Source organism: Heterodontus francisci, chromosome 34, assembly GCF_036365525.1.
Source record: "Heterodontus francisci isolate sHetFra1 chromosome 34, sHetFra1.hap1, whole genome shotgun sequence".
NCBI classification, from domain to species: domain Eukaryota; kingdom Metazoa; phylum Chordata; class Chondrichthyes; order Heterodontiformes; family Heterodontidae; genus Heterodontus; species Heterodontus francisci.
In genome coordinates, this window is record NC_090404.1 from 9,180,381 (window position 1) to 9,252,469 (window position 72,089).

A 72,089-nucleotide genomic window follows, 5' to 3' on the forward strand; every position below is an offset into this window, starting at 1 on the left:
AATGAGTTCCTTGCGGGACGGTTTGCTAGTGCTGTTGGGGAGGGTTTAAACTAGTTTGACAGGATGATGGGGACCTGAGGGTAGTCTCAGTTGGGTCAAACTTAGAATTGAAATGGAAGGCAGAAAATCAGTGGGCGAGTCTGGAAGACAGAGGAAACAAAGGTTAGAAAAAAAAAGTTTGGCAGTGCTCAAGGGTATCTATTTCGATGCAAGGAGTATAACAAATAAAGCAGATGAGCTGAGGACACAGATAGACACGTGGCAGTATGATATCATAGCTATTACTGAAACACGGCTTAAGGAGGGACAGAAATAGCAGCTCGACGTTCCTGGTTACAGGGTTTTCAGACATGATATAGAGGAGGATAAGAAAGGAGGGCAGAGTGGCAATTTTGGTCAAAGAAACAATTACAGCTGCGAGGAGGGATGATATGTTGGAAGGTTCATCAAATAAGGCCAAATGGATTGAGCTAAGGAACAAAAAAATGGCCAATCACACTGCTGGGAGTGTACTGTAGACTCCCAAATAGTCAGAGGGAGATAGAGGAGCAGATATGTAGGTAAATCTCTGAAGTGCAAAGACAATAGGGCAGTAATAGTAGGGGATTTTAACTACCCCAATATTAACTGGGACAGTTTTAGTGTGAAAGGAATTGAGGGAGCAGAATTCTTGAGGTGCATTCAGGTGAACATTTTTGTCCAGTATGTTGCAAGTCCAACAAGAGAGTTTAGGAAATGAAGATGGGCAGATGGAAGGAGTGGCAGTGGGAGAGCATTTTGGTGGTAGTGATCATAGTTCAGTCAGTTTTAATGTAATTATGGAAAAAGACAAGGATAGAAGGTTAGAGTTCTCAATTGGGGCAAGGCCAATTTTACCAAGCTGAGGAGTGATTTCACGAAAGTGGACTGGAAACAACTACTTGAAGGTAAATCAGTGTCAGAACAGTGGGAGATTCAAGGGAGAAGATTCAAGGGGTTCAGGGTAAACATGTTCCCACAAAGAAAAAGGGTGGGACGGCCAAATCTAGAGCCCCATGGATGTCAAGGAGCTTACAGGTTAACATAAAGCAGAAAAGGAAAGCTAATGTCCGACACTGAGATCTCAATACTACAGAAAGCCGAGAGGAGTATAGAAAGTGGAGGGGTGAAATCAAAAAGGAAATTAGGAAAGCTCAGAAAGGGCATGAAAGAATATTGGCAAGCAAAATCAAGGTGAACCCAAAGATGTTTTATCAATACATTAAGAGAAAGAGGCAAAATAAGGAGAGAGTAGGGCCCACAAAAGACCAAAAAGGTAACCTATGTGTAGGGACGGAAGATATTGGTATGGTTCTTAACGAATACTTGGTGTCTGTCTTCACAAAAGAGGGGGACAATGCAGATATTGTAGTTAAGGAAGAGGGGTGTGAAGTATTGGATGTGATAAACACAGGGAGAGAGGAAGTATTAATGGGATTAGCATCTTTGAAAGTTGATAAATCACCAGGGCCAGATGAAATGTACCCCAGGCTGTTAAAAGAAGCCAGGGAGGAAATAGCGGAAGGTCTGGCCATCATTTTCCAGTCCTCACTGTATACAGGTGTGATGCCGGAGGATTGGAGGACTGCTAACATTGTACCTCTGTTTAAAAAGGGAGCGAGAGATAGACCAATAATTACAGGCCAGTCAGTCTGACATCAGTAGTGGGCAAATGATTGAAATCAATTCTGAGAGACAGGATAACTTAGAAGGGCACAGATTAATCCAGGATAGTCAGTATGGATTTGTTAAGGGAAGATCTTGTTTGACCAACTTGATCAAATTTTTTGAAGAAGTAACAAGAAAGATTGTTGAGTGTCGTGCAGTTGATGTGGTCTACATGGATTTTAGCAAGGCTTTTGACAAGGTCCCACATGGCAGACTGGTTAAAGCCCATGGGATCCAGGGAAATGTAACAAAGTGGATACAAAATTGGCTCAGTGGCAGGAAACAAAAGGGCAATTGTTGATGTTTTTTTTTTACGACTGGAGGGCTGTTTCCAGTGGTGTTCTGCAGGGCTCAGTACTGCTTTTTGTGGTATAGTGATTTGGATGTAAATGTAGGGGGCATGATCAAGAAGTTTGCAGATGACACAAAAATTGGCTGTGTGGTAGACAGTGAGGAGAACAGCTGTCGGCTGCAGGAAGATGGACTGGTCAGGTGGATGGAAAAGTGGCAAATGAAATTCAACCCAGAGAAGTGTGAGATGATGCATTTTGGGAGGCCAAATAAGGCAAAGGAATACATGATTAATGGGAGAATTGAAGTGAGGCACCTTGGAGTGAATGTCCAGAGATTCCTGAAGGTAGGAGGACAGGTCAATAAGGCAGTTAGAAAGGCATATAGAATCATTTCCTTTATTAGCTGAGGTATACAATATGCAGCACCTGTGGAAGAGTCTGTCACTCTAGAATTGGCCTTTATAGCCACTCCAGGCGCTGCTCCACACACCACTGACCACCTCCAGGCGCTTACCCATTGTCTCTCGAGATAAGGAGGCCAAAGAATACAATATAAGAGCAAACAGGTTATGCTGGAACTGTATAAATCACTGGTTAGGCCACAACTTGAGTACTGTGTGCAGTTCTGATCTCCTTATTACAGAAAGGATGTAATTGCACTAGAGAGGGTACAGAGGAAATTTACAAGGATGTTCCCGGGACTGGAGAAATGCAGTTATGAGGAAAGATTGGATAGGCTGGGGTTGTTCTCCAAGGAACAGAAAAGGCTGAGGGGAGATCTGATTGAAATGTACAAAATTGTGAGGGGCCTGGATAGAGTGGAGATGAAGGGCATATTTACTTTAGCAGAGAGGTCAGTGAGTAGGGTGTATAGATTTAAAGTGGTTAGTCGAAAGATTAGAGGGAAGATGAGGAAATATTTTCTCACCCAGAGTCTGGAACTCACTGCCTGAAAGGGTAGTTGAGGCAGAGACCCTCAACTCATTTAAAAGGAGTCTGGATATGCACCTCAAGTGCCGTAACCTGCAGGGCTATGGACCAAATGCTGGAAGGTGGGATTAGGCTGGGTGGCTCACTTTTCAGCCAGCCACAGACACGATGGGCCAAGTGGCCTTTTGTTGTGCCATAAACATGTATGATTCAATGATTCTTAAACACCTGGTCCACTTGGCTCTGAAGTGTCTGAACCTCAGGATAGGAATTCCAGGAAAACAAAATACTGACAAATGTTAAAGTATTTTGTTGATAAAAGAAACATTGGTTTCACTTTGAAAGGATCAATAGTTTGCCAGGGGTTCACACTGACTCACCTGACTGACAGCCTCAGGTTGCAGCCCTCAAAGGCCGCGATTTCTTCCAGAAGCCGCTGCTCCCTTGGCCCTCCGGCCTCTGAGCTTCTTCCTGTTGCTTCCCAGGACAATCAATCAGCTCACGGTAACATGACCCTGTCAGAGGGAGTTCAGGGGCTCAGAGGAAGAAAACAAATGAGGCCATGAATCTGAGTTGGGAAATACAATGAGAGAAACAGGATTCAATTTATAAACTAAACTATTTCACATCAGATCAATTATTGTAATTAATATATTCCTTTGGCGAGATGGGGAGGAGCTTGTGAGTTACATCTGCAGCCAGTAAGTGGTGGAGGGAGCGATGGAGGCTCTGCAAACCTCTGTGAAAAAGCTGCAGCTCCCAGTGGGTGCAGCTTCAGGTCCCTGTTCCCAACTGCTCCCGGCACCCGGGAGAGAAAACCATTGGTCCATTGGGGTCACGTGTGTGTAAAGCGGGGCGGCAGCTGCGGGACCTCCAGGAGTGGACTGTAAGAAAGCTGGGTTTCAGTATCCTGACACATATATGGTGAGGAACCAGAGGAATCCTTACTAAGGAACTGTCTGGGGTTTTACCTGCCAGTGTAGGTCTAGGGGTGAATGATACCTGACTCCCCGAATTGTCTTACATTGAACCCATTTTGGATCAAGATGAATTCAGTTTACAGGAGAATAGGGACAGATATCACCCACAACTGAGGGAGGTAAAAGCAGCCATTAGAGAAACTGAGAGATCTTTGGAAAAGAAGATAGTGCACAATCGTGGCAATAACAGCAAAAGCTTTTCCATCTACATCAGGAGTGAGAAGACGGTTAAAGATGGTTTCGAGCCACTGAGAGACAGTTCAGGATAGATCGAAACAGATTGCCAGGCTATGACAGAGCAGTTAAATGACTATTTCACATCAGTCTGCACTCCTGTGGATGATGTTCAGATTCCAGCTGTGGGATGTGCTGTCGACAATAACATCATAAATATTAAAATAGAAAGGGATTGTCATCCTGGATAAAATAGGAAATCTCAAACGAGATGATGCTCCAGGTCCAGATGATATCCACCCAAGGGTGTTTAAAGTGGTCCTTGTGTTTTTATCCAAGACAGGCCTCAGCCCAGTCATTTGCTCCAAGTGTTGATGTGATGGTTCAAGCTAAGAGGTGCCAGGTATCGGGAGCAGCAGTGAATAAAATCTAAATATCAGTAAGTACCGATATAGTTTATCTGCATCTAGTTCTATTTTAATAACTTCTGCTGAATGTGGCCCTCACCCAGTGTCAGGATATCGGATCAGACCCACTCTAAATTTGAATTTTGTGGTTTCAGTCACCAGATAATCAAGCTCACAACAACAGATTGTCTTTTACTGACTTTATTAACAGCACTGCACTAATACAGACAGAGTATAGTTACCCGATCCGGAGAACAGAGATAATACAGTGGATTCAGAGCTCTCTTCTCCACAGGTCTGATCAAACAAGCTGCAGCTACACTGTCAATATTTATATTTAACTTGTTCACTACATTTGTGATCAGCCCCTGATCAAACCATAACCACAAGGATATCTGTGCATTGCTCTGACTGTGAACACAAGGCTGTGTCACTATCACACACACATACAGTTTCCTTGTTTCACATCTCCATACAGAGACTATCTCTTTACACATCCCCTTTCTACACAATTGCAGCAGACATGAGCAAGGATGTCAGGTTCATTAATCTACACCCACATTTCAGAACAGCAAAGGTTACACTGGGACAAAGGTTCAGTCATTTTCCATTACAGGTAAAATACAGAGCAGTACAGCAGGACACTGGCAGCATAACTGAGTCTCAACAACCTGCAGGCTCCTGATAAATATATTTCCTGAGTGGATTTAAATTTAAACCAGGTTTGCAGGCATGATGCTCTATTCACACATTGAAGATGTGAGAGATGCTGTGGGACATGAGCTAAGTCCAGTAGCTGAAAGTGACTAACAGACTGAGTTTTGTGTTTAGTGATCCCAGGCGTGTTACTGATACCTTCCCTGGATCTCAAGTCTAGAAGAGGCACTCTGGAAGGTATGGGAGCAGGGGCTTGTCCATGAGAGTAACTAAAGGTATGAGAACTGAAATAATCTGGAGTTAGAAAGGACAAAAGGCCCAAAAATGGAGCAGTCACTAACAGGACGTCAATTAGTCTCATTTTATCCTGCAGAAATGTAGAACACTGTATTTCCACTAAAACTGATACATTTGACAGAGATCCAAAAAACAAAACTCCAGCCCAGTTAGCAAGGTTATTAACAGCAGCAGAAACAAAGGATGTGATTAACAGCCGAATCCAACCCCTGCAGTCAAATGTGAACTCGCTGGTGTGTCAGCAAGTGAGATGATCGAGCGAATCCTTTCCCACACATGGAGCAGGTGAATGGTCTCTCCCCAGTGTGAACTCGCTGGTGACTCAGCAGGTTGGATGACTGAGAAAATCCCTTCCCACACACGGAGCAGGTGAATGGCCTCTCCCCAGTATGAACTCGCTGGTGTGTCACCAGGTTGGATGAAGAAGTGAATCCCTTCCCACACACAGAGCAGGTAAGTGGTCTCTCCCCGGTGTGAACTCGCTGATGTTGAATCAGGTGAGATGACTGTCTGAACCTCTTCTCACAGTGAGAGCAACCAAACGGTCTCTCATCAGTGTGAACAAGCTGGTGTTTAATTAGATCTGGTGAGATTTTAAAGCTGTTCCCACAGTCTGAGCATTTAAAAGGCCTCTCATCAGTGTGAACTCGCTGGTGTAACTGGAGGCTGGACAACAGAGCGAATCCCTTCCCACACACAGAGCAGGTGAATGGTCTCTCTCCAGTATGACTGCGCCGATGAGATTCCACCTGGGATGGAGAACTGAATCCCTTCCCACAGTCCCCACATTTCCACGGTTTCTCCATGGCGCGGGTGGCCTTGTGTCTCTCCAGGTTGGATGATCAGTTGAAACCTCGGCCACACACAGAACACAGATATGCTTTCTCCCCACTGTGAAGGGTGTGATGTTTTTTCAAACTGTGTAACTGGTTAAAGCTCTTTCCACAGTCAGTGCACTGCAACACTCTCACTTGGCTGTGTGTGTCTCGGTGCTTTTCCAGTCACACTGATGTTTGAAATCTTTTCCCACGGACAGAACAGACAAACATTTCTCCTTCCACATTCAAAGGCTGATGATATTCATGTCCTGATGAATCGAATGACTCTGTCAGATCCTGGTGTGATCTTTGGCTCGTGTTTCCCATCTGTAAATCCTCTCCTTCTAATACCCTGTAAAAGGTGTTTACAAAATTCATCACTGTCAGTACAGGATAGAAATTCAGAACAAATAATTCTAGTTTCTATGGAACATTTTTTCTTCTCTTGTTCCCCCAAAGCTGTAAATCCCCGTCCCACACACTCTCCCTCCTCCCTGGGCTGAAATCCAAACCCAGCGCGCCATGTCAAAACATTTTTCTTGTCGCATAAATTTTCTATCCTCCCCTGAAGGTGCTGACTCTGGCTGGGTTCAGTTCTACACTCACTGGTTCCTCCCTTCCTCTCCTCTCCTGAAGGTGCTGACTCTGCCTGGGTGTAGGTGCTCTCTCCCCCTCCTCCAACACTCTGACCCTCCCCGTCCATTGCAATACCTCCCAGTTTTGGTGGTCTGTCTCTGACCATTTTCCATTTCTCCATATATAGATGCTCCCTGACCGTCACCATTTCATAAAATCATACAGCACAGAAGGAGGCCATTCGTTCCATTGTGCCTCTGCTGGCTCTCTGAAACAGCAATCCAGTTCGTCCCATTCCCCTCAGCTTTCCCCGTAGCCTTGGAAAATTTCCCCTTTGAAGCTTTTATCTAATTCTATTTTGAAAGTTTTTACTGAGTCTGCCTCCTCTGCCCTTTCAGGCAGCGCATTCCAGATCAGAACAACTCACTGCCGAAAATCATTTCTCTTCACCTTCCCCAGGCATCTTTGGCCAATTATTTAAACCTTAGTCTTTTGACTACTGACCGTCCAGTCAGTGGAAACAGTTTCTCCCTCTCTACTCTATTAAACCCCTCAGAATTTTGAACACCTCTATTAAATCTCCCGTTAACCTTCTCTGCTCTCAGGAGAACAATCCCAGTTTCTCCAGAGAATTGAAACCCCTCATCCCTGTTATCATTCTAGTAAACCTCCTCTGCACCGTCTCTCAGGCCTTGATGTCCTTTCTAAAGCCTGGTGCCTGGAACTAGACACATGACTCGTGCTGAGATCTAACTAGTGATTTATAAAGGTTCAGTATAACCTCCTTGCCTTTGTTCTCTCTGCTTCCATTTATAAAGACAAGGATCGGGTCTGTTTTTTAAACAGCTTTTTCACTTTGTCCTGTAACCTTCAAAGATTTGTGGACAAACACCTCCAGGTCTCTCTGATCCCACTGTCCATTTAAAATTGTTCCATTTAGTTTATTTTTCCTCTCCTCAATCTTCCTTCCAAAATACATATTGGTTTTATTAACCCAGCTGCTGGAACCGCGCTCTCTGCCCCAGTCCCTGTCGAGTGCGCATGCTCAACACACACCGCCCGCCCTTGTGATTGACGGGGGTTCCGGACCAATAGGAAGGGCGGGGGCGGGACTGGAGGACCCTACAGGCGGTGGGTCCTCCAAGCAATCGGTGAGAGTGACGAGTGTGTCCCGCCCCGCCTTGTGGGCGGGTCCCTCATCGGTCCTCCAGCCTCGCCCCTTTTCCTATTGGCCCGGAGCTGCCGTCAATCACGGGGGCATTGTGAGCTGTCAGAGAGACAGCAGCAATGATTTTCAATAGCAGCTTCTTCCCATTCTGCCTCCCTCTCCCTGTCCACAAACAGCCCGGGAATGGCCTCTCCCTTCCCACCCTCACTCCATGTTCCTACTCCACTCCGCCTCTTACAAACTGCCCCCGACTCCCCTGGACTTGGCCCGGACTCAATGCTGATCCGAGTCCATCTGCAGACCCGCTGCCAAAGCGATGTTGCTGCTGGAAGGAGGCTGCTGTTTGCTCCCTTAGCCCAGGACCGGGATCTCTCCATTCGCGGCTGTTTTAAACCAACTTCTTCCACTCACAGGCAGTGCTGGGGGGAGGGGAGTGCAGGCGGAGATTTCTGCAACAACACAGAAAACATAAATCATTGGGAACTTTCCCCAATTGACTTTTATTAGATTCTGAACAAAACCTCTGGGACTGATGAGAAAGTGAGAAGAACGGTGAAAACTGGGGGCCTGTCCCTTTAAGAAATTCAATTTGGGATCATTCTGTGCAGGGTGTTTGCTGTTGATGAGCCCGGTTTTCACAAAGCAACCCTTTTCGAAACATATGTGGAACGGGTCAGTCTGTTTGCTGGGACCATGTGGGAGACTGGGAGTTAATATTTCACAGTAACACTTCCAGATTAATTTAATCAGTCAAACACTCGCTCACAGAGTAATATACAACGGCCCTGAGCTGCAGGACTGCAGAGAGTACAACAGGGAAGAGGGTTAAACATGGGACATTGTCACTCGCTGGCACTTGCCCTGAGTGTGGGATTAATACTGTGTCTGCCTCTGCTGCAATATCAGTGAGAGCTGAAACTGCATCTCCAGTATGATCTTTTTCGATAAAAGAGGAATTTACAGGCTTTCTGTACCTGATGCATTGTCTGATCGTCTGTGTCTTACCTTCTGTCCCTCTGTCTCTGTCTATTCCTCCGCCCTTTCTCTCTTGTACCTTATATAATACATGTGATGTGAGCATCACTGGCAAGGCCATCATTTATTTCCCATCCTTAATTCCCCTTGAGAAGCTGGCGGTGAACTGCCTTCTTGGACTGTTCCAGTTCATGTGGTGTCAGTACATCCACAGTGCTATTCGGGGAGGGAGTGCCAAGATTTTGACTCAGTGACAGTAGAGGAACTGTGCCAGAGTTCCAAGTCAGGATGGTGTGTTGTTTGGAGAGGAACTGGCAGGTGGTGGTAAAGTTCAGTGAGATCCGATCACTTACTGAATGATGAGTATGTATAAATATAACTCAGACAGAGACAACTTGTGTCACAGTCCAATGGGACCCAATCAGTTACTAAGTGAGTGAGTATGTATAAATATAACTCGGATAGAGACAATTTATTGATTAGACCTGGGCAGAAGGAAGCTCTGAACTAACCATTGGACTTTCTGTTTCCACCATTGAGAAAAGGGGACTCTTTCCATACATTCAAAACTACTAACAAAATCATTGAAGATCATTTGTTGTTGTGAGCCGAATTTTTTGCTAGAATTAGAGTTAATGAGTGGGACTGAGCCACAGCCTGAGTCACTGCTTTAAGGACAGGACGAGAGAGAATCTAAAGAGGGGCAGTTAGTAGGAGACTGGGAGCTGAATCTGGAACAAGAGCAGACAGAGGGAGGAGTGTGTGGGGCAGGGATTGATAGATTTGGGGGAATGAAAAGAGAAAGAATGTTCCATAGAAACTATAATCGTCTGTTCTGAATTTCCATCCTGTACTTACAGTGATAAATTTTGTAAACTTCTTTCACAGGGTATTAGAAAGGATTTGCAGGCAGGAAACTCAAACCAAAAATCATGGCAAGATCTTACAGAATCACTTAATTCGTGTATGATCAGCCTCTGATTCTGGAAGTGGAAATATTTATCTGTTCTATCTGTGGGAAAAGATTTCAAACATCATTGGGACTGGAAAAGCACCGAGACACACACACTCGAGTGAGAGTGATCCAGTGCACTGACTGTGGAAAGAGCTTTAAACAGTCTGATAAAAACATCGCACCATTCACAGCAGGGAGAAGCTGTACACATGTTCTGTGTGAGGATGAAGTTTCAACTGATCGTCCAACCTGGAGAGACACAAGGACACCCGCACCATGGAGAAACTGTGGAAATGCTGGAACTGAGGGAAAGGATTCAATTCCCCATCCCAGCTGGAAACTCATCGACACAGTCACGCTGGGGAGAGACCGTTCACCTGTTCCGCGTGTGGGAAGGGATTCATGGCCTCATCCAGTCTCCAGAAACATTAGCATACTCACACTAGAGAGAGGCCGTTCACCTGCTCCATATTTGGGAAGAGATTCACTGTCAGTCAAACTTCTGACACACCAGGCTGTTCACTCTGGGGAGAGACTGTTTACTTGCTCTATGTGAGAAGGGATTCACTTATTCATCCAACCTGTAAAAACATCAGCAAACTCACAAGTGACTGCAGGGATTGGATTCTGCTGTTATTGCTGCTGTTAATCACATCCAGGACTGAACCATGTTCATTTTGACAGTTGGGATTTATTTCTGCTGATGCTCATAACCCCTATAAATAGGCTGGAGTTTAATAAGCTGATAACTGTCAAATAAATTAATGTTTTTTTTTCAAACACACACTGTGTCAGTCTTCAATTTCTCCAAGATAAAAGGAGATGTCCGGTTCCCTACTGTTCCATTTTTGGGGATTTTTCTCCTTTCTAACTTTAGATTTTTGCAGTTCTCATTGGCTACTCCCATGGACAAGTCCCAGCTCTCCATACCTTCCAGAGTGCCTCTCCTAGCCTTGGTATCCAGGGAAGGTATCAATGAACACAGAACCCAGTCTGTTGATCACTTTCAGCTACTGGACTAAGCATGTGTCCCACAGCATCTCTCTCACCTTCGACCTGTGAATAGAGCATCACACCTGAAAACCCAGTTTAAATTTAAATCCACTCAGGAAATGTATTTCATAGAAGTCTTTAGGTCGATGAGACTCTGTGAAGGTGCCAAGATTATAAATCCACAGCTAAACAATTTAATTCACATGTTCAAAGTTAAAGTGGGATTTATATTGTGGCAATTTTATCTGGACGAATCGGCATTTTTGATGCACCGAAGTCAGCCTTTCCTAACACTCGCAGTAAGGAGATGGTGATATCACACAAAGGGAAGATCAGTGGGGCTTTAAGTCAGTACCTGACTCACACCAGGATGAGTCCGATTTCCTTCCACTCTGGTTAATGTTGTTCTTATCTACCATCAGCTTCACAGACCCTGATTGGAAATGACTGGGAACATTGGTCCAATTGTGTCTCATAGAAAGTTTAAGGCACAGGAAGAGGCCACTCGGCCCATCATGTCTGTGCCGGCCGTAAAATGATCCACTTATTCTAATCCCACCTTCCAGCATTTGGTCTGTAGCCCTGCAGATTACGGCACTTGAAGTGCATATCCAGACTCCTTTTGAGGAGTCTATTTGAGGTCACAGTCCTGGACTCATCTTGGGTGTTGTGTCGACCCTGGAGTAGCAGATACTCTGTCTCTGAAGTGGAGAATCAATGTCAGTGTGATAGGAAATGAGACTAAACAGGACAGATAAAGAGGGACAAACAGAGAGGAAGTGACAGGCTGACAGTGAGAGACAGAGAGAATTTCAAATCTTGAGGTGAATATATTTTTGTTGGGTAAGTTTACTAAAGGATATGGAACCAAACTGGGTAAATGTAGTTGAGATACAGAACAGTCATGAGGTAACTGAATGGTGGAACAGGCTGGAGGGGCTGAATGGCCTCCTCCTGTTCAAGTGTTCCTCTATTTTACAAGATCACTGAGACTGATTCCCTGAGACTCCTCTTACAATACCGGGGCCTTCTATTCCTGACAGTTATGGAGCAAGGATATTCAGGGTGGTCTAGACAGGACAACAACCTCCCCTTCGTAGATACATGATCCCAACTGAAAGATGATGGTGAGTCTGGGAGATCAATGGGTGGACACAGTGTTTGTTGTCATTGTAATGATAATCCTACCCTCAATAAACAAACGTTCCCTCGGAGTGAAATATGAAGCATGAAATTTAACTTGGATCAAATCAGACCTGGGATTGTCTTTCTCACACATGGATGTTGATTCAATGTAACTCTATGTTACTATGTCTCTGACTCCTGAAGTAGCTGGAAGAGCTATTGCCATATTACCAAAATTGTGAACCATCTCTCAGCTTTTCTAATGGCTGTTTTTTTATCTCCGTCAATTGTGGGTGATATTTGTCCCTATTCTCCTGGAAACTTAATTCATCCTCTTCCAAACTGGCTTTGATGTAAGAGTTCGGGGAGTCAGGAATCATTCACCCCCAGACCTACACTGGCAGGTAAAACCCCAGACAGTTCCTCAGTAAGGATTCCTCTGGTTCCTTGCCATATATTTGTCAGGAGACTGAAACCCAGCTTCCTTACAGTCCACTCCTGGAGGCCCCACTCCCTGAGCCTACAACCTTCAGCAGGGTCAGTGGTAGAGTTCCTCAGTGGGAGTGGTTTCAGAGTAACTGTTGGGATCACACTCCCTTCCGGCTCGTGTATTTTTAGTTATCCTGGTGTCTAAAACACACACATCAATAAAATAGGGAATTCCTGGAAATACACTGCAGGTCCTTCTTTATCTGGAGAGAAAAATGTTTGTTGTGTAATTGTCCCAGCAGTTATGAGGCTCAGTGAACTCCTCCACCTGCTATTTTAATGCAGAATTTACACCATTTATTTTAAACAGGTTTCTTTTAAATGGGTTAACATCTGTCTTAAAATGATGCACTCAGGACTGGCACACAATTTTTTGTTAATTCATTCATGGCATGTGGGCATCACTGGCTAGACCAACATCTATTGCCTATCCCAAACTGCCCTTGAGAAGGTGGTGGTGAGCTGCCTTCTTGAACCGCTGCAGTCCATGTGGGGTGTAGGTACACCCACCATGCTGTTAGGAAAGGAGTTGCAGGATTTTTACCCAGTGAAGGAACAGTGAAATAGTTTCAAGTCACGATAGAGTGTGACTTGGAGGGGAACCAAATCTCTTCTCACAGTCAGAACAGTTAAAAGGTCTCTTATCTGTGTGAACAAGTTGGTGTTCAGTGAGGTGGGACAACTGGGTAAATTCCTTGCCACACTCAGTGCAGGTGAACGGTCTCTCCCCACTGTGAAGCCATTGCTGTCTCAGAAGGTGGTATGACCGAATGAATCCCTTCCCACACTCGGAGCAGGTGAACGGCCTCTCCCCAGTGTGAGTACCTTGGTGTAGCAGCAGCTCATTTTTACTTGTAAATCTGTTCTCACAGTCAGAACATTTAAAAGGTCTCTTATCTATGTGAACAATTTGGTATGTCAGGAGGATGGATGACTGAGTGAATTCCTTTCCACATGCACAGCAGGTGAATGGTCTCTCCCCAGTGACTCTGTGTTGATGAGTTTCCAGCTCACATGGGTAATTGAATCCCTTCCCACATTCCTCACATTTCCACGGTTTCTCTGTGGTTCGAGTGTCCTTGTGTCTCTCCAGGTTGGACGATCAATTGAAGGTACGACCACACAGAGAATAAGTGTACAGTTTCTCTCAGCTGTGAATGGGGTGATGTTTCTTCAGGCTGTGTAAATGGTTAAAACTGTTCCCACAGTCAGTGCACTGGAACACTCTCTCTCTGGTGTGTGTATCTCGGTGCTTTTCCAGTCACACTGATGTTTGAAAGCTTTTCCCACAGGCAGAACAGACAAACATTTCTCCTTCCACATTCAAAGGCTGACGATAGTCAGGTCCTAATGAATCGAATAACTCAATCAGATCTCGACAAGATGTTTGGTTTCATCTGCAAATCCTCCCTCTCTAATCCCCTGTAAAAGGAGATGACATAGAATACACAGTAAACAAACAGGCTATTCAGTCCAACTAGTCTGGACAGGTGCTGTGACACCTCCATCTACCTCTTTTCAGGCTTTCAACAGACCGTTTTATTCCCTTGTCTCTCATGTTTTCATCCAGTTTCCTTCTGAAAGCATCTCAATTTATTTGCCTCAACCACTTCCACATTCTACCCACTCTCTGAGTAAAGAAATCTCTCCTTATTTCCCTATTGGATTTATCAGTAATTGTATTCATGGCCCCTGGATTTGGATTCACTCACAAGTGGAAACATTCTCTCCACATCTACTCTGTCCAACCCATTGATAATTTTAAAGAGCTCTATCATGTCACCGCTAAGTCTTCTGTTTTCGGAATATAAAAGCTCCACCCTGTTCAATCTTTCCCAATCGCTGTAATCTCTCAGTTTACTGAATCCATCACTGTCCCTCACCGACTTGTGCAGGATGGCGGCCAGTGACCCCGATCCCCCCGGTCTGTCACCGCGGGGTAAACCTGGGGCCTGTGACCTGCCCCGGGTGTTTATGAAGCTTCCCAGCCCACTCACAGCTCTAATTCCTCTCCTGCGCCCACAATCTCCTCCCGCCTCCTGTTCCGCCTCAGCCCGACTCTCACCCGCTGCAACAGCGTCTCCAGCACTCCGAACAAATTTACTCCGCATGCTCCAGATACAGCCCAGCACTGTATTGTGAATAGGGCAGGTTCACGTCCGCGCGGAATGATGGGTAATATCCCCGCCATTGAAAGTCCTAATGGCAAGCTCACAGATATCGGTCATCTTTGCAATGGGAGACAAATGGCTACAAGTGAACCAATATTAAAATTAAAGTATACCTGCATAATATTTTGATTTATGAAAGGTCCATCCCAACTTGCAAAAGATAAATACTTTTTTTTTAACAAAACAAGCAAATGTTTTTATATGGAGTGGCGTTCATCTTTCTACGGGGCAGTGGCGCTTCATTTCGCCTGGCTTAATGGCGTTGCTGCAGTTTTGCCCTGAACAAAGATGGCGACGATGACGTCTGACGTTCAAACCGCGAACGCAGCTGGTGCGCGTGCGCGAATTGCGTGGGTGGCTGTTGGAGGAATTTTTCTGCATCGAGAGTTTTGGACGTGGAACGGTTAACGGTCGCTGGCGTTGCCATGGCTGCGGGGGCGGGGCTTGGTAACGGCGCGCAATCGAGCTCGAGCTGAGCAGCAGAAGGTGAGCGGCCAGGAGTAAGGCCGCGGATAGAGCCTGGGGTTCGAGTGGGAGCCTGCAGCTGGCAGGCCTCTCTCTTGGGAGGACACCACTCTGACTGGGGCCACCTAAAACACTGAAAAACGGGCATTTTAATGTCACAGCCTTTGAGGGGGAGGCAATGGGTGCGAGAAAACCTGGCTGATAATTACTGAGCTTGGATGGGTTTTGGTGTCTCCAGTGGGTGGGCTTCAGATTTTCCACCAGTCCCTTTGAGGAAAGGACTGGCTGCAAGTTTTTACTAATTCATTCTTGGGATGTGGGCATCGCTGGCAAAGCTGGTATTTATTACCCTGTCCCTAGTCTCCCCTTGAGAAGGTGCTGGTGGTGGGCGGCCGCCTCCTTGAACCGGTTTCACACGACTGAGTGGCTCGTTCGGCCACTTCAGGGTAAAGGCTGGCTCGGGTCTGCAAATGAAACCCATCTCGGCCAGAGACTTTCCATTTTTTTCCTGCGCCTGACCCGACCATCAGTTAACCTCCCTTCCATTTTTCACTTTGTTGCTTATCTGCACAAGCTTAAAATAACTAACAAAACCACATTTCTAGTCCAAAAATTACATTAACAGTGGAGCCACTTACCTGAGGTTGTGATAGAGCATGGACTCGGGATGACCCCGAATGCCGGACCCGGAAGTGCGACCTGACCCGAACCTGACACATTGTCGGGTCCTGTCGGGTTCAGGTCGGGTAGCCGGCTTTTACTTCAGGGGCAGTTAATAGTCAACCATGTTAGTGTAAGAGTTCAGTCACATTTAGAGGCCCAGACTGGGTAAAGTCGGCAGGTTTCCGTCCCTCGAGGGGCATTAATGAACCAATTTTACGCCAGTTGTGAAAAATGGACTATCCCTTTGTTGTTTGTGGGATCTTGCTGTGTACAGTTTGGGCTGCCCGCATTATCCTACATTGCAAGAGTGAGTACACATTTTAAAGATGCTTAATTGGCTGAAAAGTGCTTTGAAACGCCCTGAGGTCGGGAAAGGTGCTGTATAAGTGAACGTTCTTAGACAATCCAGCAGCTTCATGGTCACTTCTACTGACAACTAGCTTTTTTTATTTCCAGATTTTGACTTTCAATTCTCAAACTGCCAAGGCAGGATTCGAACTGTCAGTCCCTGGGTTAATGTAACATAACCACGACTGAGTGCTGTGTGAAAGCGTGTTTAATTCAGGATTCTGGTAAGTTAATTTCAAGGGTTGATCTCTTTCTAAAATGGAGTCATGTTTGCATTTAGCATTTAACAACTTTTAACATTAAATTTTAGCTCCTTTTAGTTTTAGTCATTGGTAAGCTGTCTGCTAGTGTATGCTGCAGTTAGTTACTTGGGTATCCAGTTAGAACTGGTTCCCGAGTCAGCAGGGCCCGACTCGGGTCTCTGGAATTCTAGTTAGTATAAATACAGAAGGTTTTGCTAATGCACAAAGTAAGCAACACAAAGATCTGCTCGACTGAGTGCTGCGAGACAGAGTGTGGAACTTGGGAATTTGCTGAGTGTGGGAGTTTGGTCCAGTGAAGAAGTTCTGGTCTTTTACAGAACAAGCAGTGACCCAAGAGGGGGCGCGGAGACAGTGAGACCTGAGAGCTGAAGCCCAGAGGCATCAAGTATGGACCAGATAGCGATTGAGTTTTAAGTTTCCCTCTTTTCCCCCTTTTTAAATGGGGGCAGTAGTTTAAATTGGTACTGGGGAGATATAAGTAGTATATTAAATTTGTATATTAAATTAGTATATTAAATTTGGAGGTTAACTAGTTAAACTGCTTAATATAACTACAAATTATCAGTGCTAATTCTAAACTTAAAATCTAATTAGTTAAATAAAACACAATAAAGATGGCAGGGCAGGTGATCTGTTGTTGTTGCAGCAGTAGCAAATGGGAGCTGGTGGACACCAGTGTGATCCACTGCAACCATATCTGCAGTAAGTGTCTGCAGCTCGAGGAACTTCAGCTCAGAGTTGATGAGTGAGAGTCCAAGATTCTGACACTGCAATGCATCAGGGAGGGGGAAAGTTACCTGGACACTTTGTTCCAGGAGGCAGTCACACCCCTTAGGCCAGATACTTCAGATTTGGTCTGTGTCAGGGACAGGAGGGTGTGACTGTGAGTGAGGCAGGTATGGGGACCCAGAAGGAAGCATCGGAGGAGCCTCAGGCCTTGCAATTGTCCAACCGGTTCAAGGTTCTTGCAGCTTGTGTAGACGAGAACAGGGACTGCAGGGAGGATGAGCAAACTGACCACAGCACCGTGTTGCAGGGGACCATTCAAGTATGGGGAGTAAAGGCACACTGTTGCAGGGGGCCATTCAACTGGGGGAATAAAAGGGAATCTAATTGTAGTAGGGGACAGTATAGTTAGGGGGATAGATACTGTTCTCTGTAACCGAGAGCATGAGGCCCGAAGGCTGTGTTGCCTGTCAGTGCCAGGGTTAAGGACATCTCCTCGGGGCTGGAGAGGAACTTGGAGTGGGAGGGGAAGGATCCTGTTGTCATGGTGCACATAGGTACCAATGACATAGGTAGGGCTAAGAGGTTCTGCTGAGGGAGTATGAGCAGCTAGGGATTAAATTTAAAAAGTAGAACCACAAAGTTAATCTCAGATAATCTCTGGATTACTGTCTCAGTCACGAGCAATTTGTCTTCGGGTAAATAAGATCAGGGAGTTGAATGCGTGGTTCAGATATTGGTGGGGGGGGGAACTGGGTTTTGATTCATTGTGCACTGTCACCAGTACTGGGGAAAGAGGGAGCTGTACCGTTTGGACAGCATTCGCCTGAACCACGCTGGGGTTATGTCCTGATGAGTCATATAACTAGGGCAGTACAGAAGGATTTAAAGTAAATAGTTGGGGGTGGGGGTGGTGGTTTTACATGAGGTGAGATTTGAATAGTTAAAGAGAAAGGATAATGCAATAGCACAGGGTAGTGATACGGGTAATGGTAACCAAGAAGGGACATAGTACAAGCATAAGAGTGCACCAGCAAATATAGTCAGAGTTGAGAAAAATGGTTTTAAAGTAACAGATGAGGAGGAGGGTTCGGGTGAAAGGAGATTTAGAAATCCAAGGATAAAAGTTGAGGGAATAGAAAATTATATCGATGTGGGTAAAGAGAAGTTGAGTGGGACAGGAAGGGACAGAGAGTTTAACAGTAATAGCCCATCAGAGAGTAAGGACCCTGCAGGGAATAGTAGTAAAAACTAAAATTGAAGTCACATTATCTGAATGCGCGGAGCATCCACAATAAGATAGATGAACTAGTGGCATAAATAGAGATAAATGGTTTATATCTAATCGCCATCACAGAGACATGGTTACAAGGTGACCAAGATTGGGAAATAAATATTCCAGGATACGCAATATTTCAAAAAGACAGGCAGAATGGTAGCCCTGATAGTAAAGGATGACAAAAGGACATTGATGAGAAAGGATCTTGGCTCAGAAAATCATGAAGTAGAATCAGTATGGGTGGAGGTTAGGAATAGAAAGGGTCATAAAACACTGGTGGAAGTAGTTTATAGGCCCCGTAACAGTAGTTATACCATTGGACAAAGCATTGAGCAAGAAATAATCGGATCTTGTAACAATTGCAATGTAGTAGTTGTGTGGGACTTTGATCTTCATATAGACTGAACCAATCACATTGGCAAAGGTGGTCTGGAAGAGGAGTTTGAGAATGCTTTTGTGATAGTTTCCTGGAGCAATATGTTATGGAACCAACTCAGGATGAAGGTATTTTAGATCTAATATTGTGCGGTGAGGCAGGGTTAATTCGTAATATCATAGAAAAAGATCCACTAGCAAATAGTACAGTTGGATTCCACATAAAGTTTGAAAACAACATACTGCAGTCACAAGCAAGAATCTTAAACGAAGCCAATTCCGCAGGTATGAGGGGAGAGCTGGCTAAGGTTGATTGCTTAAGTAGACTAAAAGGTATGTCAGTAAATAGACAGTGGGAAAGACACAATTTAAAATGTTCAATAAAAATACATTCCATTGAAAAACAAAAATTTGGTGGGAAAGGTCCATCCGTGACTTACTAAGGAGAGTATTAGATAACTAGGACTGTTTTCTTTGGAGAAGAGAAGGCTGAGAGGAGATTTGATAGAGGTATTCATAATCATGAGGGATCTGGACAAGGTAGATGGGGAGAAACTGTTCCCATTGGTGGAGGGATGGAGAACGGGAGGGCACGCATTTAAAGTAATTGGCAAAAGAAGCAATGGCAACATGAGGAAAAGCTTTTTCACACAGTGAGTGGTTAAAATCTGGAATGCACTACCTGAGAGTGTGGTGGAGGCAGGTTTAATTGAGGCATTTAAAAGGGAATTGGATTGTTATCTGAAAAGGATTAATGTACAGGGCTACGGGGAGGTGGTCAAGGAGTGGAACTAGCTAAACTGCTCTTTGGGAGAGCTGGCGCAGGCATAACGGGCCAAATGGCCTTCTCCTGTGCTGTAACAATTCTGAGATTCTGTGACTAGCACAGACTAGTTGGACTGAATGGCCTGTTTGTGTACTGTGTATTCTATGTCATTCTGTGTAATCTCCTTTTACATGGATTAGAAGGAGAGGATTTACAGATGGGAAACTGAAACCAAACATCTTGTCAAGTTCTGACAGTCACTCGATTCATCAGGATCTGAATATCATCTTTCTCTGAATGTGGAAGGAGAAATGTTTGTCTGTTCTGTCTGTGGGAAAAGATTTCAAATTTCAGTGTGACTGGAAAAGCACCGAGACACGCACACCCGAGTGAGAGTGTTCCAGTGCACAGACTGTGGAAAGAGCTTTAACCAGTTACATAGCCTGAAAAAAACATCACAGCATTCACAGTGGGGAGAAACTCTACACGTTCTGTGTGCGGCCGAGACTTCACCTGATCATTCAACCTGGAGAAACACGAGATCACTCGCACCACGGAGAAACCGTGGAAATGTGGGGACTGCGGGAGGGGGTTCAACTGCCCTTCTCAGCTGGAAGCTCATCATCGCAGTCACACCGGGGAGAGGCCATTCACCTGCTCTGTCTGTGGGAAGGGATTCACTCGGTCGTGCCACCTCACTCAACACCAACTTGTTCACACTGATCAGAGACCTTTTAAATGTTCTGACTGTGAGAAGAGCTTTAAAAGCACAAATTATTTACTGAACCACCAATGCACTCACACTGGGGAGAGTCAGTTCACCTCTACTGAGTGTGGGAAGGGATTCATTGATACATCCAAGTTTTTGATACACCAACGAGTTCACACGGGGGAGAGACCGCTCACCTGCTCAGTGTATGGGAAGGGATTCACTCGGTCGTCCCACCTCACTCAAAATCATCTTGTTCACACAGATAAGAGACCTTTTAAATATTCTTACTGTGAGAAGAGTTTTAAAAGTAAAGGCAATCTGCTGACACACCAACAAGTTCACACTGGGGAGAAACCGTTCACCTGCTCTGACTGTGGGAAGGAACATACTGATGCATCCAGGCTTCTGAAACACGAGCAAGTTCACACAGCAGAGAGACCGTTCACCTGCTCTGTGTGTGGGAAGGAATTCAGAAAGATATTCCACCTCACTGCCCACCAACCTGTTCACACAGATGAGAGACCTTTTAAATGTTCTAACTGTGAGAAGAGTTTTAAAAGTAAAGGCAACCTGCTAAAACACCAATGAATTCACAAGTGACTGCAGGGATTGGATTCTGCTATTGCTGCCATTAATCACATCCAGGACTGAATCCTGACTGGAAGCCTGTTTCCATTTGGTTTGCCACAGGGCTCAGGATGGGCAGTAAATGCTGGCCTTGCCAGCAGTGCCCACATCCCGTGAAAGAGAAGAAGCACTAGGCTGCTTGCTTTTTGTTGTATATATCAATGATTTAGACTTAAATATAGGGGCCATGATGCAGAAGTTTGCAGATGATACAAAGATTGGTCGTGTGGTTAACAGTGAGGAAGAAAGTGCCGGAAGATATCAAGGGAATGGTCAGGTGGGCAGAAAAGTGGCAAATGGAATTCAACCCAGAGACGTATAAGTAATGCATTTGGGGAGGGCAAACAAGGCAAGGGAATGCTCAGTGAATGGTAGGATCCTGAAAAATGTAGAGGAACAGAAAGACCTTGGAGTGCACATCCACAGATACCTGAATGTAGCAGGACTGGTAGATAAAGTGGTCAAGAAGGCAAATGGGATACTTTCTTTTCTCAGCAGAGGATGTATTTGTGAATGGAAAGCAGTTTCCAGTGGCATTCCACAGGGCTCATTGTTGGGTCCCTTGCTCTTTGTGGTATAGATTAATGATTGGGAAATTTGCTGATGACACGAAAATTGGTTGATGTAGTTGATATTTTTAAATAAATAAAAAATAAATAAATAAAATGAAATAAAATAGTGAAGAGGATAGCCATAAACTCCAGAATGATATCAATAGTTTGGTTGAGTGGGCAGAAAAGTGGCAAGTGGAATTGGAATTCAATTCAGAGAAGTGTGAGGTAATGTATTTGGGGAGGACAAACATAGAAAACATGGAAAATAGGAGCAGGAGAAGGCCATTCGGCCCTTCGAGCCTGCTTCGCCATTCATTATGATCATGGCTGATTATCCAACTCAGTAACCTGTTTCTGCTTTCCCCCCGTATCCTTTGATCCCTTTTGGCCCAAGAGCTATATCTAACTCCTTGAAAACATACAATGTTTTGGCCTCAACTGCTTTCTGTGGTAGTGAATTCCACAGGCTCACCACTCTCTGGGTGAAGAAATTTCTCCTCATCTCAGTCGTGAAAGGTTTACCTCGTATCCTTGGACTATGCCCCCTGGTTCTGGATTCCCCCACCATCGGGAACATCCTTCCTGCATCTACCCTGTTAAGTCCTGTTAGAATTTTACAGGTTTCTATGAGATTCCCCCCCTCACTCTTCTGAACTCCAGTGAAGATAATCCTAACCGACTCAATCTTTCCTCATATGTCAGTCCCGCCATCCCAGGAATCAGTCTGGTAAACCTTTGCTGCACTCCCTCTATAGCAAGAACATCCTTCCTCAGATAAGGAGAAGAAAACTGCACACAATATTCCAGGTGTGGCCTCACCAAGGCCCTGTATAATTACAGAAAGACATCCCTGCTCCTTTGCTCGAATCCTCTCGCTATGAAGGCCAACATACCATTTGCCCTTTTTACTGCCTGTTGCACCTGCATGCTTACCTTCAGCGACTGGTGTACGAGAACACCCAGGTCTCATTGCATATTCCCCTCTCTCAGTTTGTAGCCATTCAGATAATAATCTGCCTTCCTGTTTTTGCTACTCACATTTATCCACATTATACTGCATCTGCCACGCATTTGCCCACTCACTCAACTTGTCCAAACAAAGTGAGGGAATACACAATAAACGGGAGGATATTTAGAGAGGTAGAAGAAGTGAGACACCTTGGAGTGCATGTCTACAGGTCCCGGAAGATGCCAGGGTAGGACAGGAAGGTAGAGTGGTGAAGAAGACATGAAATGCTTTCCTTTGTTGGCCGTGGTATAGAATACAAAAGCAGGGATGTAGTAATGTTGGAATTGTATAAAACGCTGGTTAGGTTACAGCTGGATTATTGCGTATAGTTCTGGTCACCGCATTACAGAAAGGACATAATTGCTGTGGAGAGAGTACAGAGGAGATTTACATGAGGAAAGATTTACATGAGGAAAGATTGAATAGGCTAGGGTTGTTTTCCTTAGAACAGAGGAGGCTGAGTGGTGACTTAATAGAGGTGTACAAAGTTATGAGGGGCCTAGATAGAGTAGACAGGAAGGACCTGTTTCCCCTAGCGGAGAGGTCAATTACCGGGGGGCACAGATTTAAGGTGATTAGTAGAAGGATTAGAGGGGACATGACGAAAAATGTTTTCACCCAGAGGGTGGTGGATGTCTGGAATTCACTGCCAGGAATGGTGGTGGAGGCAGAAACCCTCAATTCTTTTAAAAGGTACCTGGACATGCACTTGAAGTGCTGTAACCGGCAAGGCTATGGACCAGGTGCTGGAAGGTGGGATTAGATTGGGCAGCTAGTTTCTTCAGCCAGCACGAACATGATGGGCTGAATGGCCTCCTTCTGTGCCATAATTTTCCTATGGTTCTATAAGAGTAGAGAGATTATGCTAGTATAAAACACTAGTCAGACTACAGCTAGAGTACTGCATACAGTTCTGGTCATCACATTACAGGAAAGATGAGATCGCACTTGAGAGGGTGCAGAGAATTTTAGCTATGAGGAAAGATAGGCTGGGGTTCTTTTCTTTGGAACAGAAGAGGCTGTAGGGAGATTTAATTGAGGTGTATAAAATTATGAGGGGCTGAGACAGAGTGGATAGGAAGAACCTGTTTCTCTTAGCAGAGAGATCAATAAGAATGAAGCAAAGATTTAAAGTAATTGACAGTAGCATTTGAGGGGATTGGGGAAATCATTTCACCCAGAGGGTGGTGGGGGTCTGGGACTCACTGTCGGAAAGGGTGATAGAGGCAGAAACCCTCATCACATTTAAAACAAAACTCTTGAATGTGCACTTGAGATGCTGTAACATACAGGACTATAGACCAAGAGCTGGACAGTGGGATTAGGCTGGATAGCTCTTTTTCGGCCGGCACAGATACGATGGGCTGAATGGTCTCCTGTGCTGTAAATGTTCTATTTTTCTATTCTGATAGTTTTGTTTCTGCTGATGTTAACTCTCTAACTGGGCTGGAGTTTAATATTCTGGATAGATTTGAAATAAATCAGCTTTGTTTTAAACACGCTGTTGTATTTTTTTTTGTTTTTTTCACCTGAACGTTAAACATCACCCGGCTGGAGCTCCGAAAGGACAATTTGGGGGAGGATTGTACGGCAGGAACAGAACTTCAGCCTGGACACAGTCCTTCAGGATCACACTGAGAGGGACAAATGGCACTTTGGTCTTTCTCGTCTCCCTTCACTTCCCTCCCGTGTGGGTTAATCTTGAGGCCTGTAAGAAATGTGTCCCAGTCACTCTCTTCCATGGTTCAGAGCTCCTGGGCACGGAACAGATGGCTCCTTTACAACAGTGTTTAGAGTCAGGAAGAACAACAGTGAATGCTGGAAACGTGCTGTCAAATCAGAGATTGGTGTAAAACTGTGATCTGTTCCTGATTGAAAGTGAAACGGCAGGTTTAAGTTTCCAGTCTGAAAAAGGCTGTGGTAATTATTCTACAAAGATTTAATGTGTTTATGTGACAGTCCGTCATTTTAAGACAAGTGTTAACCCATTTAAAATAAATATATTAAAGCCTGCGTTAAAACAGTAGACAGAGGAGTTCACAGGAGCCTGTTAACTGCTGGGACAATCACCCAATTGACATTTTTCTCCAAATAAAGAAGGACCTGCAGTGTGTTTGTAGGAGTTCCCTGTTTTATTGATGTGTGAGTGTTAGATATCAGGATAACTAAAAATAAATGACCCGGAACATCCATCAGGGTGCAATCCCAACAGTTTTTCTGGGATCATTCCCGCTGTGAAACTCCACCACGGACCCTGATGAAGGTTGTCGGCTCAGGGAGTGGGGCCTCCAGGAGTGGACTGTAAGAAAGCTGGGATTTAGTATCCTGACAAATATATGGTGAGGAACCAGAGGAATCCTTACTGAGGAACAGTCCAGGGTTTTACCTGCCAGTGTAGGTTTAAGGATGAGTGATGCCTGACTCATACAAACATGTGAATTAGGAGCAGGAGTAGGCCACTCGGCCCTTCGAGCCTGTTCCGCCATTCAATAAGTTAATGGCTGAACTGATTACTCCACATTTTCGCCTACTCCCGATAACCCTTGCTTATCAAGAATCTATCTACCTCTGCCTTAAAAATATTTAAAGGCTCTGCTTCCACCACATTTTGAGGTCGAGAATTCCAAAGACTCACGACCCTCAGAGAAAATTTTTTTTCTCCTCATCTCTGTCTTAAATGGGCAACCCCTTATTTTTAAACAGTGGACCCCCTAGTTCAAGATTCTCCCACAAGGGGAAACATCCTTTTCAAATCCACCCTGTCAAGACCCCTCAGGATTTTATATGTTTCAATCAAGTCACCTCTTACTCTTCTAAATTCCAGCGGTTACAAGCCTAGCCTGTCCAGTCTTTCCTCATAAGACAGCCCGCCCATTCCGGCTATTAGTAAACCTTCTCTGTACTCCTCCAACGCTTGTGAAAAACTATTCAACTTTTGGTGTGTAGTCTCTTCCCAGGACTTCAAACAGGATTGTCTGACAATATGGACTGAGTGTTTATGTTATGAGTACAATGCTTTGTATGTGTGTCTGTTGTCAATTTACTTTTAACTTTATAATATACAGCAGGTTCTCAATATATAAATATTAATCATTGATATTGTGATACATGTAAATGTATTGTGGGTGTATGATTGAGCTGGTTCTGAATAAATGTGTGTGTGTTATTTCTCAATGTATTTGTGTTTATCTGTGCTGTGTATAAATGTATTTAAGTGTAAATGAAAAGTAAGAGAGAAATAAATAGGCAGAAAGTACTTTCCAAATGAACAGATTCTGCTGAAAAAGTGAACCAAGTTTACAGTTACGTAAATAGGTCTGTAAGCAGCAGAGTTATGAAATGTATTTACATCCAGAGCAAAAAGTCAGTCCAATCGAAATTAATTCTAATACCATCAGTTATATCAACAATGGCCGTAAACTTTAAAATCATCCTTCCTTGGTGTCTAGCGGTTAGGATTTGATCTTTTCACCACGCCCTGGGGTTGATTCATGGCTAAAAACAAAAAAATTACAAAGCAGTTTATCCGTTAGATGAAGGGTAATTGTTTTCATTACAGTTAACAAACCAACAACATCCTGTTACATACTAAAGGAGACATTTCCCTCGTGACCAGGGACCTTTCCCGTGTCAGGTGAAGCTGATATCAGTTGCACTACATAAACCTCTAACCTCTGGGCCTCAGGTCATAGGAAGTGTTGAGGAAAAAGGTGAAATACTGAATCCTCTGCACTCACTCACTCTAACAAACATTTCACAAATCACACGGGAAAAATATCCACTCCAAAGTCGTTAAACTCATGAAGGAGCTTCCAAATTTCCTTCCCAGAATCTTCAGAATCAGATCCCTCTTGTTAGGATCCATTTGGATGGAAACTGGCAGCCCTGCACTTCTGGGAAACGCCATTCTAATCCTGTCGATGGGGAGAGTTTTGTTTGGAAACTGGGTTTCTCATCATCTCAACCGCACATTCCCAAAATCACATTTCCAGGATGAGAGATTCACGGACAAATTCAACATGTTTCAGCTCTGAAGAGAAGCTGGACTGGTTTACGCAGGAACAGTACTGCGAGGCGGGAATACCCAGGAATTCTGCAGGGTGGGTATATGCAGGAATTAGCACTGTGGGGCAGGTATACACAGGAACGAGCACTGCGGGGCAGATAAAGATAGGAAATAGCACTGCGGGACATATATACATAGGGAGTAGCACTACGGGTCAGGTATACGCAGGGATTTGCCCTGCTGGACAAGGATACTCAGGACCTGGAACAATGGGGCAGGGATACCCAGGAATTAGCACCACTGGGCAGCTCTAAACAGTGTTTTGACCACATGGTGATAGGTGTGGGCAGTTCCCACTGTTCAACTCCCACCTGACCAGAGCAAGTGTGTTTCTTATTGGATTTTTAACCCTTTTATGTTTAATTTGTCAAATAAACAAACAACAGCAGGTGTTCTTGTAAGTTTAAAAACTGAAGATTAACTACAAAGGGTAGTTTGTAGACAAAGGTAGACAATTTCAGCTTTAAAAAAATTATCTTACTATTAGTCAAAACAACAACCAGTGTGCATTTTTGTGAAGAACCTTTAAATGAGAAGATTAATTTATTGATTTACTTTTTCATCGCTATGTTGGACGCTGAGGAGCTGGCACGAAAGAGGAGTTGAGGTCTGTGGCAAATCAGCCATGATCTTGTTGAATGGTGGGGCAGACTTGAGGGGCCGAATGGCCTACTCCTGCTCCTATTTCCTCATCATGAATATAATATACTAAAGTGAAAGAAGTACTAGTAAAATCGCTGTTCCGCCTTGAGAGAGTGTTTCGGGCCGTGGACACTGAGAAGGGAGGAGTTAAAAGGGCAGGTATTACATCTCTTGTGCTTACAGGGGAAGAGAAGTGGATGTTGGATGTGATAGAGGTTTGGACCAGGGTGTGGTGAAGGGAACGGTCCGACCAGAATGCTGAAAGGGGAGGGAAAGATGTGTTTGGGAATGGCATCATACTGGAGGTAGGGGAAATGATGGAGGATGATGTGGAGGCTGGTGGGGTGGAAGGTGAGGACAAGGGGAGTCCTATCATGCTTCTGGGAGACGGGAACGGATGAGAGCAAAAGTGCTGGAAATGGAATGGAATAGAAAGGAGCAAGCTGGCGGGGGCAGATTAATAAACCCTGGGGCAAAGCAGGCTTCACACACACCGAGTGCATCCCCAGGCCCCAATATAAAACAGGGAACACTATCCCATTTACAAACACCCAGTGTAGGTCTCAAACCCAGAATAACAAGATACCAGTCCCATGTTTGCACCGAGCGGGGCAGCAGCTGTGGGGTTTCTCCCAGTGACAGGCACGGGTTAACAGCCACCATTTTTATAGGGGGCAATGTGCAGCAGGGCGCCTGTGCGGCCATCCTGGGCCAGGAAGCAGGTGGAGAGAATGTTGTGAATTTCTCTTCTGGACTGACAGTGACGGCTTTTGTAAACTCTTTTTCAGGGGATTAGAAGGGGAGAATTTAAAGATGGAAACACCGACCAAGCAGCAGATCAAGATCTGACAATCACATGATTCATCAGGACCTGAATATCAAATGTTTGTTCTGTCTGTGGGAAAAGATTTCAAACATCAGCGTGACTGGAAAAGCACCGAGACACACACACCCGAGTGAGAGTGTTCCAGTGTGCCGACTGTGGAAAGAACTTTAACCAGTTACACAGCCTGATAAGAACATCACGTCATTCACAACAGGGAGCAGCTGTAAAACTGTTCTGTGTGCGGACAAGGAGCGTCCAAGCTGGAGAGACACAAGGACACCTGCATCATGGGGAAACCGCGGAAATGTAGGGATTGTGGGAAGGAATTCAATTCCCCATCTGAGCTGGAAATTCATCGACGCAGTCACACTGGAGAGAGGCCGTTCACCTGCTCCATTTGTGCAAAGAGGTTCACTAATCCATCCACCCTGCTGACACACCAGCGAGTTCACACTGGGGAGAGGCTGTTCACCTGCTCCGTGTGTGGGAAGAGATTCACTCAGTTATCTGATCTGCTGACAAACCAGCGAGTTCACACTGATGAGAGACATTTTAAATGTTCTGACTGTGAGAAGAGCTTTAAAAGCAGAAATGAGCTGCTCAAACACCAATGCACTCACACTGGGGAGAGGCCATTTAGCTGCTCTGTATGTGGGAAAGGATTCACTCAGTCATCCTCTCTGCGAAAACAACAGCGAAGTCACACTGGGGAGAGGCTGTTCACCTGCTCCATGTGTTGGAAAGGATTCACTCAGTCATCCACTCTGCTGACACACCAACTTGTTCCCACTGATCAGAGACCTTTTAATTGTTGTGAATGAAGAGCTTTAAAATGAGCTGCTGAAACACCAACGCAGTCACACTGGGGAGAGGCCATTCACCTGCCCCGTGTGTGGGAAGAGATTCACTCAGTCATCAAGCCTGCTGACACACCAGCAAGTTCACAAGTGACTGCAGGGGTTGGATTCTGCTGTTATTGCTGCTGTTAATCACATCCAGGACTGAACCATGTTCGTTCTGACAGTTGGAATTTGTTTCTGCTGATGTTAGTAACCAGGCTGGAATTAAATATTCTGGATAAATATCAAATAAATCAGGCAGCAGCGAACCCAGTACTGTACCTGTCCTGGGAGTATTTGATGGGGACAGTGTAGAGTGAGCTTTACTCTGTATCAAGCCCCGTTTTTTTTAAGGAGGGCTTTATACCCCAGGCCCCTTTTATATATTTTTTTGAGGGGGCCTTTATTCCTCAGGCCCCCTTTATATACATTTTAAATAAATAACTTTATTAAAAACAGATAAATGAAACAAAAACTCAAATTAAAACAGCATTGTCTGTATCGATGATGTACTCCAGCCCCTGCGGTGCCCACCTATCACGGAAGGCCTCAAGCGAGCTGGCAGACAAGGCATGCTCCTTCTCCAGGGACACCCGGGCGCCAACATAACCTTGGAAGAGGGGCAGGCAATCAGGAGGGACGGACCCCCCGACGGCCCGCAGCATGAACCTGTCCAGGCCCAGAGGCAGTCCGACGAAGTGATCCTCCTCCCGGTCCGGCCCAGCCCCCCTCCGCACCAGGTGCCCAAAGATCAGGAGAGTGGGGCTGAAGTGCAACCAAAACTTGAGGAACAGCCCTTTTAAATACATGAACAGGGGCTGCAACCTCGCACATTCCATATATACATGGAACATGGACAGGCCCAGGCCTCAGAAAGTACACGCCGCCTATGAGACCGTGAACCTACTTAAAAGTCGATTGCATGAGACTGCCCCGTGCAACACCCTCCACCCCAGGTCCCCGATGTAAAGTGGTGGGGGGAGGGGGGACTCACACGTTGGGAGATCTCCACCGGTATTTCCCCTCACTGCCAGATGGCAACATCGACCACCACAGCGTATCTGGATGGCAGAAGAGAGTGAGGAAGTGGAGAGTGTGCAGGAGCAGCCTGTACAGGAAACCCTTCTGTGTCATGTGGACTGGCATGACGGGCATTTCTGAGAGGCAGCTCAGGTTGTGTGGGTCTGCCTCCCGAGGAGGGTTTCGGTTGGAATCTAGAACACACTGCCTGAAGGGATGGTAGAGGCAGGAACCCTCACGATACTTAAGAAGTATTTAGATGAGCACTTGAAACACCAAGGCTACAGGCCAAGTGCTGGACAATTGGATTACAGTAGATAGGTACATGATGGCCAGCATGGACATGATGGGCCGAAGGGCCTGTTTCTGTGCTGTATAACTCTATGACGTCCATAACACCCTGAGGAACTCCACGGGCAGCCCGCCCAGCCCCGGGGATTTGCCCTTCAAGAGCTGGTGGATGGCGCCAGTCAGCTCTGCCAATGTGAATAGAGCCTCCAATCCTTCGGTGCCCTCCGGGCCAACCTTCAGCAGGCCTCCCACAAAACTCTGTGTGCGTCTTTGCTGGATGGATCTAGAGAGAACAATGGACTGTAATAGGTATGGACCGATAGGCCCATTACCTCCGGATCCATGACGGAGGATCTGTCATTGGCCAATGAGCTGCTGACGGACCCCCCCACCATTTTTCCAGTGAATAGAAGAAGGGTAAGGCACGGTCCAAATCTTCCAGGATCTGGATCCGCGACCTCACATACGTGCCTTGGGACCTGACAAGCTGCAAATCCCTCAGCGCGCACTTCTCTTTGTACACTTGCCACAGGGCTGGGTCCATGACGGCATGACTGAGGCGGGTCTCCAAGTTGAGCAACTCCCACACTAGGCGCCCGATCTAGGCTTCCCGCCTCTTGGTCGATCCCTTCGCGTACTCCCGACAGAAGACACAGATGTGAGTCTTGCCCACGTCCCGCTATAGCTACGAGGGGAAGCTCCCCTGCCTCCTTCTCCAGTTGGCCCAGAATCGACGGAACAAGTCCCAGAATTGTTCGTCCTCCAGCAGCCAGTTGCTAAAGTGCCAGTATGCGGACCCTGCCCACATGCGGAGTGGACTGAACTCCGCCCACACCAGGTGGTGGTCCAAGCATGACACCAGCCGCGTGGAGGCTGCCGAGACGCGGGAGACGTATGCCGATGAAATGTAGAGGCGGTCGATTCGGGACCCTCCTCCTCCAGACCTGCAGGTGAAGGTGCTGGAGTCGGGATGGCGTCAGATGTCCACCGAGTTGTGGGAACTGAGCAGTTCCCTTAACTTCTCCACCGACGCTTGGCCACTCTGGGGACTGGGGCAATCCCTCACCTTGAGTGTACAGTTAAAATCCGCCCCCCTGAGGATGATGCACTCGCTGCGATCGATAGAGCTCAAGAGAGCAGACACTTTAGAGAAGCGCGCCTGCAACATGCCGGGCCTGGGTGTGTAAATGTTCACAAAATGGAGCGGCACACTACCCAGAGGAATGGCGAGATGGAGCAAGTGGACCGGCACAAGCTCCTTGAAACACAAGATCCCCAGCTGGAAAGTCAGGGCCAACAAGATAGCCACTCCACTAGAAATAGGGGTGAGGTGACTCATGTAGACCCTACCCTGCCACTCCAGGAGCCAGGTGCCTTCATCTCCTGCAACGGGGTGGGTTTCCTGCAGAAAGCTCACCGCATATCCCCCTTCCCTGAGGACTGAGTGATTGTGAAATCTGTGGTGAGAGCCGCTGCTGCCATTGATGTTGAGGCTAGCTGTGGTTATCTTCATGTTCAAAAGTACTTACAAACCCATCACCAACATCCCACTGTGAGGAGGAAGCGGAAGTGCACCTCACCTTCCACTCCCCCAGCAACCCATTGAGGAATGCTTTAAACCGGCATCTCTCAACCTGTTTCATACCCACACCATTACCCGCCTTCTTGAGGGTGGCACAGACGGACTGGATGATCAGTGCCAAACTCCAATCAGCGCCAATCAGTGCGGGAAAAAGAGTGGAAGGGCTATAGTCATAGGGGATTCGATTGTAAGGGGAGTAGATAGGCGGTTCTGTGGTCGAAAACGAGACTCCCGAATGGTATGTTGCCTCGCAGGTGCACGGGTCAGGGATGTCTCAGATCGGCTGCAGAACATTCTGAAGGGGGAGGGTGAACAGCCAGTTGTCGTTGTGCACATAGGCACCAATGATATAGGTAAAAAACGGGATGAGGTCCTACAAGCAGAATTTAGGGAGTTAGGAGCCAAGTTAAAAAGTAGGACCTCAGAGGTAGTAATCTCAGGATTGCTACCAGTGCCACGTGATAGGCAGAGTAGAAATGAAAGAATAGTCAGGATGAATGCGTGGCATAAGAGATGGTGCAGGAGGGAGGGGTTCAGATTTTTGGGACATTGGGACCGGTTCTGGGGGAGGTGGGACTATTACAAATTGGACGGTCTACACCTGGGCTGGACTGGAACCAATGTCCTTGGGGGTGCTTTTGCTAACGCTGTTGGGAAGGGTTTAAACTAATGTGGCAGGGGGATGGGAACCAAATGAGGAGGTCAGTGGACAGTAAGAAGGTAGTAACTAAAGCCTGTAAGGAACTAGATAATGAAGTCAGCGTGACTAAGGGAAAGAGTAGGCAGGGAGCAGATGATGTACGCAAAGGGACTGGTGGTCTGAGGTGCATTTGTTTTAATGCAAGAAGTGTAGTAGGTAAGGCAGATGAACTTAGGGCTTGGATTAGTACCTGGGAGTATGATGTTATTGCTATTACTGAGACTTGGTTGAGGGAAGGGCATGATTGGCCACTAAATATCCCAGGATATCGATGCTTCAGGTGGGATAGAGAGGGAGGTAAAAGTGGTGGAGGAGTTGCATTACTGATCAAAGAGGATATCACAGCTGTGCTGAAGGAGGGCACTATGGAGGACTCGAGCAGTGAGGCAATATGGGCAGAACTCAGAAATAGGAAGGGTGCGGTAACAATGTTGGGGCTGTACTACAGGCCTCCCAACAGCGAGCGTGAGATAGAGGTACAAATATGTAAACAGATTATGGAAAGATGTAGGAGCAACAGGGTGGTGGTGATAGGAGATTTTAATTTTCCCAACATTGACTGGGATTCACTTAGTGTTAGAGGTCCAGATGGAGCAGAATTTGTAAGGAGCATCCAGGAGGGTTTTCTAGAGCAGTATGTAAATAGTCCAACTCGGGAAGGGGCCGTACTGGACCTGGTGTTGGGGAATGAGCCCGGCCAGGTGGTTGAAGTTTCAGTAGGGGACTACTTTGGGAATAGTGATCACAATTCCGTAAGTTTTAGAATACTCATGGACAAAGACGAGAGTGGTCCCAAAGGAAGAGTGCGAAATTGGGGGAAGGCCAACTATACCAAAATTCGGCAGGAGCTGGGGAATGTAGATTGGGAGCAGCTGTTTGAAGGTAAATCCACATTTGATATGTGGGAGGCTTTTAAAGAGAGGTTGATTAGCGTGCAGGAGAGACATGTTCCTGTGAAAATGAGGGATAGAAATGGCAAGATTAGGGAACCATGGATGACAGGTGAAGTTGTGAGACTAGCTAAGAGGAAAAAGGAAGCATACATAAGGTCTAGGAGGCTGAAGAAAGACGAAGCTTTGAAAGAATATCGGGAATGTAGGACCAATCTGAAACGAGGAATTAAGAGGGCTAAAAGGGGTCATGAAATATCTTTAGCAAACAGGGTGAAGGAAAATCCCAAAGCCTTTTATTCATATATAAGGAGGAAGAGGGTAACGAGAAAAAGGATTGGCCAACTCAAGGACAAAGGAGGAAAGTTATGTGTGGAGTCAGAGAAAATGGGTGAGATTTTAAACGAGTACTTTGCATCGGTATTCACCGAGGAGAGGGACATAATGGATGTTGAGGTTAGGGACAGATGTTTGATTGCTCTCGGTCAAGTCGGCATAAGGAGGGAGGAAGTGTTGGGTATTCTAAAATGCATTAAGGTGGACAAGTCCCCAGGTCCGGATGGGATCTATCCCAGGTTACTGAGGGAAGCGAGAGAGGAAATAGCTGGGGCCTTAACAGATATCTTTGCAACATCCTTAAACACGGGTGAGGTCCCGGAGGACTGGAGAATTGCTAATGTTGTCCCCTTGTTTAAGAAGGGTAGCAAGGAAAATCCAGGTAATTATAGACTGGTGAGCCTGACGTCAGTGGTAGGGAAGCTGCTGGAGAAGATACTGAGGGATAGGATCTATTCTCATTTGGAAGAAAATGGGCTTATCAGTGATAGGCAACTTGGTTTTGTGCAGGGAAGGTCATGTCTTACCAACTTAATAGAATTCTTTGAGGAAGTGACAAAGTTGATTGATGAGGGAAGGGCTGTAGATGTCATATACATGGACTTCAGTAAGGTGTTTGATAAGGTTCCCCATGGTAGGCTGATGGAGAAAGTGAAGTCGCATGGGGTCCAGGGTGTACTAGCTAGATGGATAAAGAACTGGCTGGGCAACAGGAGACAGAGAGTAGCAGTGGAAGGGAGTTTCTTAAAATGGAAACGTGTGACCAGTGGTGTTCCACAGGGATCCGTGCTGGGACCACTGTTGTTTGTGATATACATAAATGATTTGGAGGAAAGTATAGGTGGTCTGATTAGCAAGTTTGCAGACGTCACTAAGATTGGTGGAGTAGCAGATAGTGAAGGGGACTGTCAGAGAATACAACAGAATATAGATAGATTGGAGAGTTGGGCAGAGAAATGGCAGATGGAGTTCAATCAGGGCAAATGCGAGATGATGGATTTTGGAAGAACCAATTCAAGAGTGAACTATACAGTAAATGGAAAAGTCCTGGGGAAAATTGATGTACAGAGAGATTTGGGTGTTCAGGTCCATTGTTCCCTGAAGGTGGCAACGCAGGTCAATAGAGTGGTCAAGAAGGCATACGGCATGCTTTCCGTCATCAGACGGGGTATTGAGTACAAGAGTTGGCAGGTCATGTTACAGTTGTATAAGACTTTGGTTCAGCCACATTTGGAATACTGCGTGCAGTTCTGGTCGCCACATTACCAAAAGGATGTAGATGCTTTGGAGAGGGTGCAGAGGAGATTCACCAGGATGTTGCCTGGTATGGAGGGCGCTAGCTATGAAGAGAGGTTGAGTAGATTAGGATTATTTTCATTAGAAAGACGGAGGTTGAGGGGGGACCTGATTGAGGTGTACAAAATCATGAGAGGTATAGACAGGGTGGATAGCAAGAAGCTTTTTCCCAGAGTGGGGGATTCAAATACTAGGGGTCACGAGTTCAAAGTGAGAGGGGTAAAGTTTAGGGGGGATATGCATGGAAAGTTCTTTATGCAGAGGGTGGTGGGTGCCTGGAACGCGTTGCCAGCGGAGGTGGTTGACGCGGGCATGATAGCGTCTTTTAAGATGTATCTAGACGGATACATGAATGGGCAGGAAGCAAAGAGATACAGACCCTTAGAAAATAGGCGTCATGTTTAGATAGAGGATCTGGATCGGCGCAGGCTTGGAGGGCTGAAGGGCCTGTTCCTGTTCTGTAATTTTCTTTGTTAAACTCGACCACCAGGCGACGGCCAGCTGAACTTTATTGCGGTAACCCCTGCATGCCGTGAGGAAGTCCCGGAGCTCCACGATGGGGATGAGAGGAGGCTCGGTGCGAGGCAGGAGGGAGTCCACCGCCTCACTGGCGATGGATTCAAGATCATCCTCCATGCCCCACACCGAGTCCGTATCCTCCTCCGGGTTGTCACCACCAGTGGCCGACACATCCATCACACACTGTGGGGTGGACGTCCCAGCTGGTCCGGCCTCTGTCACAATCCCACCCACAGGATTGATGGTGGAGCAGTCCTCTCTGGGTTCATCTGTTGGGCTGGAGCTTATGGGCACCAGCGGTTCAGCTCCCCCTCCATCTCAGTTCCCAGGCCATTGAGCGGCCCAGGGGAGATGGCAGTTCCCCACTCTAGAAATCCAGATGGAGCCGAGACTGGAGGCAGAAAGAGGAGGCCATCTCCTGCTCCGCCAGGGCCCACAGACCCAGCAGACGGGGAATTAGGCAAATTGGCCTCAGGGTTGGGTACATCTTGGGCGGCAGCAACAGGCTGCTAGGAGGATTGACCCTCATAGGTCTCCCCCCCCCGCCCCACCCAGGACACCTGACCCATCTGCCAAAGGAGAGACTTCTCCCGTGGGGTCCACAGGTTCCCCCACCATGGGAGTTCCCAAAGCTACAGGGGCATCACTCCCCCCTCCATCCCGAGGGACAGAAGGTTCCCGCCCAGGGATTCAGGCCCACATGGTGCTGGTGGTAGGGGGAGCCCGAGGTCCCGTGCCAGGAGATGGGCCCTAAAACTCATGGCCCTCTTCAGAGAAGGGATGTCTCTTCCTCTTCCTGAGAGAGGGGTGGGGCGGCTCAGAGACTTCCATCTCAGCAGAAGCCTCTGCTTCTCTCTCCACGCCCCCTGCCCAGATTTCTTGGGCCTGAGCTCAGCCACGGGGCAGGTGGGATACCCTGGATGAGCCATAGGGCTGTGCTCAGGCTCAGAACTTTTTGCCATATCCAGGGGCGTGCCTTTGGGTGTTTTGCTTTGCGCCGTGCCTTCCTTCCACCTGGATGGGTCTCCCCCTCTCCGCCGGAGGCCGTGAAAACCACGGCCTCAGGTGCCACCTGAGTGGCAGTTGCTACAGGTGATGGGGGAGTAAGCAGAGGTGCAGAGGCGCCACTCTGAGCCCCCGAGCTGGAGTTGGTGGCCTGGAGGCTGGGGCAGTTCTTATGAACATGCCCCACCCGCTTACAGTCATGGCACTGCGCCCTGTCCAAGGTCCAGAAGATGCAGTATGCCGCCCCCAGAACTCCACATCAAATTGGCCTCTGTGACCTCCTCCCATGCCAGCTGCATAAAGAGCTGGCAGTGGAAGTAGTATACATGCCAGGGGCTGTTCTCCCGAAGACTGAACGGGACTGGGGTGAGCCCTGTCTTTACCTCCTCCAGATAATGCAGGTGGGGAAGAGGGAGATCACCAGTAATGAAGGGCGGGACATTGGACAAGGTGACCCACTGCGCAGTGGCCTCCAGGGGGCCACTGGCAGAAAGGTGCTGCCCACAGTGAGCCCCTTGCTCAGGGCCAAGGACACCGTCTACTCGGCCTTCAGGATAAACACCACCTTCCCGTACATTTTAGAGGCAGCAACAATGGCCAAGGGGCTGACAACCTTGGCCATTGCTTTCACGCATGACTCTATTGACTTGTTGGGGTGAATGTAGCTCTTGACTCCATGCTTTGAAGTTATCAGCGCAAACGGTGATGGGGCAACAAGTGCAACTGCAGCAGCCGGAGCAGCATGCATGTGAGGAGACCACACCACCGGCGAGGAGGGGCTTGCCATGGGGTCAAAGAGCCATACCCACCCCTCAGAAACAAAACAAATAACAGTTTTTTAAAAAACTTAAGCAATATGATGGGCACATGGGAGTAGAGGAGGATAGGGGTGAAAAGAAAAAGGAGAGAGAATAGGTGGCTGAGTGGTGGAAGGGAAAGGCTACGAGGATGTTGCTCTATGATTGGTGGTTGGAGCACCTTACTGCAGAATCCAAAGTCCAGTCTTCCAGTCAAGGGAGGGTTCTTCACCTGGGTCGGCTGGAGTCACCCGATTCTCACCTTTTCCTGCTGATGTATAAAGACTTTCTTCAGCCAGGCAGCTCCAGCCGTCCTGAGCCATGCAGTTGGGGTGGGGAGGGAGCCCCCTTTGTGCAGGATGGACAAAAATACACAGGAGCAAGTACAGGGGCTCCCTATCGAATTTGGCAGCCCCACCCCTGCAGCTTCCAGGGCCCTCCTCCCTCCCCCAACAGTTCAAACAAAAAACAGTTCTCTGGTCCTCCAACACCCACCTCTTCAAAATAACTTTTTGTTTTGTCTGTTCGTGAAAAATACAAACAGTTCCACAGTTGACGTTGCAGCTCTATGCTCTCTCCTCTCCAGTTGCAGCTCTCACCAACCTGCTTAGGTGCAGCTATTTTGCCTAATTGCACACAGGAAGTGCTCCAAACTCTCCAGCCAATCCCATGCTGTACCTGTCCTGGGAGTGTTTGATGGGCCAGTATAGAGGGAGCTTTACTCTGTATCTAACCTTTTTTTGCTTTTTTTAAGGTGGCCTTTATACCCCAGACCTCTCTTATTTTGTTGAAGGGGCCTTTATTCCTCAGGCCCCCTTTATATACATTTTGCATAAATAACTTTATTAAAATAGATAAATAAAACAAAAATCAAATCAAAATACAATTTCGGCATCTCTGTACTCCAGCCCCTGCGGTACTCACCCATTGTGGAAGGCCTCAAGTGAACCAGCGGACATTGCATGCTCCTTCTCCAGTGAACCCGGCTGTTAGGAAGGGAGTTCCAGGATTTTGAACCAGAGACAGTGAGGGAATGACGATATAGTTCCAATTCAGGATGGTGTGTGGCTTGGGGGGTCTGGTGGGGGTTGGTGAGGGGACTTGCAAGTGGTGGTGTTCCCATGCATCTGTTGCCCTTGTCCTTCTAGGTGGTAGAGGTTGCAGGTTTGGAAGGTGCTGTTGAAGGAGCTTTGGTGAGTTGCTGCAGTGCATCTTGTAGATGGTACACACTGCTGCCACTGTGCATCAGTGGTGGAGAGAGTGAATGTTTGTGGATGGGGTGCCAAACAAGTGGGATGCTTTGTCCTGAATGGTGTCGAGTTTCTTGAGTTCTGTTGGAGCTGCACCCATCCAGGCAAGTGGAGAGTATTCCATCACACTTCTGACTTGTGCCATGTAGATGGTGGACAGGCTTTGGGGAATCAGGAGGTGAGTTACCTGCCACAGGATTCCTAGCTACTGATCTGCTCTTGTAGCCACTGTATTTATATGGCTATTCCAGTTCAGTTTCTGGTCAATGTTAACCTCAGGATGTTGACAGTGGGGGATTCTGTAATGGTAATGCCACTTAATACCAAGGGGAGATGGTTGGATTCTCTCTTGTTGGAGATGGGCATTGTCTGGCGTTTGTGTGGCGTGAATATTACTTGCCACTTAGCAGCCAAGCCTGGATATTGTCCAGGTCTTGCTACAAATGGACACAGACTGCTTCAGTATCTGAGAAGTCGTGAATGGTACAGCACATTGTGCAATCATCAGCGAACATCCCCACTTCTGACCTTATGATTGAAGGAAGGTCATTGATGAAACAGCTGAAGAAGGTTGGGCTGAGGACACTACCCTGAGGAACTCCTGTAGCAATGTCCTGGGTCTGAGATGATTGACCTCCAACAACCACAACCATCTTCCTTTGTGCTTGGCATTACTCCAACCAGTGGAGACTTTGCTCCCTGATTCCCATTGACTCCAATTTTGCTCGGGCTCCTTGATGCCATACTCGGTCAAATACTGCCTTTTTGTGAAGGGCAGTCACTCTCACTTCACCTCTTGAGTTCTGCTCTTTTGTCCTTCTTTGGACCATGGATGTAATGAGGTCAGGAGCTGAGCAGCCCTGGCAGAATCCAAATTGAGCATCAGTGAACAGGTTATTGCTGAACAAGTGCCACGTGATGGCCCTGTTGATGACGCCTTCCATCACTTTACCGATGATTGAGAGTAGACTGATGGGGTGGTAATTGGCCGGATTGGATTTGTCCTGCTTTTTATGCATGGGTCATATCTGGGCAATTGTCCACATTGCCGGGTAGACGCCAGTGTTGCTATACTGGAACAGCTTGGTTAGGGTTGCGGCAAGTTCTGGAGCACAAGTCTTCAGTACTATTGCCGGAATATTGTCAGGGCCCATATCCTTTGCAGTATCCAGTTCCTTCAGCCATTTCTTGATAGCATATGTAGTAAATCGAATTGGCTGAAGACTGGCAGAAGGAAGGGGAATGTGAGTGGTGAGGGATACAAGGAAGTGAACAGAAATGGCCTTGCTGGTGATTAAGAGAATGACAAGGTCGAGGTGATCCTTGGGATTTTCTGCTTTTCACCAATTTCCTGTGTTTTTTTAAAGAAAAGAAAATCAGATTTTTTTGAATAAAATGGCCAAAATAAACACTGAAAATGATCAAAGTTTAATATTGAAAGTGTTTCTGATACTCAGCTGAGCCTATAGTCATTTTATCTTTGTGTTTATTCTCAATGTTGGTTTCAGCATTCTGGATATCATTAGGTGTATAACAGTGTGACTTTTCATGAGGACTGGAGGATAGTAACTGGGACTTGACAGAAATAATTGGACACAGATAAATGACCTCAGTTGTACAAAATGTGGTGGCTTTAAAGACTATAATATTACAGTTGTATCCAGCAGTAGCTGAACTGCCCTGTACACCACATCCAGGCCCGGAGATTCCTCGGGATTTTCACACAGAGAGACGTGCAGTCTGAGCACAAACTATTTACGAAGCTTAAAACATTGTGCAGACTTGGGTGAAAGTGAGATTGTGCTGACGAGAGGAAACTCCAGGCCCGAGTCTCAGACTGCACTCTGGAAATAAGCTGGGTGTTTTTGTAACTCCATCACTGATGTCACTTCCAGCTTGTAAAGTGAGAATCAGAACCCACTGAACTGAAATCAAATGCTTTTGAATTATTTCTTCCAGGATTGCCGAGGGAAGCAAGGCTGGAGATAGCAGGAGCTCTGAACACAAGTTTTCAGTCCTCATAAAAAGGGAAGCATAAATCTGGTAATTATAGGCCAATCAGTCTAATGTCATTGGTGGGAAAACTACTAGAGACCATTGTCAAGGACACAACTCATTGTCACTTTAAGAAGCATGGGTTATTCGGGACAGGTAGTCTGCATTCCACAGATTCACCACCCTCTGAGTAAAGAAATTCCTCCTCATCTCAGTCTTAAATGGCCTGCCACTTATTCTGAGACTGTGTCCCCTGGTTCTAGACTGACCAGCCAGAGGAAATATCCTATCCACATCTACCCTGTCATGCCCTCTAAGTATTTTGTAAGTTTCAATGAGATCACCTCTCATCCATCGAAACTCTAGAGAATACAGGCCCAGTTTCTGCAATCTCTCCTCATAAGACAATCCCGCCATCCCAGGGATTAATCTGGTGAACCTTCATTGCACTCCCTCTATGGCAAGTATATCCATCCTTAGATAAGGAGACCAAAACTGTATACAATACTCCAGGTGTGGCCTCACCAAGGCTTTATACAATTGCAGAAAGACATCTTTACTCCTGTGCTCAAATCCCTTTGCGATGAAGACCAACATGCCATTTGCCTTCCTAATTGCTTGCTGCACTTGCATACTAGCTTTTAGTGACTCATGAACAAGGACACCCAGGTTCCTTTGGATCCATTTATCCTGACTCTGTTTCCTGTGAGTTAGTCAATCTTCTATCCATGCTAATCTATTACCCCAGCATATAAGTTCTTATCTTGTGTAGTAACCTTCAATGTGACACCTTATCGAATCCAAATACCATATATCTACTGGTTCCCCTTTATCCACCCTGCTTTTTACATCCTGAAAGAACTTTAATAAATTTGTCAAACACGATTTCCCTTTCATAAAACTATGGGTAGGTGGTAGGGAAATATAGGGATAGGTGGGGCTGTGGTAGGTATATGGAATTAGTGTAGGATTAGTATAAATGGGTGGTTGATGGTCGGCACAGACTCGGTGGGCCGAAGGGCCTGTTTCAGTGCTGTATCTCTAAACTAAACTAAACTAAATTATGTTGACTCTGCCTGATTACATTATGATTTTCTAAACGTCCTGCTACTACTTCTGCAATAATGGATTCTAGCATTTTCCCAATATCAGATGTTAGACAAACTGGCCTATAATTTCCTGCTTCCTGTCCCCCTCCTTTCTTGAACTGAAGTGTTATATTTGTAACTTTTCAATCTGCTGGGACCTTTCCAGAATCCTGAGAATTTTGGAAGATTAAAACCAATGCATCCACTATCTCAGTAGCCACTTCTTTTAAGACCCTAGGACGCAGGCCATCTAGTCCAGGGGACTTGTCAGCCTTTTGTCCCATTATTTTACCTAGCACGTTTTCTCTAGTGATAGTGATTATTTTAAGTTCCTCCATCCCTTTTGTTTGTTGCTTTTCTACTTTCTTGAGATTCTTTTTGTGTCTTCTGCTTGAAGACAGATACAAAATACTTGTTGAAAGTATTTTCCTTGTTTCCCATGATTAATTCCCCAGTCTCATCCTCTAAGGGACCAACGCTTATTTTAGCCACTCTTCCATTTTTCTATATTTGTAGAAGCTTTTACTATTTGTTTTTATATTACTTGCTCATTTACTCTCACACTCTAATTCCTCGCTCTTTGTTATTTTTTGCGATCCTCTGCTAGTTTCTGCAATTTCCCCATCTTCTGATCTACCACTAATCTTTGCAGTATTGTACACCCAGAGTCTTGTGTAGGCCCAGACCGGGTGGTGGGTTCTCTTCCCAGAAGGACATGAATGAACCAATGGGGTTTTTACAACAATCCGGCAGGTTTCATTGTCACTTTTTCTAGTGGGAGCCCCACAATTTACCAGATTCATTCAGCTCGTTATTTTGGCTTTTTATTTTTGTAGGTTCTCTCTCATGCTCCTTTCCCCCTGTTTTAAATTGATTTTACATATATTAGAAGGGGAGGAATTACGGACAGGGAGCTCAAATTAAGCATCAGATCAAGATCTGACAGACACTCAATTCATCGGGATGTGACTGTCATCAGCCTTTGAACATGGAAGCAAACAGTATCGTTCACACTGGGGAGAAACCGTACACGTCTTCGGTGTGTGGACGAGGCATCAACCAATCATCTGGCCTTGCGAGACACAACTGCAGTCACACTGGGGAGAAACAGTGTAAATGTGGGGACATTGGGAAAGGATTTAATTACTTGTTTGAGCTGGGATCAAATAGGCACATTTCAGAGTGGGATGATGCTGTTCGCATGCTCCGTGGGAAGGAATTCATTAATTCATCCCAGCTGCTGAGATACCAGCATGTTCACACTGACAAGAGGCCTTTTAAATGTTTTGACTTTTGAGAAGATATTTAAAAGAAAACAGGAGCTCCTGCGACACCAACAAACTCATACTGTGGAGAGGCCGTTTACCTGCTCCGAGTGTGGGAGGAATTCACAACTTCATCCAACCTGCTGAAGCACCAGCGAGTTCACACTGATGAGAGACCTTTTAAATCCCCCAACTGTGGGGATGCTATAAAAGTTCCGAGGAACTGACAAGCCATCAATGCGTTCACATGTATGCGGAAAGAGATTCACGTGTGCATCCCACCTCGTTACACACCAACTTGTTCACACCAATAAGAGACCTTTTAAATGTCTTGACTGTCAAAAGAGCCTGACAAGCAGAAATGAGCTGCCGAAACACCAACGCACTCACACTGGAGAGCAGCTGTTCACTTGCTCCGTGTGTGGGAAGGGATTCACTCAGTCATCCGACCTGCTGAGACACCAGCGAGTTCACATGTGATTGCAGGGATTGGATTCTGCAGTTATTGCTGCTGTTAATCACATCCAGGACTGAAACTATGTTCATTCTGATAGTTGATGTTTGTTTCTGCTGATCCTAATAATCTCTGCAACGGGCTGGAGTTTAATATTCTGGATAAATGTAAACTTATTCAGTTTTGTTTGGAACACATTGTTGTAGATTTTTGTCTTTCCCACCTGAGTGTTTAACATGCCCTGGCTGGAGCTCAGAAAGGTCAATCTGGGGGGAGGATCAGACGGCAGGAACAGAACTTCAGCCTGCACACAGTCCCGGAGCACCATGACCATCCACATCTTGTCCCGTTTGGATACAATCAAAAACAATATTTATTCTCCATAGAGTTACCTGACCTTTTCATTTTGTGCACTGTTCTCCACGGTACTGTGCTACCTTCCCTTGTTTCGGAATAGTCAATTTAAAAATTATTTATCCGAATTTATTCAGAACATCATATGGACCTTCTCAATTGGCCTCCCAGCCTCACCCCTTTTAAAAGTGTTTTTAACATTACTTCACCTCTCATTGAGCAGTTAATGTAATGAGTGGGGTAGTTTTCCCTGGTGATGTTGAGATGGGCAGCACCATCTCCTCCACTGCGTGTAGCAGGGACGATGCTAAGGTTTGTTGGAGGTTCTGGAGAAACTAGCCGTGAGTCTGATGAGTAAGAATGGGGAGTGGGACCCTGGTGGGAGCACAATCTGCATTTGCTGACCTGTCATGAGCTGCAATGGGCTGTAACCAGGGGAGTGAACGGGAGTGGTGTGAATGGTCATTAAGACACCAGGCAAAGCAATGATCCAGTCATTGGCCTTGACCAGATCATCAGCTCCCTTCCTGACAGCTTTTTCCAGTGCTGTTTCTATAGAGTGGTTAAAGAGCTCGACCATCACACTAGACTCTGGGTGGTCAGGCTGTGGAAATGTTGTTCCACACTGACAAGACGACAGAGCTGTTGTATTATTTCTGCTGTAAAATGAGAACCATTATCACTCTCTGTCCCTTTCAGAAATCCATGTTGACTGTACCCAATCCTACCATTATTTTCGAAGTGTCCAGTTATCACATCCTTTACAATAGATTCTAGCTTTTTCCCTACTACTGATGTCGGGCTAACAGGTCTGTAGTTCCCCGTTTTCTTCCTCTCTCTCCTTTTTTAAATAGTGGAATTACATTTGCTACCTTCCAATCTGCAGGAGTCATTCCAGTATCTATAAAATTTTGGAAGATGACCACCAACGCATCCATTATCTCTACAGCTACCTCTTTCAACACTTTGAGATGTAGATCATCAGGTCCAGGGGATTTATCAACTTTCAGTCCCATTAATTTCTACAGTACTACTTTTTTTTTTACCAATACTAATTTATTTCAGTTCCTCATTCTTGCTAGTCCCTTGGTTTTCTAATATTCCTGGGAGATGTTTTGTATCTCCCTCCATAAAGACAGACACAAAAGGTTTGTTTAGTTTCTCTGTCATTTCCTTATTCCCCATTATAAATTCTCCTGTCTCTGCCTGATCAGAGAACTCCTCTACACTGATGATGCTGTGCTAGTCACTCACACAGAAACTTAGCTACTAAGAATTATGGACTGTCTGTCCCCTGCCTGTAACTTGTTCTCCTTGGCTATAAACATCAAGAAGACCGTGGTTATGGGACAAGGAGTTGCATCTCCACCCTTGGTCACACTAAATAACACCCCACTGGAAATGGTTAGCAAATTCTGTGTCTTTGGGTTCAAGGTGACAGACAATCATGTCCCTTGATGCAGAGCTCAATACACACATAGGGAAAGCAGCTACCACCTTTGGCCGACTCGCGAAATGCCCATGGGATAATATCAAGCTGACCCTTAGGACCAAGCTAATGGTTCATAAGGCCTGTGTTCTCAGCACTTTGCTGTATGGCTGTGAAAGATTGGTGACTTACAGCTACCAGGAAAAGAAGCTCAATAATTTCCATCTTCGCTGTCTGCAGTGCATTATGGGTCCATCCTGGCAGGACAAAATCACAAGCATGACTGTCCTCTCCAAGACCGAACTCCCAAATGTGTTGGCACCAATCAAACAGAGGCAGCTTCAGTGGATTGGACGTGTCCATAGGATGGAATATGCCCAAGGCCCTCCTGTATGGTGAGGTAGCTGGAGTCCGACGACCAGTGGGCGCCCAAAACTCCGCTTCAAGGTTGCTTGCAAGTGTGACAGGAAGGCTCTAAATGTTGACTATCACACTTAGGAATCACAAGCTGATGAAAGAGGGAAATGGCGACACATCCTGTGGACTGGTTTGCACGACCACGATGACCAGTTGCTGCAGCAGCTTCACAACAGGCGCCAATGTCAAAAACAACATCTCACAGAGTCACTCGGCAGCTTCACCTGCAGCACTTGTGGCAGAAGCTGCCTCTCAAGGATTGGGCTTCACAGCAACAGCGAAGGTGAACCAAGAGAAGCCACCCCACTTAAATGGATTGTTTGCTGCGAGTCCATCATCTTTAGTAGATGGAAGGATGTCAACCAACCAACTGCCTGTAGTGGGTCCACATTTGACTTTGCTAATCTACATAACTGTAGAAGCTTTTACAGTTCGTTTTTACGTTTCTCACTAGTTTACTTCCATATCCTATTTTCTTTATCCATTTCTTGTTCCTCCCTGGCTGTATTGTCAAATGCTCCCAATCCTAAGGCTTACTACTCTTTTTGAAAACTTTATAAGCAGACAGAAGACAGGATACCCCAGCTCTCCACTCTGGGATTCTCAGTATGAACAGGTGGGATGTGTTTTGAGACAGGATGTCCCACCTCTCCACTCTGGGATTCTCAGTATGAACAGTGTGGGATGTGTTTTGAGACAGGATGTCCCACCTCTCCACCCTGAAAAGCACAAGGAGAGAACCAACAGGGCTGCATGGAACTGCTTTATGACATCACAGCAGTGCATAGTAACCAAGCTACCTGAGCTCTGCTTATTATGGGATAGGATTGTTTGATGGGTAAGTGTTGCAGGAGCTTTACTCTGTATCTAACATGTGTTGTACCAGCCCCGGGTATTTTCCACATCAGAAAAGTTCCTTTGAATACACTGACTGTGGGAAAATCTTTAAAAGTTCAAAGCAGCTGAAGCATAATCAGCACTTTCTCCCAGTGGAGAGAGGCTGTTTAAATATTCTGTGTGTGGGAAGAAATTAATCCCAATTGCTGAGACACCAGTGAGTTCACCTGTGTTTTCAGGGATTGGATTCAGCTGTTATTGATCACATCCAGGACTGGAGCACAGCAGAGGACCCTTGGACTTGGTTTCTGTGTGAAGTTTTCAATAATTTTATCTCAATAGGATCACAGAACATTATTTTCTGATCACTGATTGGCAAAGCTGTTACCCAGCATTCCCCGTGGAAGTGAATGTTTTTTTTTATTTCCAAAATATACTTTATTCATAAAAATCTGTAAAAATTACATTGCCAAACAGTTTCCAAACAGCACGAAAAAATACAAACATTGCAAAAGAGATCAGTTTCTTTCAATAATGTCATGAGTTTCTTCCCAACCCTTCCGTTTCACAATTGTCATGTCAATTACAGTTTTACATTTACAGCAATTGAGAATATTAACGATACTGTTCGAGGGGCTTCCCATGGTTCCAGCCCCTCAGTCCAGCTTGGTGGGGGAACCTTACACTGTGGTCTTTCCCCATTGAGCCTTTGCTGCGGCTGCCCCAAGCTTTAGTGCGTCCCTCAGCACGTAGTCCTGGACCTTGGAATGTGCCAGTCTGCAACATTCGGTGGTGGACAACTCTTTGCGCTGGAAGACCAGCAAGTTTCGGGCAGACCAAAGGACGTCTTTCACCGAATTGATAGTCCTCCAGCAGCAGTTGATGTTTGTCTCGGTGTGCGTCCCTGGGAACAGCCCGTAGAGCACAGACCCCTGTGTTACAGAGCTGCTTGGGATGAACCTTGACAAAAACCACTGCATCTCTTTCCACACCTGCTTTGCAAAGGCACATTCCAGGAGGAGGTGGGCGACCGTCTCTTCCCCACCACAGCCAACGCGGGGGCACTGTGCGGAGGGGGCGAGACTTCGGGTGTGCATGAAGGATCTGACGGGGAGGGCCCTTCTCACCACCAGCCAAGCTACGACTTGGTGCTTGTTTGAAAGTTCTGGTGATGAGGCATTCCGCCAAATGACTTTGACGGTCTGCTCGGGAAACCATCCGACAGGATCCACCGTTTCCTTTTCCCGTAGGGCCTTGAGGACATTCCGTGCAGACCACTGCCTGATGGACCGGTGGTCAAAGGTGTTTTTCCGCAGAAACTGCTCCACGAAGGATAGGTGGTACGGCGCCGCCCAACTGCATGGTGCGTTCCGCGGCAATGTGACCAGGCCCATCCTTCGCAACACCGGGGACAGATAGAACCTCAGCACGTAGTGACACTTGGAGTTTGCGTACTGGGGATCTACACATAGCTTGATGCAGCCGCACACGAAGGTGGTCATCAGGATGAGGGCCACGTTGGGTACATTTTTCCCGCCCATGTCCAGAGATTTGAACATCGTGTCCCTCCGGACCCGGTCCATTTTAGATCCCCAGATGAAGCGGAAAATGGCTCGGGTGACTGCCACGGCGCAGGAGTGGGGTATGGGCCAGCCCTGCGCCACATAGAGCAACAACGTGAGCGCCTCGCACCTGATGACCAGGTTCTTACCCACAATGGAGAGAGATCGCTGCCCCCACATGCCCAACTTTTGTAGTACCTTGGCTACTCGCTCCTCCCATGTTTTGGTGCACGCCCCGGCCCTTCCGAACCATATCCCCAGCACCTTCAGGTAATCTGACCTGACGGTGAAGGGGACAAAGGATCGGTCAGCCCAGTTCCCAAAGAACATGGCCTCGCTCTTGCCGTGGTTAACTTTGGCTCCCGAGGCCAGTTCGAACTGGTCGCAGATGCTCATCAGTCTGCGCACGGACAGCGGATCCGAGCAGAAGACGGCGACGTCATCCATGTACAGGGAGGTTTTGACCTGAGTGCCTCCGCTGCCTGGGATTGTCACCCCTCTTATGCTCGCATCCTTCCTAATAGACTCAGCAAAGGGTTCAATACAGCAAACAAACAAGACCGGGGACAGAGGACAGCCCTGTCTGACTCCAGATTTGATCGGGAAACTTTCAGATTCCCACCCGTTGATTGACACTGCGCTACTGATGTTTGTGTAGAGCAGTTGGATCCAATTGCAGATTCCCTCCCCAAACCCCATTTTGGAAAGCACGTCCATCATGTAGGTGTGCGATATCCTGTCAAAAGCCTTCTCCTGGTCCAGGCTGATGAGGCAGGTGTCCACCGTCCTGTCCCGTACGTAGGCGATCGTATCCCTGAGTAGCGCGAGACTATCAGAGATCTTCCTGCCGGGTACAGTACAGGTCTGATCGGGGTGAATCACCAACTCCAGAGCAGACTTGACTCCCGTGGAAGTGAATGTGCCCGTAGGCGGTTATGTTAAACTGGTATAAAACACTGGGTCGGCCTCATTTGCAGCAGTATGTCCAGTTCTGGGTGCCACACTTTAGGAAGGATGTGACGGCATTAGAGAGAGTGGAGAAAAGCTTCACGAGAATGTTTCCAGGATGCGGAACATCAGTTACATCGATAGATTGGAAAAGTTGGAATTGTTTTCCTTGAAAAGAAGGTTGCGAGGTGATCAGGAGGGGTCTGGACAGAATAGATAGGGAAAAACGATTCTCATTGATGGAAGAATCGAGAACAAGAGAGCACAGATTGAAGGTAATTGGCAAAAGAAGCAATGGTGACATGAGGAAAATCTTCTTCACACAGCGAGTGGTTAGGATCTGGAATGCACTGCTGAAAGTATGGTGGAGGCAGGTTCAATTGAGGCATTGAAGATAGATTTTCTGAAAAGGAAGAATGTGCAGGAATAAGGGGACAAGGCTGGGGAGTGTCACTCGGTAAATTGCTCCAACGGGCCGAATGGCCTCCTTCTGTAACAATTCTGTTACTCTGGGTCATGTATTTTTAGTTATCCTGGTGTCTAACATTCACATCAAAAAAACAGGAATTTCCTGAAAACACGCGACAGGTGGTCCTTTACCTGGAGATTAAATGTCAGTTGTATAATTGTACCAGCAGTTAACAGGATCCTGTAAACTCCTCCATCTGATATTTTAATGCAATTTATTTCAAATGGGTTTACTTTAGGTAATTTAACACTTATCTCTCCGGCCGCTCCGCTCTTTCGGCCGCTCCACTCCCCCCTCGCTGCTCTTTCCGGCCGCTCCGCTCCCCCCCGTTCCCGGCCCGCTCCGCTACCCACACCAGTCCCCAGCCCGGGCCCGCTTCGCTCCTCCCCCCACCACCCCCCCCCCCCACCCCCGGCCCCGAGTATCTCAAACATTTCAAACAGAAACACGGAAATAATGTTTCTGATTTTCTCAGCTACAGATTCGGAACCAAAACTGAAGGAATTTTACTTTTACAGTTTTTGGGAATACATCTCTTGTCGAGCTAACCGGAGATAATCGTAGCTGCAATGTAGATGACTTCGTGTTTCACCTTTGTTTGAATTTCATGTCTAAATAAGGAACTATTTCTTGGCCATGTGAGCCGCATGGAAGATGGCAGGATCCCCAGACACATTGTACAGCGAGCTCGCCACTGGTATCAGACCCACCGGCCGTCCATGTCTCCGCTTTAAAGACGTCTGCAAACACGACATGAAGTCCTGTGACATTGATCACAAGTTGTGGGAGTCAGTTGCCAGCGATCGCCAGAGCTGGCGAGCAGCCATAAAGACGGGGCTAAAGTGTGGCGAGTCGAAGAGACTTAGCAGTTGGCAGGAAAAAAGACAGAAGTGCAAGGGGAGAGCCAACTGTGTAATAGCCCCGACAACCAATTTTATCTGCAGCACATGTGGAAGAGTCTGTCACTCTAGAATTGGCCTTTATAGCCACTCCAGGCGCTGCTCCACAAACCACTGACCACCTCCAGGCGCTTACCCATTGTCTCTCGAGATAAGGAGGCCAAAGAAGAGAAGATTTCTCATTATTATTCACGATTATTTCCTTCCCTTTATGTTGATCCGTTTTCTCTCTCTGGTCCATTACAGATTTGTAGACAGCTGGTAGCTCAGAGCGCATGTGTTTTGTCCTCAATGTGAGGTTCAGTTGTTCAACTCACTTTGGACCCTTATAAAAAAATATCTTCTCTGTAAAATGTCCTTTTCGAAATTGTTAATAAATCTTGAGTAACAAATGGACTAACTTGATTTTGCTGAATTCCTTTCTCCAAAACCCATGCACACCGCTCCGTTTTGACTGTTACACATTTCCCCCTTTACTGACAGCTATTTTCACCAGTCCTGTCCGGGTTTTTTTTGAACGCAAGGCCTTTCGGTGAAGGAGCTGCTGCGCCATCCAGTGGCCCATCAGAGTAAAGACACCTTTTCTTCTACCTCATTCTGCCATGTGAGCCGCATGGAAGATGGCAGGATCCCCAAAGACACATTGTACAGCGAGCTCGCCACTGGTATCAGACCCACCGGCCGTCCATGTCTCCGTTATAAAGACGTCTGCAAACGCGACATGAAATCGTGTGACATTGATCACAAGTCGTGGGAGTCAGTTGCCAGCATTCGCCAGAGCTGGCGGGCAGCCATAAAGACAGGGCTAAATTGTGGCGAGTCGAAGAGACTTAGTAGTTGGCAGGAAAAAAGACAGAGGCGCAAGGGGAGAGCCAACTGTGCAACAGCTCCAACAAACAAATTTCTCTGCAGCACCTGTGGAAGAGCCTGTCACTCCAGAATTGGCCTTTATAGCCACTCCAGGCGCTGCTTCACAAACCACTGACCACCTCCAGGCGCGTATCCATTGTCTCTCGAGATAAGGAGGCCCAAAAGAATTCTGCCAATGCCCAGAGACCAGGCGCACCTCGACCAGGCGCACCTCGCTCACTTCTTCATGTGATGGTCTGTCACAATCAGATGCCAGGTTGCATTAAAGAGCAGTGGCCTGCTCCATCACATTGTAGCATATGAAAGAATACTATCCCATCAAATACTCCCAGGAGAGGTGGCGCATCGGTTAGGTACAGAGTAAAGCTCCCTCCACACTGCCGCATCAAACACTTCCAGGGTAGGCACAGCCCGGGTTAGATACAGAGTGAAGCTCCCTCTACACTGTCCCATCAAACACTCCCAGGACAGATACAGCACAGGTTAGAAACATAACAGACACGAGGCAGAATAAACCCTGTGAATGATTCCTAAAGACTGGTGAATTATCTGGCACCATATATCATCGAGCACAAATACTGGGAATTATTCCAAGAACCTGCGGTCCAACTGACACAGCAGGGAGCACAAACCCTGGGAATGATCCCACAGCCTGGGGCCGATCTAACACATCAGAGGAGGAATGATTTCCAAAGCCTGAAGTCGAAGTGGCAAACAAGGAGTCACAATTCCTGGGATGATTCCCAGAGCCTGGGATCTGTTAGAAACAAGAGAGAGCACAAACTGCGCGAATGATTCACGCAGTCTGAGGCCTATCTGATGCAAATACTCTATCTTCACATTTTCTGCTATGTACACAAACCACACTCTCCACCTGTTCTGTCAGACACACGCATAGTCTCCACTTTTCTGCTATGCACATGCCGAATCTCTGCCTCCATCATTTTTGCTGTACCCGTTACCCCGCCCCTCTGATGAACTTCCTCCCTGCTCTGCTCCATTCCCTCTGATACCATCACCCTGAACTCACTGAACATCACCCCAGTGATCCTGTCTCCCTGATCCATTCAATCTCCCTTTAAAAGAACTGGCTGCCAAGATAGTGGATGCATTGTTTGTAATCTCCCAAAATACCCTAGATTCTGGAAAGCTCCTAGCGGATTGGAAACCCCCCAGAAAGGGGTTTTACAGACCGCAGGAAACTATAGGCCTGTTAGCCTAATATCTGTCACCACTATGCAGAAAGAATCTCAAGACCTTGAAGGGAGTGCAGAGGAGGTGCACCCGAATTGTAGCAGCAGTATGGCATCAAGGAGCCCTAGCAAAACTGGAGTCAATGGGAATCACGGGGAAAACTCTCTGCTGGTTGGAGTCATACCTAGCACAAAGGAAGATGGTTGTGCTTGTTTCAGTCGCAGGTTATCACTGTAGGTGTTCCTTAGGGTAGTGTCCTAAGCCCAACCGTCTTTAGCTGCTTCATCCTTCCCTCCATCATAAGGTCAGAAGTGTGGATGTTTGCTGATGATTGCACGATGTTTAGCACAATTCACGACTCCTCAGGTACTGAAGTGAAGCAGCCCGTGTCCAGCTGCAGCAAGGCCTGCACAACATCCAGGCTTGGGCTGCTATGTGGCAAGTAACATTCGCGCCATGCAAGTGCTGGACAATGACCGTCTCAAACAAGAGAGAATCGAACCATATCCCCTTGATATTCAATAGCATTAACATCACTGAATCCCACACTATCAGCATCCTGGAGGTTACCATTGACCAGAAACTGAATTGGACCAGCCATATGAATACTATGGCTACAAGAGCAGGTCAGAGGCTAGAAATTCTGCGGAGTGTAACTCACCTCCTGTCTCCCCAATCTACCATCCACATGGCACAAGTCAGGAGTGTGATGGAATACTCTCCACTTGCCTGGATGGGTGCTGCTCCAACAACACTCAAGAAGTTCGACATCATCCAGGATGCCCGCTTGACTGCACCCCATCCATAACCTTCAACATTCACTCTCTTCACCACCAACACACTGTGGCAGAAGTGTGTACCATCTACAAGATGCACTGCAGCAATGCACCAAGGGTGCTTCAACAGCACCTTGCAAACCCGCGACCTCTACCACCTAGAAGGCCAAGGTTAGCAGATGCACGGGAATACCACCATCTGCAGTTCCCCTCCAAGCCACACACCATCTTGACTTGGAACTATATCGCCGTTCCTTCACTGTCGCTAAGTCAAAATCCCTGAACTCCCTTCCTAACAGCACTGTAGGTGTATCTACCCCACATGGACTGCAGTGGTTCAAAAAGGCAGCTCACCGCCATCTTCTCAAGGGCAATTGGGGATGGGCAATGAATGTTGGCATAGCCAGCGATGCCCACGTCCAATGAATGAATAAAAAATGATGAACATTTTCATGTGCAGGAAGGATAAAAGTTGGGATTGTTCTCCATACATCAGTAGAGAATAAATTTCGTGTAACTGTTTCCACTGGACCCAAGAACTCCGACTTAAAAGAATTGTTGAAAAAAAGATATTATTTAATACACGGCGGTTTGCTAAGATTTGGAATGCACTGCTTGAAAGGGTGAGGTCAGCCGATTGAATAGTAACTTTCGAAAGGGAATTGTGCATGTACTTGAAAATGAAAAACAATGCAGGACAATGTGACAAATGTAGATGGTGAGGGATGAATTGGAGAGCTCTTTCAAAGAGGCATAGGTCAATAGGCCGAATGGCCTCACTCTGCGCTCTAAGATTCTCTTATTCTAGTCCCTTCATTCTCCTTCCACTCTATTTTTGCCCAGTCACCCGAACAGTGAGCAGGTGCAGAATAGCTACAGACATCTGAAGATGCAACCGTTACTATTTCCGCTCCATCAGTTCCGAGTCCAGCTAAGTGTCGCCGCACACTGCGCTCAATTTTGAGGCTGCGGTATCCCCGCCCACAGCTTCCGTTTGCTGCTCTCGCTCTGACCCGATTTTGTTATTGGAGGGATTGCTGCCGCGGGTCCATTCTTGTCATTGGTTGGATCAGCAGTGCAGTGGGACGTGGATCTGTATTTCTGCTCCGACAGAGAATTTCTTGCACTGCAGAGTTACAGATTCAGGAAGTATAATGGGGAACCGTCTCACACCACTTCTCATCTTTATATCACTTATCAGTAAGTATCTCCTTCCCAGTAAAAATCCATTCTCCCTCTGACTGCTGTAACCCATTGGTGAAAGGAAAGTGATGATGATGATGTTAATGCTGTGATAATGTCTATTATTATTATTTTATATCAGAATGGAGTCACCAAGACACAGTGGAACAATCGGTTTCTGAAATGACGATAGAAGAGGAAACCAATGTCACACTAAACTGCACCTTGAAAACAACAAATCTTAGCCCGAGAGTGTACTGGTACAGTCAGCACCTCCAGCAGCCTCCACAGTACCTGTTTTATATTATTGCAGGCATGGTAAACCGGAACCTGGGCGTCACTAACCGATTCAATTCCACTTTTAATAAAACAGCCAAGTTTACAGAGCTAACGATCAGCAATGCCCTGATCTCCGACACCGCCATGTATTTCTGTGCCATGGACCCCACACTGCTGCAGAGAAAAGCGGATCCCGTACAAAAACCCACACTGACAGTTCACTTAGCCTTCACCAGAGGGCGCTCTCACACCGATCAACAAATGTAATAAGGTGGCGTTTGTTCGCACCAGATGGCGCACTACCCGCACATGCGCAAGTGCAGCGTCATTGACTGAAACGTCACTGTCAGCGACATCCCTGGCCTTTTCCAGCTGCTGTGACTTGTGCGAGCCGCAGCCCTCCATTGCCCGGTCATTAAGGAGTCAATCCAAACCCAACGTCCTTCCAGCCGGGAGCTGCCAGAGTCCCGACAGACTGCAGGTGTCCTGCTGAGCGGAGAGAATGACTGAGAGGATTGGAGACAGAATCCGGGGTGTTCGAGGGCACTCCCAGGAGGTGCTGACCGCTCATTAACACAATCGGGGAAAGACAGACTGTAACAACGCAATCGAAAGAAGGAACTCTACTGGTCCTTGTGGAAACAGATGGACAACAAAGATAACCCCCAGGGTGGATTTCAAACGGTAAAAATGCACTTTTAACATAGAAGTAAACGACTCGCAACGTAACATGTGTGAATGTGGAATTCTGTGCCAGAAAATGGTGTCACTGCCTTTGACGCTGACTCTTGTAGAGGATTAAAGGAATATGGGAGTCCAGGTGTTTTCTAGAGACTTTGAATTTGTGGTCAACAATAACAAAATCCTTTGGATGCACAAAGTTCGATAAAGTCGTCAGTCTGTCCGCTTATTATACACTGAGGAAAATAAAGGGTGAAAGAATTGTCACCCTTCTCCATTAGGCCATTGCACTCTATAGTGACATTGGACCATGCAATACAGTGATACCGGGAGTTCACTGACACAGTCCTCGTGTCGTAACATCTTCAGTTTATATATAGGCTCTTGCCCTACATACACGGCTGTGTGCGGTGTCAAGACACAAAAGTACCTCCTGGTATCGGCAGCTGTCACCCGTGAAATTGTTAAAGTGACGGCTCTGTGCATTTTGGCCGTAGATGCGGTGAAGCACCATCTTGCAAAGTTCGCATGGTCAGGGAACCCATCCGTGCAGCAGATGAGAATGTCTCCGGACCTACAGGCAGGCCCGCCCGGCACCAGCGTCGGCAAACTCTCGCCACCTTAGTATTGGAACTGGTTATGGTGGAGATCTCTCCTCCCTGAGCTACCACGTCTATTAGCTGATGCCTGCGAGGCCGCTGTCTAAAGGACAGAGAGAGAAACATTTAGATAAAGTGTGGATAATAAATCCCAACAAAAGCAGGATAAAGTTTAAAAACAAGAGTTCACTGAGTGACATTTGAAAAGGTGATATATGATGTTGATAGAGTGAATAAAGAGGAACAGTTCCCAGTGCGGGTCAGTAACAGGAAGACACAAAAACACAGAGATGCTTAGCAAAAGAAGCAGAGGAAAAAGGAAGAGAATTTTGCCTTTATTCTGTGAATTATTATGCTCCATAATACACTGCCTGAAAGGGTGCTGGGGGTAGATTCAATCCTTCTTTATAAAAGGAAATTAGATCATTATTTGAAAAGTGAAAAATTGCAAGAATAAGGATAGCTGTATATTAACATCAACAGTGCAAGGTCTAATCACAAATACAGAGACTCATCCCTAATCACAATGTTTCCCGAACTCTCTGTTATATTGAGCGACTCTCTCTGACCGTTTTTGTACAGGTTCAGCCAAGCTCTGTGTCGCTGGGGGGTTCAGTGCGCAGTAATACACAGCCGAGTCTGTCAGTTCTGTTTTAGACACTTTCAGCTGCACGGTTCGGATCGAATCATCGAGCTCCGCTGAGAAACGGTCCCTTAGAGATTTATTTCGGTCCTCACTGTATTTGTTTCTCTGCAGCAGATATTCCATGGATCCGCTGGGATACTGACGGTACCAGAATAGGGAAGGGCTGGTGCTCGTAGCTGTATAATTACAGTGCAACTGAGCATCGTCTCCTTCATTTACTGTGATTATAGCCTGTGTCTGTGAAACGGAGTCTCCTCGGCAATGTCCTGCAAAAACCCAGAGCGATATTAAATTAAACAGTACCACTTCACTGTGTCTACCCCCCAGAATCAACCCGTCACCCCCAACACGAACCTGAGAATTAAATCAGCACAATTAAAAAGAAATACATTCCTCACAGCTCAGGAGCTGCAACAGTAAGGTGCTGGGAACGAGTGAGAAAAGGGAAAACTGTAAGACTCCTGTCTCTGTGAGTGTCTGACCTTAGTCCTGGTGGGGCGGAACGTGTCTGTCAGTCATTCTCCTGTAATCTCAGCTCACCTCTTCCAATTTCTCTTACTGAGGGAGCTTGTCGAGTTTTCTCAAACAGTGAACAGGGTTGAGTCAAGGTGTCTCCGGATTGTTTGTTCACTTCAGATCAATCTATTGTTACCCTTGTGTTCAGGGAACTGACCGATTAAACGTATGATAAAGATGTGAAAGAAAGTGTTGTATTAATTGTGAACTTACCAGTTAAGAGAGCTGCAGCTGTGAGGAATAAATAAAAAGTAACATCCAACATGTTTGCAGAGAGTTGATGGCTGATTGAGCTGAACGGATTGAAGCTGAAATTGTTTTCGTCAGGACTTGAGAAGAGGCTGTTCGATATCCGGCCTCTCTGCCGATTGGTCCATTGCTGGCAGGGTCAGCAGGTGACATCCAATCAGGCCAGGGGTCCTTTGTTTTTTAATTCGTCCAATCAGCTCACAGATCCATTGTTCTCCAGTTCATCCAATCAGCACTCAGCGTCTTAGTGCCCTAATTCATCCAATCAGCTCACAGATCCTTTCTTCCACAATTGATGACATCAGAGCAGTGAGCAGGGAGCCGAGTGAAATTTCTCTCCTCACAACAGGGAGCTGGACGGGGATTAAACTCAATGTTGACCCTTTAACAGGCTCAGTCTATGAGACTGGGGCACGAGGAAAAATAGTTCATGTTGCCCAGGCATCTGTGCTGTAGAATCCCATTAAAAGAGCTGCTCATTGCCCATTAGAACTTCGCACATCCGATATAACGAGATTATAATTGTTCTGGAGGTAAATGAGACAGACAGCGCCTTTTACTTGAATGAAATAGGGAATGATTGAGGATAATGGTGGAATGTGCGCACCAAATAGACTTAGTAATTCCACGGTGAGCTGCTTAATCAAAAAATGCAGCATGTTGGAAGGTGGTGGTGAGCTGCCTTTTTGAACCACTGCAGACCTGCACTACAGGATTAAGGAAAATCCCAAGGCTTTTTATACGTATATAAAGAGCAATAGGGTAACCAGGGAAAGGGTTGGCCCACTCAAGGACAGAGAAGGAAATCTATGTGTGGAGCCAGAGGAAATGGGTGAGGTACTAAATGAGTACTTTGCATCAGTATTCACCAAGGAGAAGAACTTGGTGGATGATGAGCCTAGGGAAGGGAGTGTAGATAGTCTCAGTCATCTCATTATCAAAAGGTAGATAAGTCCCCAGGGCCTGATGGGATCTACCCGAGAATACTGAGGGCAGCAAGGGAAGAAATTTCTGGGGCCTTGACAGAAATCTTTGCATCCTCATTGGCTACAGGTGAGGTCCCAGAGGACTGGAGAATAGCCAATGTTGTTCCTTTGTTTAAGAAGGGTAGCAAGGATAATCCAGGAAATTATAGGCCGGTGAGCCTTACGTCAGTGGTAGGGAAATTATTAGAGAGGATTCTTTGGGACAGGATTTACTCCCATTTGGAAACAAATGGACTTATTAGCGAGAGGCAGCATGGTTTTGTGAAGGGGAGGTCGTGTCTCACTAATTTGATTGAGTTTTTTGAGGAAGTGACAAAGATGATTGATGAAGGAAGGGCAGTGGATGTTATCTATATGGACTTCAGTAAAGCCTTTGACAAGGTCCCTCATGGCAGACTGATACAAATGGTGAAGTCACATGGGATCAGAGGTGAGCTGGCAAGATGGATACAGAACTGGCTCGGTCATAGAAGACAGAGGGTAGCAGTGGAAAGGTGCCTTTGTGAATGGAGGGTTGTGACTAGTGGTGTTCTGCAGGGATCATTGCTGGGACCTTTGCTGTTTGTAGTATATATAAATGATTTGGAGGAAAATGTAACTGGTCTGATTAGTAAGTTTGCGGACAACACAAAGGTTGGTGGAGTTGCGGATAGTGATGAGGATTGTCAGAGGATACAGCAGGATATAGATCGGTTGGAGACTTGGGCGGAGAAATGGCAGATGGTGTTTAATCCGGCAAATGTGAGGTAATGCATTTTGGAAGGTCTAATGCAGGTGGGAGGTATACAGTAAATGGCAGAACCCTTAGGAGTATTGATAGGCAGAGAGATCTGGGCGTACAGGTCCACAGGTCACTGAAAGTGGCAACGCAGGTGGATAAGGTAGTCAAGAAGGCATACGGCATGCTTGCCTTCATCGGTCGGGGCATAGAGTATAAAAACAGGCAAGTCATGCTGCAGCTGTACAGAACTTTAGTTAGGCCACACTTAGAATATTGCGTGCAATTCTGGTCGCCACACTACCAGAAGGCCGTGGAGGGTTTGGAGAGGGTACAGGAGAGGTTTACCAGGATGTTGCCTGGTTTGGAGGGCATTAGCTATGAGGAGAGGTTGGATAAATTCGGATTATTTTCACTGGAACGACGGAGGTGGAGGGGTGACATGATAGAGGTTTACAAAGCTATAAGCGGCATGGACAGAGTGGATAGTCAGAAGCTTTTTCCCAGGGTGGAAGAGTCAGTTACTCGGGGACATAGGTTTAAGGTGAGAGGGGCAAAGGTTAGAGGGGATGTGCGAGGCAAGTTCTTTACACAGAGGGTGGTGAGTGCCTGGAACCTGTTGCCGGGGGAGGTGGTGGAAGCAGGTACCATAGAGACGTTTAAGCGGCATCTTGACAAATACATGAATAGGATGGGAATAGAGGGATACGGACCCCGGAAGTGCAGAAGGTATTAGTTTAGGCAGGCATCAAGATCGGCGCAGGCTTGGAGGGCCGAATGGCCTGTTCCTGTGCTGTACTGTTCTTTGTTCTTTGTTTGTTCTTTGCCTTTAATACTTCAAAATGACATTGAAAAAGGCAACTTCCATTTAATATTAATGGTCCTATTACCGAAACTGTTTCTTTAATCCGGTTCTTCAGTAAAGTCAGAGTGCTGTTCTGAGGCTGCAACTCGACTCCATGTTGACACCAACTCAGTGCCCTCTGCTGGCGATTACATGTGACTGCATGTCTAATACCGATCGCCAATTCCTGCGATTGATCATAAGGTCACAGGATCATGCCGGACAGGAGAAGGAATTCTGCCACTCTTAGGATCTCGCTGGATAGATAATCTAACACCAAGCCCCCAGCATCCCCTTTGGAGCATCCATTATTTTATGAAATTAGTCCCAGGTTTGACCTTCCTCTGTTCCGTCTGGAAGCTGATTCCACACATTGATCGCTCCGTGTCTGAGGAATTTCCTGATGCCAGTCATAAAATGATCTTTCATAGTTTGAGCCAGTGCCCGTAGCTTCTCCGTCCGCTGTTTAATTTGAAGTTATATCCATAGTTAGCTATTTTCTCTTCTTCATGATTTGATCTACCTCTTGGTTAGCTTGCAGTCGGGCACTCGGTGAGATGAATGAAATGCTAATATCCAACTATCTCATTATTCTGCTCCAAACTAACAAGAATAAACCGGTTACTGAGCTGTGAAAGACACTGAGTTTTATACTCGAAGACTCCGCACTGGAATTCACAGGCGCTTGTCTGCAGGAGCTGGATACTTTCAAACAAAGGAGGAAGTGATCATTGAGGGAGGAAGTGAGGGCAGCGGGAATGTCTATTCATCTCTCTATCTCTCTAACTGTTTAATGAACTAACTATTTATTGACCCATTTGTTTATCTCCATAGTTTAGTTTGTGTTCCATTATCAGATGATAATCCAGATTCAGGGAGAGGAGGTGAGAGGCCTTTACCATTTTTGTACTGACTGACTGCGCCTCTGTAACAGTCTGGGCTCAGTGCACAGTGAGACATGGCAGAGTCAGAGACAAGAGGGCCGGTGACTTTTAAAGGAACCATGTTCTTGTCTTTGTCCAGATCAGCAGAGAACTTGGGACATCTGGAGATTTATGGCCCTGTCCCATGCCGTATGTCCTCAGTAAATATCTCTGAGTTTCCCCGGGAACCAGAAGAGAGTTAAGGCAGGGTACGCTGTCGTGTAACTACAGTTCAGTATTACCGTCTGTCCTTCCTGAACCGATAATTCAGGCGATTCCCGGGACACTGAATCATCACCACTCGTTCCTGTGACAAAACACAGAAATCAAAATCATAAGAGTGAATATAACTCATGGAAGACACACTGACCATTTAAACATAGGCTGCCCTGACAGCAAGGATATTATTATCAGTAAGAAACATCGGAAGCACATGGTGTCTGGTTTAGAGTTCGACTGAAAAGAGCAGAATGTTTTCATTGCTAACTCTTCTAATCCGATATTGAAGAATGACCTTTGACCGGGGCAAACTTCACTTATTGAGAAACGGAGGGGCGTTTCTGAGGGTGGAATGGCTGGTCGCTCAGATATGACGTCAGCTGTGAACCACACAGCTCCAGGGACCCGGGTTCGATTCTGGGTACTGCCTGTGTGGAGTTTGCAAGTTCTCCCTGTGTCTGCGTGGGTTTTCTCCGGGTGCTCCGGTTTCCTCCCACAAGCCAAAAGACTTGCAGGTTGGTAGGTAAATTGGCCATTATAAATTGTCACTAGTATAGGTAGGTGGTAGGGAAATATAGGGACAGGTGGGGATGTTTGGTAGGAATATGGGATTAGTGTAGGATTAGTATAAATGGGTGGTTGATGGTCGGCACAGACTCGGTGGGCCGAAGGGCCTGTTTCAGTGCTGTATCTCTAATGTCTAAAAAAAAGTGAATAATGACCCGGAGATGGGAAATTTAATGATGATTGGCGAATATTGTAGGGAGTTCCCAATATCACCGACCTATAATCAGGGCAAATAACCAGAGTCAGAACATAGAACATAGAACAGTACAGCACAGTACAGGCCCTTCGGCCCACGATGTTGTGCCGAAACTTTAACCTACTCTGAGATCAAACTAACTACCTACCCTTCATTCTACTATCATCCATGTACCTATCCAAGAGTCGCTTAAATGCCCCTAATGTATCTGCTTCTACTACCACCGCTGGCAGCGCATTCCACGCACCCACCACTCTCTGTGTAAAGAACCTACCTCTGACATCTCCCCGAAACTTTCCTCCAATCACCTTAAAATTATGCCCCCTGGTGATAGCCCTTTCCACCCTGGGAAAAAGTCTCTGGCTATCCAATCTATCTATGCCTCTCATCATCTTGTACCCCTCTATCAAGTCACCTCTCATCCTTCTTCGCTCCAATGAGAAAAGCCCTAGCTCCCTCAATCTTTCTTCGTAAGACATACCCTCCAGTCCAGGCAGCATCCTGGTAAATCTCCTCTGCACCCTCTCTAAAGCTTCCACATCCTTCCTATAATGAGGCGACCAGAACTGAACACAATATTCCAAGTGTGGTCGAACCAGGGCCTTATAGAGCTGCAGCAGAACCTCGCGGCTCTTAAACTCAATCCCCCTGTTAATGAAAGCCAACAAACCATACGCCTTCTTAACAACCCTATCAACTTGGGTGGCAACTTTGAGCGATCTATGGACATGGACCCCAAGATCCCTCTGTTCCTCCACACTGCCAAGAATCCTGTCTTTAAGTCTGTATTCTGCATTCAGGCTGAGTTTCATCTCTATGGTTGCAGTCTGAACTCCAGAAACAGAGATTGTGACCTTGCAGAACCGGGAAAGGAAGACGTAGCTGCGAGTTGTTATCAGACCGACTGGAATTTCTTCACGCGTCCATTTCTATCTCTCTGAACAGTCAGTTCTGTCGATGAGGATCAGGATCTTCGGAAACTGGTTAAAGAGCGCCCTCCTGTGGACAGCACACGCATGTCATAGTGCAGTGGAAACAGAAAAAAAACACGTGCAGACAGACATACACACAGAAACACATATACAGACACAAGCATCGAAAGCCCCCCAAACACATTTTGTTGATATATTGTGCAGAATATTTATGTTTATCCCACTGAGTTGTTTAAGACCAAAGATCTTTAATAAATTATCATGCAGCGACCTTCCTACAAACCCTACATACAGCGCTGAAAAGGCAAATACAAATAAACACACATATGGAACACAGACACAAACACAGACAAATAATCACACATGGGCACAAATGCAGATAGATAAACACACTCACAGGCACAATTACACACACAGCCACACACATTGACAGTCACAAACATAGACAGATAAAAACACACAGACACACACATTCACATGTGCAGACAGACAAGCACACAGACACAGTTAAACATAGATAGACAAACAAACTCACACTCACAAACACGGACAGTTAAAACACACAGAGACAAAGGCTTGAACGTGCGTGTGTAAACTGTCATAAAAGGGACATCCTGAGGTAGTGATTCTGTGACAATATTGTCTGAGATTCTCATATCTAACCAATGGAATAATTTTCATCAACACAAAACCCCTAAAATCGACTCCCCCACCCCCCCCCTCCCCTTAATTCTAAACATGATTAAAATTGGAATGCCGTTAAAAATAAACATTACTCGAAGTTTTTTTCTCTTTCTTTCTCAGCCGTTCTGGGATTTGTCGATGACAAATATGTATGAGGCAATTAATGTTCAGACAGAAACCTCAACCATTACCGGGGTCTGATTCTCAGATTCCGAAACAAGGCAGAACAGCACACAGAGGCTGAGTGTCTGGGCCATGGGCACTGATGATGAACACAGACAGAGCCAATGATCACTGGCAGCTCTTTGAAACCAGGCTCTTGGTTTGATTCCAGAAATGATGACAGCATCCCTGTGATGACGGAAACGCATCAAAATCTCCCCTTCAGTCCGAAAACTGCAACTGAGAGGAGGCACCCAGTGAAGTGCAGGGTCCCAGTGGGAAGAAACTGCAGCCGTTATGGAGTTTGGATTTTTCGTTGTTTGGAGCTTAACGACTTTGTTATTTGGTTGGTTTACTTAATTTACTTCCGTGTCTGCCTGTTCATTCCTCTATTGATACAATTATAATCTATTCATCGATCTCTGCATCTATCCAGCTGTCTGTGTGGCTTTCTATTTGTCTGTCTATCTATCTATCTATCTATCTATCTATCTATCTATCTATCTGTCTGTCTATCTATCTATCTATCTATCTATCTATCTATCTATCTATCTATCTGTCTGTCTGTCTGTCTGTCTGTCTGTCTATCTATCTATCTGTCTGTCTATCTATCTATCTATCTATCTATCTATCTATCTATCTATCTGTCTGTCTGTCTGTCTGTCTATCTATCTATCAATCTATCTATCTATCTGTCTATCTATCTATCTATCCTTCACTTTGTATCCATGGGTAACCAGGAAGATTTTCCACAGGATTGACTTCTGGAGATTCCGTCGGGCAGTGGCCAACAGAAGCCCAATATCTGGAAGGAACCTCGATGAGCATTAATTGCAACTATTCAAGCTCCGATATGAGCGTTTCCCTGCAGCTTTATCGTCAGAACCAGAACAAAGCTCCCACTTTCACAATTCAGAGACATTCCTATGGAAAGGACGAAGTTAATGGCCGTTTCTCTGTCATTCTGAACAAGCCGAAAACTATCGCTGTGTTCACACTGACTAAGCTGCAGCTCGCTGACAGCGCCGTGTATTACTGTGCACTGAAGCCCACAGTGAGAAAGTCTTCGGCGTCCCTCGTACATTAACCGTGTTCTGTGAGACCATTTCAAAGAAATTGCTTTAAACCACGCCACTAGGCGGCGCTGCCACTCACAGATTCACATTGTTGGTCATGTTGCAGGAACCAATACCGGCGGAGGTTTTCCCAACATACATTTAGGTGAAATTCATATTTATCTCAAATTTGTGTTCGTTAATGTTTTGCATTCCCTTACAATTTAATCATTTCACAAGTTAGATAAGTGTAAATGAGCTTTGCTCCTCCAGAACCTGTTACCATTTTGTTCTATTGCCCACCGATACGTTCAGACCCGAGTTTTAACCCACTTCACTGATGCAGATTTCGGTAATTTTTAAATGATATAATGTTTCCCGTCGCAAGCCAGCTTGTACCGAATTTGCAATGAATACGAAAGTAAGACAGCTCTTAGAGACAGACCGAATTATATATTTTCAGATTGGGACATTATTATTGAATTCAGCTCCTTGAAAGTGAATCCTACGCGTGACAACACTGCCCGCGACAGCCCCGCCCACACAACTTCCGTTTGTTGCTGTCGCTCTGAGCCGCCTTGCCGCGCCCGTGTTATTGGAGAGATTGCTGCGGTTGTTCCCTGTTTGGTACTGGCTGGACTGGAAGTGCGGGGGGTGGGGGGGTGGGGGGGGGGGGGTGGTGGGGGAGGTGGCAGGACATGCAATCGCTCTGGCAGAGGATTTCCAAGCTGCAGAGTTACAGAGTCGGGAAGCATCATGTGGCGCAGGCTCGCACCGCTATCATCATTATATCACATCACAGTAATGCTTCCTTCTCAGCAAAACTCCATTCTTCCAGGGATTACTGTAACCAGGTGTTATTACTGGTGAAATGATGATAATTGTGTTTATTGAGATGATGGTGATGATAATACTGCTAATTATGACTATTACTATGATTTCATGTGAGAATGGAGCTACCAAGACACAATGGAATAACGTTTGAAGAGGAAAATAGCGTCACACAACAGTGCACCTTGACAAGAAACGATTCTGATGCAGTCAGCACTCTGGGCAGCCGCCACAATTCATGCTTCATGTTAATGGAGGGCATGTATATGAGAACACCGACATCATTGATTGGTTTTCTTCTATGTTTAATAAAAATGCCAAGATTCCTGAGCATTACTGCTCTGATCTCCGACATTGCCATGTATTTCTGTGCCATGAGCCCCACACTGCTGCAGGGATAAATCGGATTCCAGACAAAAACCCCAGAATGAGAGTTTTGGTTAGTGCTCACCAGAGGGCGCTCTCACACCGATAAACAACCTCCACAATGAGAGTCACAGGGACCTCCCCAAAATTTTAACACAGGACAAGTATCAACAACAACACTTGCGGAATTCTTCTTCTTTGGGCTCCTTGTCTCGAGAGACAATGGGTAAGCGCCTAGAGGTGGTCAGTGGTTTGTGAAGCAGTGCCTGGAGTGGCTATAAAGGCCAATTCTAGAGTGACAGACTCTTCCACAGGTGCTGCAGATAAAATTGGTTGTCGGGGCTGTTACACAGTTGGCTCTCCCCTTGCACCTCTGCCTTTGTTCCTGCCAACTGCTAAGTCTCTTCGACTCGCCACACTTTAGCCCCGCCTTAAAGGCTGCCCGCCAGCTCTGGCGATTACTGGCAACTGACTCTTACGACTTGTGATCAATGTCACAGGACTTCATGTCGCGTTTGCAGACGTCTTTAAAGCGGAGACATGGATGGTCGGTGGGTCTGATACCAGTGACGACCTCGCTGTACAATGTGTCCTTGGGGATCCTACCATCTTCCATGCGGCTCACATGGCCAAGCCAACTCAAGTGCCGCTGGCTCAGAACGGTGTATATGCTGGGGATGTTGGCTGCCTCGAGGACTTCTGCATTGGAGATACAGTCCTGCCACCTGATGCCAAGGATTCTCTGGAGGCAGTGAAGATGGAATGAATTGAGACGTCGCTCTTGGCTGACATACGTTGTCCAGACCTCGCTGCCGTAGAGCAAGGTATTAAGGTCACAGGCTTGAAACACTCAGACTTTTGTGTTCTATGTCAGTGCGCCATTTTCCCACACTCTCTTGGCCAGTCTGGACATAGCAACGGACGCCTTTCCCATGCGCTTGTTGATTTCTGCATCGAGAGACAGGTTACTGGTGATAGTTGAGCCTAGGTAGGTGAACTCTTGGACCACTTCCAGAGCATGGTCGCCAATATTGATGGATAGAGCATTTCTGACGTCCTGTCCCATGATGTTCGTTTTCTTGAGGCTGATGGTTAGGTCAAATTCGTTGCAGACAGCCACAATCCTGTCGATGAGTCTCTGCAGACACTCTTCAGTGTGAGATGTTAATGCAGCATCGTCAGCAAAGAGGAGTTCCCTGATGAGGACCTTCTGTATTTTGGTCTTCGCTCTTAGACGGGCAAGGTTGAACAACCTGCCATCTGATCTTGTGTGGAATTATATTAAGTTGATAAGCGGCAAGTTTTAAATATCATCAGTTACATTAAAGCAACACCCATTAATAATTTGATAATTTAATAATTTCCCAGCTGGAGGGTTATTTACCAAATACTACCGCCAGAGGGAGCTCCATCGCCGTTTTTGCCCTATTAACTCCAACAGATCCATCGAAGATCTCAAGGTAACTGGAAATGAAAAAGGCCATTCGTCCCATCTTAATTCATCCTTCCAGGAATTCCCATCATCCCAAATTATTTCTCCATCGTTCTAAGTTGGACCCATGGTGTTGGACTCTGGCATATCGCCCACAGTTCATCCCAAAGATCGACCACTCTCTTTGTGAACATCGCCTGATATCAGCCCTAAAGATCCATTGACGTCTCTGAACCTGTGTTCACTTGTCTTAAACGGGCTGCTTAGCTTAATGTAGTGTTCTGGATTAACCGGTTCCATATCATTTTGTTGTGGCACAACTCAATCACCACACGAGGTACAGGTTCAATCGATTTAGTCAAGCGTACGGATGGAGAGACACCACCTCAGGTACTCCGAGGTAATACTCTAACTTTACATTCAGGAGCACAGACATATATACTGCTCTTATCAGAAAGTGTGCTCAATCAACGGATGATTGATGTGATTGACCATAAACTTTAATTATAGCAATGGTGATTGATTATGCATTCTAATGAGCACACATCCTCAACCGTATCAATACACATACCAGATGGCTCCAACCCGAGCTTATTATCTTTTTGTTTTCTCGTTATGTTAACATTCCAAGGAAGCAGTTGACTTCATGGCCTCGAGGCCCCTGGCTCCAGCCTTCCCTCCCTTATCCAGACCTTCGTCCTCGCAGCTTGTTATACTTCCCTCAACCTGACTATTAAATTCTGCTGAGATGCTTTTCTAAAACTCAACTTATCTCGACCTAACCCCTTCAATTTGATATCTTAGTGATTTCATCAACATTACCTCTCAGACGCCTCCTTATAAAGCCAAAATGCCTCGTTTTTAAAATAATGTTTCCTCTTAAATTCTGACCCATTAAGGTGAAGGAATCAACCACGTCTTTCGCTCCTGTTCTGCCTCGCATGAGGTGAATATCATCTTTCATTCTTGCCGACCTATCACGGCCATCTACTCAGCTCTACATTTCTATCTACTTTTCCAGTTCTCCAGCAGCAGTCTACATGTTGAACCCATGTCCATTCCTGCTGGATTGTCCCCTCAGACAACAATCTCCACTTCCAGCCAATCCACGTGCAGCTGACCCACGTGACTGAGACTTTAAACTGGGTGGCACTGACTTTAATACGCCGACATTTCAATGTGTTCACTCGGTTCGTGCTCTTCTGACGCGAGCTGTGCCCCGTTTTCTTATTGGCATTTTAATTGTCAGGATGCATCACTCGGTACAAGCGAATCTATTAGCTGCCGTTCTGGTGCTGCTAACATGTAGGTACAGGAGCTGTAGTCAGTAACACGCAGGTTTCTTTTATTCACTTTTCTCCAGAGTTTCATGATCTGAATGTATTTACAGGTCGATGTATGTCTGACCGAGTGTTCCAGTCTCCCGCGACAAGAACGGTCCAGAGCGGGGATTCGGTGAAGATAAACTGCAGCTATGACATGTCCAGTATTTACGCCATGCATTGGTACAAACAGAAATCCGGTCACGGACTGGAGTGGGTAATATGGCGGAGAACGACTGGAAAAGAGAGAAGAGGGAGAGTTAAACTGGATCTTTCCACAGCGGACAAACGCGGCCAATTGGTTATTGAAAACACGGAGAGCGCGGATACGGCGGTGTATTACTGTGCGATAGAGCCGCACAGTGAGAGGAAACGCGGCAGTCACTGCACAAAAACCTCCCTCATGTTTGCAGTTCCGAAACAGCTGCAGCAATATCTCTATAATTCCCATTGGATAGCGGGTTTGATCAGAGATACTGACGGTCCCTGCATAAAGTATCGGACTGAGGAGTCAGTCATTCAGTGAGTGCAGTCTATGGTGTAAGGATACACCATAGTAAGTTTACTGAATAGTTCAGAATAGTTAACTTCACTGAGTGTTTATTTTATTTGATGCTGCTGTGTGTCGACTCATCGAGAGCATTAACACCATTGTCGTGTAACATACATGTTTACATTGCAGTTTGCACACTGTGTGGCAATAATGAGCACATTCTATAAGAATGAGTTTACAATTACTCTAAATTATCTTTCAATAGCGATTTCCACACAGAGACCAAATGAAATCTTCCCCTGTGTTCATCAAACCCGCACCCCCCCCCCCCCCCCACCCCCCCCCCCCCCGTCAACCACCTCAGTCTGGTTCACGACAAGAGTGAAATGAATAGAGCATCTTCATATACACGCAGACTAATATTTTATAACGTTGAAATAATATCTTATCGCCATCACCCGACTGTGTTGTTAATTTCTCGAAGGCCCCTTCCTCACAGATCCGCTGAAACCGTTAGAACAATGTCTGCCTGAACTATTATTCGAGATGATGTCACTGCCAGTCAGAAACAGGGCCATCTATCGGTTAAAGGGATAATTTCATTTTAAATTGGTTCTGGAAAAATAAAGCTGCACTTTTATAGTGATACTGTGGGACTTTTGTTTCATTCAATGAGTGATACACGCTTCAGGCATGTATACTTTTCAGGTAAACAAGTATAATCATTTGTGGGAGTTAAGTGTCTCAATTGAAATACGACACCGGCACTTGGGTTGAAGATGGGTAGAAATTGAATGCACTGCGAAATAGTTGGGAACGCATTGATCACACCGCTTGAATTACATGGAATTCAATATCTGGTGGGGTGTCGCTCCTTTGCTATCACTGCGCCCAGCCCCGCGCCCCCTCCCCGCCCACCCCACGTTCTGTGCAACTGCTTGTTAGGAATAGTAAGTAAGATTGAATTGCAGCATGTAGCTGTGATGAACGGGTGAACAAGGTCAAATCCAGATAGAGGAGATAAAGGCCTCAGACAACATGCAGGTGGTGGTGATCCCATGCACCTGCCCTTGTCCTTTTCCGTGGGAGATTTTGCGGATTTTGAGGTGCTGGAGAAAAAGTCACGGCAATTTTATGCAGTGCATTTTTATACGGGAAACACTGCTGCTACTAGGCGCTGGTGGTGGAAGGAGTGAATGTTTAACATGATTGTGCCAATCAAGCAGACTCTGTGCCCTGGATGGGGTCGAGCTTCTTCAGTGTTGTTGAGTACAGACTCATCCAGGCAAGTGGAGAGTATTCCATTATATTCATGACTTGTGCCTTATTGGTGGTGGAAATACTTTGCACAATAAGGAGGTCATTACAGAATATCCGGAATACCCAGCCCCTGACCTGCTCTTGTAGCCAAAGTATACATTTTTTATTCTTTCATGGGATTTGGGCATCACTGAAAGGCCATCATTTGTTGCCCACCCCTAATTTCCCTGAACTTTTGAGTGCCTTGCTAGGACATATAAGAGGGCAGTTAAGAGTCAACCACATTGCTGGTGGTCGGGAGTCAATATGTAGGCCAGACCAGGCAAGGACGGCAGATTTCCTTCCCTAAAGGACATTAGTGAACCAGAAAGGTTTTTTTTTACAACAATTGAGGATGGTTTCCTGACACCATTACTGAGGCGAGCTTTCAATTCCAGATTTTTTATTAATTAATTTATTTTATTAATTAATTTAATTGAAATTCCACGGGCTGTGGTGTGGGATTTGAACCCCCATCCCCAGATGAATTATCCCCAGATCACTTGCTGGGCTACTGGATTACTAATTGAGTGATATTACCAATGGTCAATGGTGATCCCCAGGATATTGATGATGAGTGATTTCTCGATTGTAATACTTTGACTGCCAGGAGCAAATGGTGGAATATCTATTGTTGGAAATGGTCATTGCTTCACACTTCTGTGAAGTGAATGTCACTTGTCACTTGTCAGCCTAAGCCTGAATGTTGTTCAGATTTGCTATATGCTGACCCGGACTTCTTCATTGTCTGAGGCAAAATACTATGGATGCTGTAATCGTGGAAATCATTAACATGAATTCCTAGATGTTTCTCTCTCTACAGATGCTGCCTGACCTGCTCAGCATTTTAACATTTTCTGGTTTGATGTCAAGATCTGAGAAGTTGCAAACTGAACTGAACACAGTGCAATCATCAGTAAACATCCCCACTTCTGACCTTATGATGGAGGGAAGGTTATTGATGAAGCAACTGAAGATGGTTGGGTCTGGGAAACTACCCTGAGGAACTCCTGCAGTGATGTCCTGGGACTGAGATGATTGGCCTCCGACAACCACAACCACCTTCCTTTGTGCCAGGTATGATTCCAACCAGCGGACAGTTTTCCCCGATTCCCATTGACTCCAGTTTTTCTAGAGCTCCTTAATGCCATACTCGGTCAAATGCTGCCTTGGTTTTAACGGCACTCTCTCTCACCTCACCGTCCCCAGGACACTGTCGCTCCACTGTGGAATCAATGCGGATTATAACTGGATCGGCTCTGACGTAAATGTTTTTCTTTTAATTATAAAATTAATTCTCTTTACGGTATTAAATATACACGGTTTAAAAATACTTGCAGAATATGAGAAATAAAAGCCACAGGTAGAATATCGGAACTGGATCCTGTCCTGTTGACGAAGCAAGAAATTCCTGGCGGTGTCAGCAAACTCTTTTACAGAGAAGAACTGAATATTGATCCATATATTTAAGGGGAAAGCAGCTGATTAGAAGCGGAATGTACAGTTTAACCGGTAGATTGATTCTGTGCTGGATCTGTCTGTCTGACTGGATTCTGCAGTTTGTTTTCTCGGCCTCTCCTCGAAACAGTTGGGTGACAGTTTGATCCGAGGTTAATTTGGTTTCCTCTCGGTGTGTGTTTGAGCGCCAAACAGCGCGCTGCACATTGTGGCTGCATCTGCCCGTGATTCTACACAACCCCCAACAGACAGGAGCTCCCACCCACAGTCCAAAGGCAGTTTTTGTACAGGGGTGAGACTGCTTTCCATCACTGTGAGTCGGAAGGCGCAGTAATACACGGCAGAGTCAGTCA

General features: G+C 46.1%; 2 protein-coding genes and 1 long non-coding RNA gene across 3 annotated transcripts; 2 read left to right on the forward strand and 1 right to left on the reverse strand.

The window, feature by feature from the left end:
- Nucleotides 1-4,662: 4,662 nt before the first annotated feature.
- On the reverse strand, nucleotides 4,663-7,839 carry LOC137348487 (zinc finger protein 239-like). The gene is made up of 2 exons (XM_068013794.1): nucleotides 7,608-7,839; nucleotides 4,663-6,594 (listed from the first exon to the last, which is right to left on the reverse strand). Exon 2 carries the CDS (start codon nucleotides 6,228-6,230, stop codon nucleotides 5,640-5,642), a length of 591 nt encoding a protein of 196 aa, XP_067869895.1. The 5' UTR covers nucleotides 6,231-6,594; nucleotides 7,608-7,839; the 3' UTR covers nucleotides 4,663-5,639.
- Nucleotides 7,840-15,061: 7,222 nt separating this feature from the next.
- Nucleotides 15,062-25,637, forward strand: LOC137349014 (uncharacterized). The gene is made up of 3 exons (XR_010969201.1): nucleotides 15,062-15,180; nucleotides 16,279-16,394; nucleotides 24,039-25,637. It is a non-coding gene; the product is annotated as an uncharacterized lncRNA (long non-coding RNA).
- A 1,866-nt stretch (nucleotides 25,638-27,503) lies between these two features.
- LOC137348592 (zinc finger protein 664-like) lies at nucleotides 27,504-28,836 on the forward strand. The gene is made up of 2 exons (XM_068013877.1): nucleotides 27,504-27,540; nucleotides 28,265-28,836. Exons 1-2 carry the CDS (start codon nucleotides 27,504-27,506, stop codon nucleotides 28,834-28,836), a joined length of 609 nt encoding a protein of 202 aa, XP_067869978.1.
- Nucleotides 28,837-72,089: the final 43,253 nt, after the last annotated feature.

Coding starts and splice junctions, on each gene's coding strand:
- LOC137348592 (XM_068013877.1), top strand. CDS start 27,504: ATGATGGAGGATGATGTGGAGGCTGGTGGGGTGGAAG. Junction 27,541..28,264: donor GGAGGCTGGTGGGGTGGAAG/GTGAGGACAAGG, acceptor TGTGCGGACAAG/GAGCGTCCAAGCTGGAGAGA.
- LOC137348487 (XM_068013794.1), bottom strand. CDS start 6,230: ATGGAGAAACCGTGGAAATGTGGGGACTGTGGGAAGGGATTCAGTTCT.